Source organism: Diospyros lotus, chromosome 8, assembly GCF_014633365.1.
Source record: "Diospyros lotus cultivar Yz01 chromosome 8, ASM1463336v1, whole genome shotgun sequence".
NCBI lineage: Eukaryota > Viridiplantae > Streptophyta > Magnoliopsida > Ericales > Ebenaceae > Diospyros > Diospyros lotus.
In genome coordinates, this window is record NC_068345.1 from 13,328,972 (window position 1) to 13,401,060 (window position 72,089).

Sequence of the window (72,089 nt, forward strand, 5' to 3'; positions counted from 1 at the left end):
GACTCTCCTGGTGAGGCTGGTATGAACACTAGAACCTCGTCTTGCATAGAAGCAGTCTGACTGCGAGTACGGGGTCATCCACCTCTATTACTCATCTTTCTACATCACCACTTAGAGTTAGAATACTATTAATTGGGCCAACTTATCTAACTAACCGACACAAGTCCTAACTCTACCCAACATCCTATGTGTGTACGAGAGACTCCTCAAAACACTACTCTTATACCAATATTGTAACACCCCCTCTCCTAGAACTGCCCGAGAAGAGGTGTTACGGGGAAAATAAAATAAAATTGGCTAATAAACTAAAATCTGATACCATGACTGAACATCTCAATCAATTGGAATAAAAACTCTGAGTCAATATAGACTGAAAACCATAAACTCTGTCTAAGGGAAAATCCCTCAACTGAAATATAAAATAGATCTAAACTGCCAAAACACTACAAAACTCAACAGACTCCCAGACATCTTTTATCTTGAGTGGCTCCACGTAAACACACTATAACCACTACTGCTAGGCCCCATATCTGGTACTCTCCCGCTAGAACCTGGAAGGGTGAAGAGTACAAGGTAAGCTACAAAAGCTCAGCAAGTAATAAGCTGGAAAGAATACTGAAGCTGAATCAAAGAATATCGATACTGATAAATAACTCACTGAACTTGTACTGTATAATCACTGTCTGATTGCATTCATAAAAATGTAATGCACATAAACTGTAAACTAAATGCAGGTATGCAACTTTGGCTCATAGGCCCACATAATCTGATAAAACATACCTGACTGATCTGAAACCTGCATACATAAAAACTATAAGCACATACTGTGGACAAAGCCCCTAGCCCCCTGATTGCCACCAAGCGAGCAACTCATAAACTGAGCTAAAACTGAAACTGATGGGATCCCCACGGACAAGCCGCCTAGCGCGCATAATGCAATGCAATGCTCACATAAATGCTAGTACACAATATGTAGTGCTCCATATAAAGTCATGCTCAATGCTCATACCAAAATGTATGCACATAATCTCACAAAATAATGATGATCATGTTATAATAATACTGAACATGGTATGATCTTCATCTATATATTAGAATACAAAGATTCAATGAACTATGATTTAGGGTATGGGTATGATTAACTTGTCATGTTCTGGCTTATGAATTCAATGTTGGAAGGTATTGAATACATTAATTGAATTAAACTTGAATTAGGACTCACTGGAAGCTAAATTGGATTTCTGGAAAAGTCATCAGGATATCAGGAAGGATATCCGGATATGATGAAAGACATCCGAATTTGAAGAAGGCTCATCCGGATACACTGACATTCTAAGCAGAAGCTATTTGGATATACTGGGAAGTATTCAGATATGAATTAGGACATCCGGATATGATTCTGGACATCTGGATATGATTCTGGTCATCCGGATATCTCACTAATGCATTCGGATATAACTGGGGACTATTAGAATGAAAAATTGAACTTTTGAGGGAGGCATTCGGATATCAGGCAAGACAACCAGATATTATCTTGACCTTTCCGGATGTATAAACAAACCATTCGGATATCATACTCGAAGAACTTTAGATACATCCGGATACGATACAAGGTATCCGGAAATTAGAACTTAGAGTAATAGAACTTGCAATCCAAAATGGATAAGGATTAATGGAACTTGCAATCCAAAATGGATGAGGATTAATGGAACTTGCAATCCAAAATGGATGAGGATTAATCGAACTTGCAATCCAAAATGGATGAGGATTAATAGAACTTGCAATCCAAAATTGATGTGGATTAATGGAACTTGCAATCCAAAATAGATAAGGATTAATGGAACTTGCAATCCAAAATGGATGAGGATTAATGGAACTTGCAATCCAAAATGGATGAGGATTAATAGAACTTGCAAACCAAAATGGATAAGGATTAATAGAACTTGCTCATAACTTCACTGTTATACACATATATATATATACGTCTCTGCTTACTGATATAAATTTGAAAACTACAATGAAGAACTGGAATAATCTAAAATCAAAACTGATATGAACCTATAATGGAAGGGATTATAGGAAGAATACTTGCCTGATAGAACTCTTTGATCGAACCCTGGAGCGATCCTAAAGACTCTAGTAAGCCTCTGCTATCTCTTGGCCTTTCTGTTCTTCACGCGGCGTGAAGAAAAGCTAAGCTAATGGGATCTATATATAGACATAAAGTTCTAGATCTCTTTCCTTTTATAATTTGGAATCTCTCTCCCAATTGAACTTGGAGACTCTCAAAACCTTCTCCTATTGGGACTAGGAGACTCTTAATCCAAATCCATCTCATACATGGATTCTCATTCTTCTTTAAATACATAGTCCCACTTAATTAATAATAATACAAAAATTATTATTAAAACTCTCAAATAATAATAAAACTCCAAAATTACCTTCATGCCCTTGCATTTAATCCACAAAATAAATTCCATTTAAATGCTATTTAAATACTATTATCTCAATTAAAAATCACTAGTTTGCCACCTTGGCAAATTCTTTAACTTCAAAATTAAAAAGAAATAAATGCTATTCTTTTCCTTCAAAATCTCTAAATTGCCACATTAAATAATTAATTGGCAAAATCGCTTAATCAAATCATTCTTGAATAAATACTGGACCCTCTAATGGGTCGTTACAATGGAAGAACTCGTGCTCTTGCGGTGAGCCAAGAAGTGACTATGATGACCGCGGGAGTGATTGCAACACCCTTACATTGCTACCATAAGGGTGGATTTCATAATGGCATTATTACATTTGCATGCATGTACTCTCATTTTCTGAGTCACTCACTTAGATGTCATTATCTAACTTGGGTGTTTCATACCCCTGGGACATTCAACGTCCTAGGTATATTAGCATGCCAGGTACCCTGGAGACAAGTAGGAGAAAAGGCTACGAGGAGGCTAATATTTAGTTTAACCCCATGTTGTTCATGTGCTATAGATCTTATGTAACCTTTGGATTTATTTGAGTATTATGTCCTGCAGTGTATAAACAGGGGTTATATAAGGGTTGGTTTAACCTTTTATGCTGTTGAGGGTGTAAGTCGGGGTTACTATGTACTATGAACATGGTAAGAATTGTTTGTTGGATTCTGGAAGTTTTCAAATGGTGTTCTGTAAATAGCAGCTAGTATACTCAAAGTTGTAAGAAGTGCATGTGTGTGAGTGTCCTGCAATTGTACCTACAGTGATGTGTTGTCTTTTGGAGTATTGAAGGTCATGAGCATTTCTCATTCTTGAAAGGAACTATAGTGGAAACCCCATTTATTTAGCTTTGATTAAGCTTTCAGGTTCGATCCAACGCTTCCGTTGGTAAGGGTTTCCATAATGCCCACGGCGATGTTAGCTTATATTTTGCATCATTATGTATTTAAAAAAGTAGGGCGTTACACCAAATGAATATAAAACTAAAGTTTCATGAAAAATGTATAATAAGGAGAAAAAAATAATTTGATGAGAATGAAAATTAGATAAAAATATCGATTGAAAAATCTTTTAGAATTAATTATTTTACATATTTAGTTGATCATGCCATTTTCTCTTTTCAAAATAGGTTTGAAAAATTTAAAATATATGAAGATAATTTTGGTTTTCTTTATAATTTTGTTAAAATTGCTTGATAATGATAATTTCAAGAAAAATTGTTTAAATCTTGAAAACTTTCTAAAACATGACATGGTGTGTCAAGTCCCGCTTTTGGATATGCCCACTAGCATAGGAACATCCAAAGAAAGTCCTTCGAAATGGGATACAAAAACAAGCATAACAAGAACTTCATATAATACATGGGCTCACTTCTAATAGGAGTGATAACCATTTTTACATCATTTCTTAAGGCTTCAAAAGCCATACACTTCTCAAAATAAATAAAGGGCACCAATAACATACAAAAAGAAATAACCCTCAACACTGGCCCTCCATACAAATCCCAAAATCTTTAGGTTGGGGGAGATCTCTATACATATCTAAAATCAACTTTGAGCCCCACTAAACTCCCCTTTTGCTACAGATTTTCCCTTACCTAAAATGACAACAAGTAACGAGTGAGCCACAAGACTCAGTAAACATATAATAAGCAAGGAAAAATAAATAAATAAAGCCATACACTTCTCAAAATAAATAAAGGGCACCAACAACATACAAAAAGAAATAACCCTCAACACTGGCCTTCCACACAAATCCCAAAATCTTTAGGTCGGGGGAGATCTCTATACACGTCTAAAATCAACTTTAAGCCCCACTAAACTCCCATTTTGCTACAGATTTTCCCTTACCTAGAATGACAACAAGCAATGAGTGAGCCACAAGACTCAGCAAGCATATAATAAGCAAGGAAAAATAGTGAAGAGGTCGATATATGAAGACATGAATAATATAAGAGTTAAGGAAAGAACCACTACCCTCATATATAGAGACCATTAAAATCATGCCTTCTTCATTAAACCATGCTTTAATATATATATATGTATCATGTTGTCTTTCCTTACAACAAATCACATGTACACTTCACCATGGAAGATAACATTCACACACTTAGATCATAACACAATGCCCTTTTATCAACATAACTTATAGAACAAATATATATATATATATTACACATACAAAAATGCAGACACACCGCTGTTGCAGACGCACCGCCTTTGTGGAATATCCCCATTTCTTTCTTCTTTCTTTGTGGACACACCGCCCCTTTTTTAACATTTCTTTCTTTGCAGACTAACCGCCTTTTTTGTCATGGCATGCCTTGGGGATATCCACTTATTTTTTTTCCACGCAAAATAATAGATGCGTTAAGGCAATATTATATATATGTATGCATACATATTCAAGCTGTTAGGAACCGGCCAACCGTGTAGCTTCGATTCTGCCTTCTTTGATCCGTAGAGTTGTAAGCGCAAACTCATCCAAGTCGGTCCACACGATCGACCCTTTTCCACGACGCCTCGAGTAGTGCTAGCAAACCCTAGGCGCCTCCAATGAGAGATCCGAATTTTTTCCTTTTTTTTTCAACTTCATAAGTGGCATATTTATAGAGTTAAAAACCCTAGTTGTGCCTTGGAAATCCCCTAAACAATTCAGGTCCGACCCCAAAATCATATTGGGCCGAATCTCTCTTTTAAATTGTGGAACGGGCTCGATCTAAGTGTGTGACCCCTTAGGTCCACCATTGGGCTAGATGTAGGGCCAATTCTATTGGGCTATATGAAGGCCCAACTGAATAGGATAATTAAAGTTTTAAATTAAACTTGTGGGCTTCATAATTAACTCATCTCATGGGCTTCTTAATTAAACTCTTTAATTAATAGTTTTAGAATTAATCAAATTAATTCTAAAACCCTACATATCATGGTTAACGTCTAGCAACATGCCATGAATACCTAACCAACAATGGAAAAACACGGACCTTTTCAATTGCAATTACCGTACAGTAAAATCCTTTCATCAATCTATGTCCCGATTGAATTTAGGGTATGGTTTTATGACGAAACCCTAGTCATTCAATAACTATGTATCCATTCCAGATTTATGACTTGATAGGTGAAATCAAAACACCTTTTGATTTCCACCTCACCTTGGCCAAGGATTTCCTCAGTCATGAAATCATCGGAATACACAGGACATCTTCTCATCTTATTGATAAGTGATGAATTCTATTTCGACATCCACAAGCCTTCATATATGATAAGGTTACGCCCAGTGATAATTTGTTAATGACTCCATTAGAATCTAAAAAAGAACCAAAGCGTAACCAGTCAAATATAAGACTACCATGATGTCTCAAGTCTAAGGACCAATCTGCACTATTGAAACACAGAAATTCCAATTCGACAATAAACAATTACCATTAGGAATTCTGTAGCGGGTCAGTTCAGTGTACTTATTCTTATAATAAGCACTCACATATATGCACTAGTGTACACACACCAATGTCTATGAAACAGGACATTCTCCTAATTGAGCATGCATCATATATGCTAGTCTATCCGAGTTATTAGTGTCCAATCCTAATAACTCTATGACTTGGAACATTTAAGATCAAGGCTTATAAGGAATATGTTTCATGATCGTCATCTCTATGCACGACCATATTCCATGAGCCTATTTAATCTATGGACTTTGTCAAGAGTGGAAATAATAAAGTCAACCATCAATAACAAATAAAACATAATGCCTTACAATAATAATTAATTGAAGATAAAGAGTCACAATGGAAAAATATGATCAATTACATGTAAATATAATTGGCTTGTGGGGCATAACTCTAACACAAGCATCTTCACAACTTCACAATAACATGCCTACACTCACCCACTAGGATTCTAGGCCACTTCACATCATAATCATGCATATGACTTCATTCACATCCATCTATGGCTTATTCAGGAATTGAACATCCTATTATAATAACTGAGACATGTTGACAAGACACTAACAAGGTCAAATGTTATCCAATTTTTTCCCATAATATATCAAATCGAAGCTTATAAAATTAGGGTTATAATAAAAAAAAACGGATCTCGATTCGGACTTGTACATCAAAAGTTATAGCCAAAACAATGCAGCATGCGCAGTGTTGGGAGCTGCTAAGTCGACTTGAGGGGAATCTAAGTCAACTTAGGTCAAGTCAACTTGACTGAGAATAGGCAAAACGGGCATAAAAACTGGCCTTGGCTGAGTCGAATTAACCCACAACAAGTCGACTCAACACAACCCAAAATGCACGAAATGGACACAAATCACCCAAGATCACCCATGGCTAAACTCTTAACCCCCAAGTTGCCATTCCTTGAAGAAAATATGGGGAAAACAAGCCCCATAGAGACCCAAAACAAGGCTCCATGAAGCCATTTAAAGAGACCCACAAATTTTAGGAAAACATGAAGAATAACTCATCTAACTCAAGCTTTCAAAAACACCATTGAAGGTATGAGAAAAATGAACTTTGATTAAACATAAGAATATAACTTGCACTAAGAGATAAGAGAAATAAAGATGGATGCTTGCCTTTTTGATGAAAAAGCCAAAGAGAAGAAGAAGCAGTCCAAGAGCTCAAAATCTCCCCATTTTGAGAGCTTGAATATACCACAATTAATGGAAGAAGAAGAAGAAGATGAAGAAGAAGGAAACTGCTGAGATAGAGCAAGAATTGAAAAGGAAGAGAAGAGAAATGAGAGGTATGGGGGAGAATGGGCTGCATGTCCATTCTCCAACCATTCTCACCCTAATTTCCATCTTTGCCCCTCACATATAACACACACACCCAACATACTCATGCCCTTAATGGACTTTTGCTTTTATTTTCCTTTTATTTTCTCTTTTTTATATTCACTCTAATTTACAAGTTCCCATTTTACCCTTAACTTTTCCCACACCCCCGTAGCATATAAACCCTCTTTGGACATTTTGCATTTTCATTTCCTTTCCAATTTTCTTATCCATTCATTTTCCACAATATATATATATATATACACACATACATCTCATTAAATAAAACCCATATTTATACATGGCCCAAGCCCATTTAAAAGCCCAATTCATATTAAGCCTATGGAATTATTTTAAACCCACACTTTCATTGGCCTTTGAACACTTGGTCCAAGCCTACTTTATAACACATATACATTAATTTACTCACATGCAATGACCCTATATAAAATATTTTTGGCATTCATCAAATAGAGTTCGCATGTGCACACATTATATCGAAATATAATTAATATCTATGACCAACTCAACGGGTCATTACAGTTTCTCCCCCCCTCCCCCCCGATAAGAGAATTTGGTCTTCCAAATTTGGACCTAGTCATATACACTATTAGGAAAGAGATGCCTTATCTCAACTCAACTCCCGGGTAGCCTCGCCTGAAAAGGAATGCTGCCACCAAACCGATACATATGGAATCAATCAACTCCTCAACAAATCACACACTTCACCGTGAAAGATAACATTCACACACTTTGAAAAATTCCATTGTTGAATATATATAAACTTGCCGAGCCTTGTGGCTCACTTTGAAAAATGTGTTTTGATGAAATGCAAGAAATTATATGTCTTTGAGGATGATGTTGTCTAATGTAAAAGGCATGAATCCAATTGGTGTCTAGATGTTAGGTAGTGATTTTCTTTTGGCTCTCAGTTGTTCATACCTTCATATATTATTCTATTAATGCTTCCATTTGCTATACTTGTTGAGCCTTGTGGCTCACTTTATTTCTTTTGTCATTCCAGGAAAATAGAAAATATATATTTGGAGCGAGTTCTGGTTAAATGTGTACATAGATGTTCCGACCTCAAGATCCATGTGTGTAAATTTTGAGGGCATGACTAGAGTGTTTCATGTTGAATTTAAAGTCTTAGTGCCCTTTTTATTTTGAAAATATAAGGGTGGTAAACCCGAGATGAAAATGTAAAGAATGTATAATATTTATTATGGCTCCTATTGATAGTGAGGAAATATGGAAATGAAAAGAAATTTTTAGCAATTTTTTAGTGATTTTTGTATCTGTATCTATTTTGAATGGACCTTCTTTCGAACTTCCTATGCTAGTGAAAAAATTTGGGAACGGGCCTTGATATGGTGTCTGACATTGATGATTTAAATTTATTTTGGTATTAAAAGTTTTAAAAGAAATTATAATCATGGAAATAAAAATGTCACTCGTGATACTAAATTTTGTATAAAAAAAGATAAATTATTTTCCAAATACATTGATAGTTTATAAAATACTATTAACCACTCATTTTACTGTACGTAGTTTCAGTAAAAAGAAGTTTTTCAAAATTAAAATTAATAAAATCTTATTTACGTTCAACTAATCACAAGAAAAATTAAGTAATTTCACTATATTATCAATTGAAAAAGATTTTCTTTCTAAACTTAAATACAAAATTTTAATTAGTAATTTTGCATCTTTAAAAGTAAGAAAAATAAATTTTATAGTTTTTTTAATATTTATTTATTTATTAAAGGGTCATCAAAATAATTCTTAGATAGAGGCAAATATTCTTAAACCGATCTTGCCAATTTCTTAATAGATTTATTTTGGTACAAAAGCTACGTTAGAGCGGTTGATATGCTTTTTACAATATTACACAATTCTTTCACTCCTATAGAAAGGGTATGACTGTTATCCCATTCGTGGATATGGTCAACCATAATAGTGTAAGCTTACATGATTAACTATTTTAAAAAAATTTCAACAACACCTCCCCATGGTTCTCCAATTACACAATGTTATTTGAGAAATTCTCATACTCGGTTCAAGTTCTAACAATACTATCAAAAAAATAACAGTGATTGTTATTATTGTAAGGTATTCATGAAATTATTGAAGTTCCTTACACCATCCACAAATAACAATGCTCAAGAATTGTAATACCCGGTATTACATGATATTGAAAATAAATAATTTTGATTATTTTGGACAGGACCGCGGGTGGCCCGGGAAGCCCAAGAGTCGATTTCGAGTAATTAATTATTAAGGTTTGTCGAGTCTGTGGCAGGGAGTGCCTCGGGACTTGGATGTCCAGGGAAGAGGACGAGATTGATGAGCGTCTCAGGATGAAGATAATGGCGCTGAAAGTAGTCCGATCGGAAATAATTTTTGGAATAAATTCTGTATAAACCCGAGTGGGTGCCAATACCGAATAGTCAGAGAGAACCTCCTGGAAGCTGAGGGGACCCTAAGGGTGGTTCGTTTTTCTGAGTAAGGCAACCCTTAAGTATTTTCGGGTCGAATAAAGGTCCCGTGCAGGCACAGGGACGAGGTCGGTATTCCCGAGTAGCGGTCGGCTATTAATTTTTGATAAATCGAGATGTGGTGTGGCTCGATGATAATTTAATTAAGCCTTGGAGGGTCAAAGTGTTATTATTAAAAGTCTCAAGTGTAATTAAAATTCCTTAAGTGAGATTAATGTGATTAATGGGGTTAAATGTGTAATTTAATTCACATATATATATAGGCGCGTGGATTGGGCGGAAGTTTGCTGAGATTTTGAAATTTAAATTGCAATGGCCGAACAAAGAGTGGGAAACAGAGAGCTCGCTAGAGAGAAGGCCGAAGGCCGGCCTGAAACGATGGAGGTTGGCTGGCCAGCGGCAGCTGCTAAAGGCAGATTGGCCATGGCCGACGCGTGATGGAGGCAGCAGCAGCTGCGGTAGCTCATGACGAGGTGCTGCGAAGGAGGCCGATGGCTGCGATGGTGGCCAACGATGGGCTCGTTGTAGAAGGCTGAGGCAGCCAAGCAGCCAAGACCTTCGGTGGTTGGCAATGGCGAGCGCAAGGGTCGTGCGGGCTAGCAGCAGCTGGTTGCGGCAGCAAAGGAGAGTGGCCATGGCAGCAGCTTTGCTGTTGTTTCAGTTGCTGGTCAGCGACAGGGGACGCGCGCAGGAGGCTGGCAGCAGGCGTAGTGGCGTGAGGAAGTGTCGGAGAGGGCCGGGGGCATGGCCATAGCAGCTGTGAAGCTGCCATTGCAGCAGCCAAGCGCGGCCATGGCTACGCGCAGTGAGGCCAGCTGCAATGGTGGCTTGTGGTGAAGCCAACCTTGGAGGTAGTCGCCGGCTGGCGTTTGCATGATCGTGAAGGCAACGCTAGAAGGTGGCTCGTGGCCGTGCGCAGCAGCTGGAGCGAACCTGTTTGCACGCGAGGAAGAAGCAGCCGCGGGGAGGAGGAAGATGAACAGTGAAGAAGGCGTGGGAAGAAGAAATGAAGAAGAAGAAGAAAGAAAGAAAAGAAAAGAAAAATAAAATAAAAGAAATAATGGAAAATCTGAAAATTTGAGGAAAAATAGGAGAAAATTCTGAAAAATTCTAGAAAAAGTGGGGAAAGTTCTGGAAATTAAATTGGGGCTTGTGGAGCGTGTCGGAAGCTCGAAAATGAGATTTTGGGCACAAATGGCAGCTCGGGAGGCAATGCCAACGTGGATGATTAATCGATTTTCTCTTCCACATTAATTGAGGTGAGTTAATTAATTCTTTTCAAAATATTTCTTTTATGTGAAATATTAAATAGTGTAAGGTAGTTAATTGTTGGATTAAACCCTGGGTCGGGGTTGTTTGGAAATTATTAAACGGCTGATGTATGTCGTGGTTGGTTGTTTGGAGTTAGTGTTGATGGTGATTTTGCGATGTGTGGCGAAATTGAGGGCATTGGGTTAATGCCGAATTTTAATGAAGTTGGGTTTTGTGTGTTTGCCTCTAGGTTCGACCGAGAAGGCGGTGATCCTAGAAGAGCTCGGAGTTCGGGCTAGCGTTCTCGCCGAGGCAGGGATGAGGCTTCGAGCCAGGTAAGGGATGGCTCCATGTGGAGGTGGCCTTGCAAGTTAGTAAATATGTTTGATAATGTTTTTATGTTACATTGGCATGTAGTGGTTATATCTTGTGTGATGCAAGATTCTAGTGGACCTGCAGCCATATGGAGGACTAGTGTGGTGGGGGTTGATAGGTTGATACCTCAAACCTTAGTGGGTTGTGAGGATGAGTGCGCCTAACCTCATTTGCATGTATTTGTCATACATAAACATGATTATATTCATATTTACATGCATTGCACCCTTACTGAGTCTTCATGACTCATGAGGTTTTACCTCATGTGTAGATGATGCAAGTCCAGATGCAAGTAGGGAAGGCGCCAGGAGGCTGTTGTGGCAACTAGTCGTGTTGCCCGAGTTGTGTATTTTATTATCTCTTGTACGTAGCCATGTGGTGTCATGTATGTATACCATTGTGAGTAAATGTATGTGTTGTTGAGCGTTTAATGTATTTAAATGGTTGTAATCATCATAGTGTGATAGATGATTGTGAGATTGCTTGTTGTATGCGGCGTATTTGGTAAAACCAAGTTTCAGATCGAGTAAAGATCAGCGAGGTATGTTCTCATAAATCCCCAATACTCAGCGAAATGTTGTATGCTAGCTTTGTGCCTGGGTCACCTCTGGCTTGCTATGGGGCGAGTTGAAGAGAGGTCAAGCTCACTCGAGTTTCGGGTCTTGGTCCGCTGGATTTTTCTTGTTTGAGTTGGGACCGATTCCTGAGTGGAGCGAAGGGAAGGACGAAGCCTAGTTCCCACCTAGGGGGTTTCCTGTTGAAACATAGTCCAACCTTTCAGTTATGGTTTGTCAGGTGAGTAATCCGGTCGATCATTTATCAGTGGCGCCCGTAAGTGGGAGCGAGTCGTTACAAGAATCAAGATATTTCGATTTTTACATAAATCTAAATTCAAAATAACAATTATAATACATCCTCGTGGCATAAGAGTCCAGCTAACTCTAGCAAAACAATACTCAAACACCCCAGGATGCTTCTTATGTTGAGCTCTATACACTTCTATAAACATGAGATCAACCTCTACTAGACTCACCCTCAGCTCTATCTTTACCTTTACTTGGAATGGTGCAAGCAAAGGAATGAGCCACAAGGCTTAGCAAGTTTAACGACAAGTAATGAAGGCATGATCCAAGAACAAAGAAATATCACTAACTCATCATTAGTGGCCTAATTCAGAACAAGAGTATAAGCTAACAAATCATTCCAATGCCATACATACCAAACAACCCATGAGTTCGTATATAACATAAGCAGTACTATGACATCTTATCCTACACCCACAACCACCATTAATGCTTGGGGCTAGAAAGCTCACTCCTAGGGCCAGGCTTTCTCGCCACACAACCTTTGAGGACATCTAGCTCCTACCCAAGGTCATAACCACAACACAAACCACAAGGTCATTGGGGCCAAAAAGCTCACTCCTAGGGTAATACTCGTAAGTACATACACCCCTGAGGACATTCCACTCCCACCCAATGTCTTTATCCACCCTTATACCATGCATAAGGAAAAAGGAATGCCAATAAGCCCCCACACCATGCTCGTTAACTACATATGTATAAGTAAAACATACTCATGTAGTGTCTTTTAACTCCTTCCAAATGCACACAAATGGGTTCAATGCCATGTCAATTAATGCATAACCACTCAAAACATGCAAAGTTAAGCACAAACACGTACACCAACTACATCCTAATAAGGAACGCATCACTCCCAAAGGTTTATAGGGTGAAATGAACCCTATTTCGAAACTCAAATGAGACCAGCAAGACTAAACAAGAGGTTATGGAAATTTACAATCATTTTGACATAGGCATCAACCAAAGCCAAGCCTTTAGGAAATTTGATTTTTAGACTCACACTTCCAATACCTCCAGTCCAAATGTTTAAGGGAAGAAAAAGAGAAGAAGAACTTCTATGAAGGAAAGAACTTACAAATACGGTTATAGACTTACCTCCAAAATAAAGTAAGGAGGCAAGAGAACTTGTCTTTATGAAGAACAACCAAATGGAAGAGCTTGCCCAAATGCTAGAAAATCTACTCGAACTTGAAACTCCAATCCAAACAAAAGAAAAGAAGTTGAGGAGAATAGGGAAGGAGGAAGAATATATATACATATATATATATAGCCATGGACTTGAAATCCCATCCAAAACCAAATTGAAATGAGACTTGAAATCCAAAACTAAATTAGAATAAAATTTGAAATCCAAAACTATATTGAAGTGAGATTTGAAATCCATCCAAAACTAAATTGGAATGAAGGCTCACATCCACAACCTTTGAATCTCACATTTTCCCTTTACCTTCTCTCATTCCTAATACCCTCATTAACCCATTTTGGTCATTTAACCATTTCACTCTTATTTAATTTAAAAACACAAAATACTTACACACTTAACCACTCAGCTACCCTCCTTCCTTACTATAACTTAGCACTATATTTAACTTTATACTAAATAAATGCCATTTTCCAACTTACATTTAAACCCAATAAATTCCACCAACTCTTAATTATTCCTTTCATTCACAAAGATAATAATTTAACATTTTTCCACTAAATACTCAAGGCCACATATCACCTTAAATACATATATTATTTACTATATTATTTTCCAAAAAATCCACATCATTGTATGAACCCACCTAGATCAAGGTTCCCTAGATCTAGGACCCACATTTGGATCATAGATTTGGGTCTAGGTTCGTGAGTTCATAGCAAATCCAAAATTCCCTATTCGTAACATCGTAAACCCATATGGATTTGTGATGAATGGCTAGAGAAAAAAAAAAAAAGATAGAGTGGATAGGGGGAATTCTTATCAGTTGAGAGAAAGAGAGAATGACGGCCGACAAACAATACTTGTGGGAAGAAAGAACAAGAAGAAAGAAAGAAATGGAAGGAATTGAAAAGAGTAGGAAATCTAGAGTTGGGCTAGTCGAGACATAGTCCTGGTGGGTGGAAATTGTCGACAATGGGTCCTTTTCTCGGTTGTTCTATAAAATAGCCAAGAAAAGTTAAGAGCATTATCAATGGTTTAGAAACTATTAGCAACCCCCCCCCCCCCCCCCCCCTCTCCCTTCTTTTTTATAGTACTTATTGCTAGGAAAAATTAAAAAATTTAAAAAATTATCAAAAAACTCCAAAAAAAACCTATCTGAAAATAGTGGTGGTAATTTAACCTCCAATTAAAATAAAAGGTAGCTGACAAATTACTAGCAGTTAAGCAACCGCTAGTAAAATTATTTTTATTAATGGTTTTGTAAACTGCCATTAAAGGTTACTCCAATGATTAGAGAACCATCGCTAAAAGTTTCTTGAAGTAATAGATGGGTGGATCTATGAATAGTGAGTTGGGCTTAATTGGTGAGTAAATAAGAATTTAACTTGTGTTAGTTTAATTATATGTTATACAAACATATATATTAAAATAAAAATATTGTTTATAAATAATATATATGGGTCAAAACATTTCCCCACACCCACACAAAATTTTTAACTTTTTATTCATATTTATCATAGTTTAAATTCATACCTACTTTTAATATAAGGGAGTGTTTGGCTTACCGGTTCAACTGCTTATAAGCTATTAGTAAAGTTTAAACGTTGCATAACTTATTTAATTACATGTTTGTTAAAAATTAAAGAATTTAAATGCTGTTGTGGTTAAATACTATTTGATAGCATTTTAGAAAAGCCCCACAGCTTTTCTCAAAACATTGTACATGAAAAATAAAGTTGACCAAGTATTTTACAATTTTGCCCTCCATCCCTTTGCCTTTCTCTTTTTTGCTGCCTCCAACTCTATTTCCTTCGTCACTTTTGTAAGACCCGCATCTGAATATTCCCGTTTACTATAGGATATTCGAAAGAAGGTTGTTATAGAGATGATATAGAACAAAACTGAACTCAATTAACAACTCATTTCATTTCTAGCAGTGGAAATTAAATTAAGGTTCAATTACATTTTTAGAATCTCATAACCCTAGGATCGATGGCCATACAAAATAATAAGAGGCTCAAATGTCAATAAACATAATAGATTCTCATTACTATAAAACCTCACCAAATCACTAACTAGGATCTTTGAAGTTAGGACATGTCTCTGTACACCACTATCTCTGGACTGTAGTCCTACTGAACTCACCCCCAATAATAGTCTTTCCTTTACCTGGAATGGCAAAGAAGATCAAGTGAGCCACAAGGCTCAGCAAGTTCGAGAAACAATGGACAATATATAGGATCCAAGAACATGATAACACCAAGAAGAGTAATCAAGAACTTCACGATTATATACAAGATTCATAATTCATGAATTTATCAATTCAACTTAATATATCATGTTACCGTGTATCTGTAACACCCTCTCTCCCAGCTACCCTAATCCCCGGGCATCCTAGAAGAGAGAGCATTGTGTATCAAGAAAAGAACCGACAACCATCAATAAACAAAGAATATATCTACACATCATGTGTAAGCCACCGAACCCAAAATGCAAATGGAAAACTTTTAGGGGTTACAACCCAATTCTAAATTAGGTTACATGTTACAAGGTAAAACCTATACAATCTTTAACCACACACTTCCCCAAGACCTTTGATTTGAGAGCAGACTCGCGCACACATCTTACTACCCATCCATCCTGCTTGACCCCTCGCCAACTATTACATTACTTTACCTGGAATGGTGAAGAGTACAAGGTGAGCTACAAAGCTCAGCAAGTATAAGAAATAGGAAGGAAGAACATAGCAGATAGTAATACGATAGGGGTAAGGTGAGTGGTATCTAAAAAGCATCTAAATGTGAAGGATAGATTACAACACATGGACCACACACCCACCCATGATAATAATGTTATGCATAACACACAGAAAAGCCGATAAACACATAACTAGCCAACGGCCTCACATAACAATATAAAATGTATCAAAATACATACCGGCCTGTAACTGATACCTGCAACAAGAGAATCTGTGATAATCTGTGGACCATAGGTCCTATCTCATATACTCAGCTATAGCCATACATATATATAATCTCGCCTAGGGTCGTCACCTCTAGGTGTGCCCCTCAGTCGTCACCGCAGGAGCGTAACCCCAGTCAGGCTAGTACCTACTGGTTTTGGGGGATATATCTCGGTGGTACACAACCGCAGAGCGCATAACCATCTCTGATCTTGCCAATGCATATGCAACACGTAGGATGACCACATGCAAGTGCACATGAAACAATGGCAATATGTTATGCTCGTGTCCACTCATGTTACATGGTAATAATATTCACGCCAGTCCATGCCCATGATGCACAATTACCACGCTATCAAAACATGTCATGACAGGGAGTAACACTCTCAGATGCAATTACTCTAATCTCGTAATCATGGACATCACAATTATTGAATAGCACCAGAAGTACGAAAATTTCACACTAAACTCACAGAAACATGAATAGTAAGAGAAAATATTTTTAGGTGTGAGATGTAGTGACAAGGATCCAAATATACACGCCATGACTGTGAGTAATATTTGAATTTAAATATTATTCTCATTTCATTTCGTGACTATTATTGACAATAAGTCACTGAGAATATAGAAGGCTTCACTCTTAGGCTTCGAGGGTAGATCAGAGTAAATTGGTTAATATTTGAAACATTGGCAGGGCAAGGGAAAGGGACAATCTTCCCATGCAAAATCTTAACAAATTCACCATTACTTAAGAAAAGTGGGGAAGAACAAGCCCCACGTAGCTATCAAAACATTCCCCAAGTTGGAATCCATTAACAGACAAGAACCATCCGTATAAACTCACACCCCTGTTTATGTAGTAGCTTTTTGTTTATTTCCCCTGTATTCAATCTCAACAACACATTTAAGTTCCTGAACCACTCTCATAGTTCACCTCTCATCACCCCCAAGTGTATATATTAAAGTTCTATTCAAAGTTACTAGAAGCCATTACCATGTTTACAATGAGTTATATTTTAAAGAATAGAAAAGAAGAAAGGGAACTTGCCTTCTCAAGCTTCCTATGATGCTCGATGGCAGCTAGAAACTCTTTGGATAGTGATATTTGGCCTTGGGGTTGGAGAGAAGGAGGAGGGTTTGCAAAGAAGAAGAAACTTTTGAGAGAAATTTCGGGTTGCTGGTGTGAGATGTTGATATATTTTCCCAAAATTTTCCTATTTTATATTTTCTCCAAAAGTGATACTTATCCATCCGATTATTTTCATAATTTCTCTAAAATTTCTTTCTTATGTCATAATTCTAGAATTTTCTATGACTTTCTAGAGTTAACAATGACTCAGAATGTATATATATATATATATATGTATCGCTGAGAGGGATATCCGAATGTGTTATGAGGCATTTGAATGTCAAGGAGTTAAATTTCAAAAGTTGAGAGAGTCATTCGAATGTATCCTAGGCCATTCGGATGTCTTTCTTAAAGATATAAGGTCCCATGCAAAGATATTCGGATGATATGGTGTGTATTCGAATAATTTAAAGAAAGATTTCAAGTTATGAGAGTGGCATTCGAATGAGGCAGGGGGACATTCGAATGAATTTTAAATAGTAACTTGAATTACTGAAGGAATTGGAAGCTCATTCGAATGCAATAGTGTCCTCATTCAAATGAATTTTGCAATTTTCATTGGGCTCATTCGAATGGAAGGGTAGTCATTCGAATGTGAGGCTTTGATTTAACAAATCGGATTCTAGACAACTTCGACACCTGCTCGAACTTTGGCCATAACTCTCTCGTCCGAACTTAGATTAAGGTGATTCAAGATGATATGGAACGAAAAAAGAAATATCTACAACTTTCATGTTTTGAGCTTTGAGAGATTCAAACTGAAACAGGGTCGAAATCTGGTTGCAAAGAGAACACACACACAAAAATATAGGCCATTCGAATTGCTTGGCTCCTCATTCGAATGCTCCACTCCCCATTCGAATGGATCCCTATATCATTCGAATCTCTCCACTAAAACTCACAAAAATCATCTGAATGAAACCCAAGACTCATACATTCAAATGCCTAAGCTCTCATTCGAATATCCTAGCTTACATTTGGATATCTAAGCCACAATTTTCACATGCATTCAATTCCAACACAAAAAATCTAACTTAATCACTTAGCTTACACACTTCACCTTTATCCAACACTTAGAAAATTATCACCAAAACAACATATTAAGCATCAAGACTAATCAACTCAATCCTTCAAACACGACACAAGAATATCTAAATTCGGGTCGTTATAGTATCACTATGCAAATGTGCATAAAATTTCAATATCATTATCAATTCTCATAGGCTCGTAAGCCATCAATCAATACATGCAAGAGTGCATCATTTCATTATCAATATCAATTTTCCCGGCTCTCAAGTCGTAAATCGATGCATGCAAAAGTGCATAAGTTCCATAAAATCTCACAAATAAATATGGAGCCAACCTGCCGGGCTATGGCCACCTCGTCCCGCGCCAGGTGTTCTAGGGTACCCTTTCTCCCTTCGCGCAAAATAATAGGTGCGCAAAACATATATATGTGTAACATGTACATGTATGCATCATGTATGCATTTGACAACCATATGTATTTCAAGTTTTGTTTCTACGATATTCATACTTTCAACATCACTTACCCAGATCGGGCATTTTTCCATCATCAGATAAATTCAACATGTCTTACTTCATAACATTTTTCACGTTTAAGATGTAAATTATAACCTAGAAGTAATTTTGGGAGATGTTATTTAAGGTTAAAGCTTGATTCAACATTTGGGGAGTATTAGAGATTTAATATGTTATTTTTCCCTTCTTATAATTTCCTTGAATTCATTTAATTGGTTCCAGTATACAACTACTTGCATTTATGCTCATATCTCAATCATAATAAAGAATAGCAACCCAAAAAGATTTTCATCTCACAAGTTGTTGCCATACTTATATTTATTTTATGCTTGAAAGTAAAGCAAGATCGCTACGGAGCAAGCAGCGTAGTTCAAAAATTTTGAACCTTATCCCGATCCCGACGATTGGATCAACGTCGAAATCAAATCATTCACATACAAATAAATAAATCTAACCTTCAGATTATCGAGTCGTTCACGGATTCGAGCCGTCCAAGCGTCTGGCCTCTAACTCGGGATACGTGGCACGCGTCCGTTGGTAATGAGAGCAGAATAGGAGTGCTAGCTCCTTCTCATTTTCGCGGCTTGTGTATGGACGGAAAAGAACACCCACGTTTCCAATTGATACCAAAAGAAACGGGAAAGAGTGAATACAATACGTTTTCCAACACTTAAAAAATAACACTAAAACTCACTACACTTGTGGGCAACCTATAAAGGGATATTTATATAGAAATATCCTAGGGTTTCTAAAACCCTAATGGATTGGGCTACCCCATTAATTCTAATTTAATTAGAATCTTAAGTGGGTTTATTCTAGTCCAACTAAAAATATAATTAAATAGCCCAAATCCTTTTATAGGTTTAAATAAAATATTTTTCCCCAAATCTAATTCAAGCCCAAATATAATATTTAATATTTAACTCAAATCTAATTTGGTCCAAATATAATATTTAATATTTGGCCCAAATCCAATTTAGTCCAAATATAATATTTATTTTAATATTTGGCCCAAATCCAATTTAGTCCAAATATAATATTTAATTTAATATTTGGCCCAAATCTAATTTAGTCCAAATATTAACTTAAGCTCAAATATATTTTATTTCTTATTTGTCACTCCAACAAATAGAAAATTATTAAATTAGAAACTCCTTCCTAATTTAATCAATTGTCATTTTAGGAAACTCTTTCCATTATGACGACTCCTCGTTATATCGACGTCATTACGTCTATTTGTTCTTTTTCCTTGAGAACCTACGACGGCACAACCTCTTGTCGAAGTGCCCCACTTAACCATACGTCCACTCTCTTGGTTTAAGCTAGGGACCGTAACTATTGCGTATGACTCATTAGGCTTCCGAATATGTTGGCAATGTATCGGTACGAACACATAAGACAAGATTGGCATCTAGCAAGGCATCATTCCTCCCCAATTATTCAGAAGGATTCATAATCCGCAAATAACCTTTCACGAGCATAGTTACCGTGTAATATAATTCTCTCATCAATGTATCCTATGTGAGGTGTGAGACCCCCATTGCTATCACATAGCAAAAACATAGCACATACAAGTCTTATCGCAATTGTTAATGTCCATTCTTGACATTGCTACGACTGGGATGTTTAATGATGTCTAGAAACTGTGATACATCATCTCACATCTTTATAGATTAATCACAATATACATCATATGGACTTCTATCTAGTTTCATTCGATTATTACAACAAAAAACTAATAGAATGACTTCTTGTGAACAACTCCTTATTTAAATAATAAACATGATTACAATTGTCAGTGTACAACATTTCCAATCTGATTGGGTCTAGAGCACCTATACTAACAGACTATGGATTACGGATAGTCGATTATGGCTTATGGATAGTCAACTATGGCATTATGGATAGTTGACTATGGGCTTATGGATAGTCGACTATGGATTATGGATAGTCGACTATGGATTTCGGATAGTCGACTATGGGCTTATGGATAGTCGACTATGGATTATGGATAGTCGACTATGGATTTCGGATAGTCGACTATGGCTTATGGATAGCTGACTATGGCTTATGGATAGCTGACTATGGCTTATGGATAGTCGACTATGGGTTTATGGATAGTCGACTATGGGATTATGGATCGTCGACTATGGGCTATGCTTTGTCGATTATGCCTAAGCTTCTGTCGACTATGAATTTTCTCTGTCGACTATGTATGTGGGCTTTGAATATATATAAGTGAATGCAAAGAGGGGGTTTGCTTTGAGTAGAGCATCCAGTAGCTTGGGTGTGGGTAATTATATGTACATATATATATATATGTGCGTGTGTGCACGCTTCCAAATATGCATAGGGGTTGGGCATGCGAATTGGGTGTGTGCGTATATATATATATATATATATATAAATACATGAAAGTGAGTCGCTGGGCTGAAATAGGAGATCCAAAAGAAGCTGAAAGTGTATATATATATATATAAGTGTTACTTGGCTGGGACAGCGATAAAGCTGATCGCATGCATATATATACATATATATCTAGGTGGGTGGCTCGGCTGAAACAGGGGAGCCATTTCTGTTCGTATATATATATATATATATAGTTGGGTTTGCTTGGAATAGGGCCTCCATGGCCAAACGAATACAACTTAATGTTAGAACAGGTAGGTTCTATGGCACACACCAAGAGGGGGGGGGTGAATTGGTGATTTTAAAAACTTGATTTAAAACTTTGAAATCCTTTTGATGGAAAATTCGATGCAAGTGGGGATTATTGAATTGCTTGAAATAATAAATGAAATAAAACCACAAGCACAAGAGAAGAACACAAATGATTTATAGTGGTTCGGCTTAACCCAAGCCTAATCCACTACCTTAGCTCCTCACTAAGGATTTTTCAAACCATCCACTAAAACCCCCTACTTAAACCAAGTAGGTCCTCTAGTCCGAAACTAGGAATTACAACCTCCCACTCAAATGGGCCCTCTAGCTACACAAGCTAGGAAAATAACAACGATACAAATGAAAGAGAGAAGCTAAGAGTTAACACTCTTAGTCACAAGTTCTCTCACAATGAAAACTAGGCTTAAGAATAGATTTACAATGATAGAACGAAGCCTTGCATAGAAAAATATAAAATTGAAAGCACAGAGAACACTGTAAGCTCAAATAAAATGATTTCCAAATTCTAGATCATCTCGTTTCCGTCCATTAGCCTTCTCTTGATCATCTATGACATGTATATATAAGTGTCCCACGAAGTTGAAGAGAAATATAGCCGTTTGGAGCCGTTGGGATTTGAAAAAATAGCCGTTGGAACTTTCTGCAAAAAGAAATAGTCGACAGAAGAAATATATAGTTGACTATTTTTATAACTAAAGCAAGAAATAGTCGACAGACAAAACGAATAGTCGACTATTTTATAACACAAAATTTCAATAGTCGACAGACACATTCCAATAGTCGACAGATGCTGAGATATGAAGAAATTTTTGAAACTTATGAACAAAAATAGTCGACAGATCAAAAGGCATAGTCGACTATTTTTACTCGATAGTCGACAGATGCTAAAATAGTCGACAGATGCTTAAATAGTCGACAGAACATCAAAAATAGTCGACTATTTTGAAGCATAGACAACAGAATGAACCTGATAGTCGACTATTCTTTAGAAAAACTTGAATTTTCAATACATCCTTATTCGATTCTTTTAAAACCTCATTTTGATTATCTTGAAAGCAAGTTGAGATTATCAAAAGTATATTTTGAAACAAATCACTCTCAACAAGCAAGTTTTTCAAATCACTCTCAACCATACTCAATATTTCTTCTATAAGTTTTCATATCTTGCTTCAAAGCTTATATACTAAAAATTCATTTTCTCATTCATATAATCCACATAGTAGAAATTGATTTTCATATAAACATTTATCAAAAACCATTCATATAGACATTTATCAAAACCATTTCATTTCCAAGAGATATTAGATATCAAAATACCAAGAGATAGTTTTCTAAAATGAACACACTTTCAAAAACATGTTCTAGTTGGTCTTTTGCCTTAGAATTGTTTTGACCAACGATTTTAAGGAGATTCTTTTTAGATCTTAAAACTTGTTTATGCTAATCTCCAACTAATATAAAAGATCATAAATCTTTTTGGTTTTCATTTTAACAATGCACTTGAAATTTATTTTGTTGAAAACCACCACCTTGATTCATGACTTAGGGATTTAATAACATATGTTTTTCATCATCAAAACTAAGCACAAGGGTAGAACATCACTTAATATATATACAGGTGGGTTTGCTCTTTTGGCTGACGCATTCGCAGAGGTGGTGCGTATATAAACATATGTATACATATATCTATATAAGTTAGTTGCTACGGATACAATGAACGAAGGTTTGCATCCTTACCTACCAAGATTCCATTCACTGGAAAGAAATGGGGATGATTAAATCCCCTTTAGAGACATCAACTAGACCTATAACTCATCGAGAATCAAAGATCTAAGTGTATAAAATAATATAATAGTAAACAATGGTAGCAAACCAATATGTTTAATATACATATTTCTTCCACACAGAAACTCAACAGAAGACAAAGACGAGATAGATGAAGAGAAGAACTTGTATTGGAATAAAAATGGGTAAGAGAACTTGCCTGGTAGATGGAGAAGAGACAACACCAGTGCGAGGTTGCTTCTCCTGAACCTTGACTCACCTCAAGAAGAAGAACAGGGACAGGGTACACAACAGATGAAGGGAAGAGCAAACGAAGAAAAGAAAAAGGAAGAAGATGACAACGAAAGAGAGAGAGAGAGAGAGAGATCGCAATGGAACAGTGAAGGAGGGAAAAGAGAGGATATGCATTACCTGAAATAGGAGATGCGTTCTGGCCAAAATCAGAAAAAGAAGAAGTAGAAGGAACAGTGCAGGCTGCACTGCCCCCTCCCCCAAAAAGACTGATTTGCCCCTCCTTTATCTCATTACAGAAAATCTTTTTAGGCATTTTTGGTATTTGACACACATCTTTATTTTAATTTTTTTTCTTTTTCTTATTCACATGAAAATTTAAATTCCTTTACCATTGGGCCCAAACCCAACCCAACTATTACATAGCCCACCTGATAAACCCATGGACTCATTAACTAATTAATTTTGGCCCATTCATTTAAATTCATGATCTCATGCCCCGAAGAAAGTTTCATACTAATCCAACATTATTTTTATGCCATCAAAACAGATTATCATCAAGTATTAAAATACTTAGACCAACATTTAAAATGCCATTAAACCGACATTAAGTAATAAAACACTTAGACCCATTCATAATATAATTAAAATTCTAAACATATCTCAATGACCCAATTCATTTGGACTTTTCCCACATTTTGAATCTCATTTGGATGGGCTACCAAATTCTTATTTCCATTTACACTTTATTCCATAAATAAAAAATATATATATTTTAAATCCTCAATTAATTCAAGCAAAAATTTTTGAGCCCATAATAAAATACCCCAAAACGCCTAAACCCCCTAACGGGTCGTTACAACTTCCATTGTCACCTCTAGCCTTATCACCATCGCCATAGCTGCCTTTAGCTTCATCGTGACTGCCACCTCCATCTCCATCTCCTTCATCACCTCTATCACCACCTCCATCCCTATCGTCGCCTCATCGCATTTGTCGCCTCCATCTTGGTCATGGCTACCACTTCTATCCCTCTACCCTTCTTTCTTTTGCTGCCTTCATCTCCATCTTCTTCGTCACCTCCATTGTCGTCTTCAACCCCATGCGATCGTTGCCTCTATCTCTATCATAGTCATCACCTCTAGCTCCATCACGATCGTCGCCTCCATGTAATGACTCGGTATCGAGTCAAAGTTATTTTGTTTTTATTATTATTATGTGATATGTTTTGGCATTGCTTGAGCTATATGTTGGAAATATTTAATGTGTTGTTGAAAAACCTAAAATGAATGGAATTTATGTGTAGGAAATAGTCAAAGGGAAGTGATTTTATGTGATAGTTGGCAAGTCAAGGCAATGGAAATTTAAGTTGTTGAAAAGTCAATGAGAAAGGAAATAAGTTAAAAAGCTAATTGTTATGTAAGGAATTGTTAAAACAATATTAAAGTGAGGGTTCAAAAGTCAAATGAGTTAAGTGAGGAAAGTCTAATGAGTTGAATTGGATTGGTTAAAATGCAAAGACTAAGGAAAAGTCAAAGTCATTTAAAGTTGAAGAGTCCAAGTCAAATGAGATGTGTTGTGATATGGTTGAAAAATCAAGAGTGCATGATGGTTGAAAAGTCAAGGGGAATGGGTGTGAAAAAGTCAAAATGTGAGGGCATAATTGAGAGAAGTGGGTTGTCGGTGTGTGTGTGTATTTATTTGTATTTGTGGGCTAAATTTTAAAGGAAAATAAATGAATAGAAAGAGGGGGGCAAGTGGGCTTGGCGTGCAAGCCACTCCACCTCTCATGCTTCACTTTTTCTCCTTTCTTCTTCTCTTTCTTCTTGGCTCCCAATTTCTCTTCTTCTTCTTCTTCTTTTCCATTTCTTCCTCTTCCATTTCTTTCTTGTCTTGGAGCCTCAAATGATGGGATCCAGATTTTTCAGCAAGTTCTTTTTTGTTTCCATCAAGCAAGGCAACTTCCTATTTTCTTCTTTTATATAGCAAGATCTTCTTCTTCTTTAATTCTTGTGTAAGCTTTTATATTTCTCCTTTCCTCTACAATTGCATAACTTAATTCTTCTCTCGACACAGTATCATTTGATTGTCCATTTTTTGACTTTTCATCCATGAATTTCCTATCTCTTTGATAAAAAAGGTTTTAACTTGTTTGTTTGTATCTTATATAAATTTTCCTGAAATCTTGAAAAATCAATTTAAATAACCGAATGGAGTTTTGGTTCACTTCATTTTTTCTAAGGAATGATGAATTTGTTGTTAGAGTTAAGTTGTATGCAAGGGTTCTGGTTTTTTGCACACATTTTTGCTTCATTCTTGTCATTTTCGTTGCTATCTGTCGACTGATTTGGTTGCATCTGTTGATTGATTGCTAAAGTTGAATCTATCTATCGACATATTGCTTAATAAGTTTATGCCGATCGACAGATTTGAGTTCATCTATCAACCGATAGCCTATGTTAGATTCTAGCTGTCAACATATTCCTTTATTTTATCGACTGATTATTTCCTTTAGTTTTTTGTTTCTTCTTTTAATGCTTCCAATCCACCTCCAAATCACCATGTGAACTTTCAATAAGCTCCTTCACCAACATATGATCTTAATTGCTATTCTTGGAGGGTGGGGAACCTATTATGTGGGTATGTGTGCAAAATTGTGGGGTTTTATGTTATAATTGATTAATGAATATGGATGGTTATGTTGCCCATGGCAAAATGAGTAATTCCAAGCATGATAATGGGTGTTTATTTTGGTTATAATCAATCATTGTGGGTTGTGGTGCATGGCATATGCATAGCATTCTCATATATGAAAATGTAGTGCACTTATTATTTTGCGCGGTAACCACGACTACAAATGAGGGAAATGATATCCTAGCAAGACGACAGACACTTGCCTACTATGGGAGCTTCGACTCATAAAGCGCGCCTAGTGTTAAACTAGAGTGTGGGTGGACAATGGTCCATAATGCAATGGTATGATATTATTATTGTATTGGCACATGGTGTGGTTAATGGTAAGGCATGATGAAATGAAATGTAAGTGATGAGAATGTATAAATTGTTGTGAGAAAATTCTATCCCAATTTGTCATAATTATTCATGTCTCAATTCTTTACACTCATTGCTTGCTATATATTTATATATTTGTTGAGCCTTGCGGCTCACTATTGCTTCTTTTATCATTATTCTAGATAAAGGTAAGGCCAAAGAAAAGGCCGAATCGAGCAAGGCTTGAATATAGGCAGGTGTACAGGGTTCTCCCAACCAAAAGGTCTTGGGGGTGTTCTGAGGGCATAAATAGAATAAATTATGATGCATTTTTAAATTCTTACCCTTTTATTTTGTAATGTATGGGCATTTCAACCCTAAAGAGTTAGTTAAAAGAATGATGTATTTCTAAGAAATGTATATATACTTTTGTGATCATGTTATTTATGAAATTCAGGGTGGATGGTTTAAATTGAGTTTTCATCTGTATCTATATTTTTAATGACCTCATTTCGAACGTCATATGCTAGTGAGATCTTCGGGAACAAACCATTGCACTCCATCTCCATTGCGGTCATCGCCTCCATCCCTTTGCCCTTCCCTATTTATTTTTATGTTTTATATGTATTCATAAAATATAAAAATAAATAATTTTATATAATGTCTCAACATATATATTACATTTTAATAAATTAAACTTAAATTTAAACACAAAATATTGTATTAATATATTTTTTAATAATTTTATATAATTTATTAACATATAATGGTATATTTTTATTAATTGGATATCAATTTATAATTTATTCTTATAAAAAAATAATATTTTTATAAATTTTATTTATATTATTCAATAAGATATCCATTTTAATCTTTTTGTTAATTTTTTAAATAATTTTTTAAAATTAAACATATAATTATATAAATAACGATTTAAAATATATTTATATAAATATATTATTAATTTAAGCATTAAACAACTTTAAATCTTTATATAATTTTTAAGTAGAAAAACTGAAGCATCTTAGAAAACGATAAGCTAAGGATCCTGTAAATCGAATATGACACAAATTCCCAGCCGCAGGAAAAGCTGGCGAGCTGTGACCGGGAATTTGAAATGTGATGAAGGGCGGTGAGGTGAGCTGTGACCGCAGCAAATTTGACTAATCACTGCGTTGGATTGAAAAGATTAATTTGGCAGCTGAGTTCATTCAAAACCCGCAGCCGCAGTCACCCTATCAGTGGGGTCTTGCCCCTGCCGATCGGCTTCCCGTCATCGATGACGCAGCGTCAGCAGCTGCCACCGTGCCGGGCTGCGATGTTCTTCCTATCCGCCGTCCGGGTGGCAGTTGGAAGCTGGCTCTCCCCGCTCTCTATAAATACCCTGTCCAGCCTTTGGGCGTTTCATTCATTCGCCATTAACAAAGATCCAGAAGCAGTTTTCCATCTCCACTGTAAACTAACAAAATGATAGAAAAACAGGAGGAAGAAAAGCATGCTACGCCTCCAGTTCCCCTTCTCACCCCTTACAAGTTGGGAAACTTCCAACTTTCTCACAGGTACCTTTATATATTATATCACATATCATACAAATCCTCGTCTTTTCTTAATTTAAGCCCTAATTGATCTTGGAGTTTACACGCATTTCTTTAATTAAGTATATATTTTGTTACTTTGTTAGAGTTATATGAAAGATTTTCGAATAGATTATTCAGGCATAGACTTGGTTTTACTTTTTTTTTCCCTCATACGGCTGCATCATACACTCATTTGCACAGAAGTAAACCCATTAAAAATAGAAAATCCCTTGAGTGGTGGAATTCATTCATCTGCCATCTTCTTTGAGTTGAGTATTTAAATTTTATTACTTTGTTGGAGTTATTTGAAATGTTTTCTCAATAGAGTATTCAGGCATAGACTTGGTTTTTCTTTTGGTCTATTCTTATGTTCTATTTTTAACTGATTTACTTTTGTTTGACATGAATTTACCCTCAGCCTACGACTCTATGCTGCAAAATGGTAGTAGTACAAATATCTATCAACAAACAAAGAAATGGGGAAGCTTGCATCTTCCCTTTCTAGATTATCCCAAAATTTGTAGTACAATGTTTTTTCTTTTCCATTTTTACTTTCGAAGTTCTTGATAGTTGTGGCTTTGTTTTCATTTGGACAATGTGTTTTTTTCTTTTTCAAATTTCATATCCCTTTCCCATATAGACTTGATAAATCCTATCTTTGTATTTTATTACTGACATACCACACATTCAAATACAAGTAAAATTCATGAGTCGATCCTGGCTCGATAGATTTTCTAACTCTGGTTGACTTGTAATCAGGATTAAAGATTTTAAGGATTTTTTGAAGTTTATTAGTCATTCATTTTCCTGTTCTTTGTTGAATCCTTTTCTTTACCTTGTGTGTATGTGTGTTTCTCCAGAACCATGAATGACCTATTGTTATCTAATTATTAAAAGCTAATTGCCTAGAACAACAACAATAATCACAAGCTTTAATCCCACTAGATGGGTTTGTTTACATGAATTCTAAACTTCCAGTTGTCTTTATCCATGGCTATATTCTCTGTATGACCATTATATCCTATCTCATGTTTGAGGTTTCTGCCAAGTTTTGATCTTTCTCTCCCTCTTTGGCTACAAACTAACTTCATTTTATTCTTTCATCTCATAAGTGCATCTATTGGTCTTCTTTTCTCTTGTCCAGACCATTTTAATTGTGACTCCTTGCATCTTATATTCAGTAGGTGCCACCACGATCTTACTATGATGATCTTGTTTCTTATTTTGTCTTTTCTTGTATTTCTGCACATTCATGTAACATTTTTATCTCCGCTGTAATCATATTTTGCCCATGATGATGCTTTCCTGCCCTACATTTTCAACCATACAACAAAGATGGTGTAGTAGTCCACGCTGGTTCTTTGTTAGATTACATAGCTTTTTTTCACCAATCAACTCAATGTGTAATATAATCTTTTCTCTTGTCCTTTTCTTCTACTATTGTTTGGCCATTAAACTCAGTTCTTATTTTAGTTAACTTTTTTCTTGGTCCTCTTCTTTTGCTTCAGAATTGTCTTGGCACCAATGGGCAGGCAAAGATCTTACAACAATGTTCCTCAACCACATGCCATCTTATATTACTCACAGAGGACCACAAAAGGGGGTTTTCTCATTTCTGAAGCGACAGGAGTTTCAGATACTGCACAAGGGTTAGTTAAACAATTATATTTATGGGTTTTGCTGGTTCTATGTTATTGATAGTTGGAAGGATGATGTGCAGTTTTCATATTTAAATCTCTGTTTGAAAGCATGAGTACAGAAGTATCTTATCTGTTACTACTGCATTCTTTTTGAGTGAAGGCATCCAAATGGATCCGGTATATGGACAAAAGAACAAGTTGAAGCTTGGAAACCTATAGTAGATGCTGTTCATGCAAAAGGTGGAACCTTCTTTTGTCAAATTTGGCATGTGGGAAGAGTTACAAATACAGGTATATTGTTGACTTTTTGTCCCCTTTTATTCGTTCTATTCCATTGAGGATGACATTTCAAAGATAACAAAGAGAAATGATTTCAATCTAAATTTCTAGCCCTTTGCTTAGCTTGTTTATTGTGAAACATGAATTAAACTTGTTATGGATCACAAGTCTTTTCATTGCTAGTTTTCTGTTCAGATTCAATATGCTTGGACTATGTATATTTATTGGCTTATATGCTTGATGAACATGTGTACTTATTGAAATTTGGTCATTTAACCACCATGTACTAAATTAAAGTAAAAAAAAAAATGTGCCACTTGCCATTTTGGTGAGTAGCAGCGAGTGGCTGCCAGCTGCTTGCTGCACTAAAGGGGCAGGCCCCTTGCACCAAAGGGGCAGGCCCCTTGCACCAAAGGGGATTGCTCTAAGCCATCCCCCATTGATCCCCATTAACTCCTTTTTCCCCTTCTTTTTTTTTTTATTTTTTTTATTTTTTCCCTCTCTTCTCGTGTATATATGTATAATGTTACATAAAAAGTGGTGGCCTGGAACCCACCCCCTAAAAAATGACCTTTGACCTTTATTTTAAATGGTGAGAGATTTTTCACCAAATTGGAAAAGGGACTTTTGAAGAAATTTGAAACCTTACCTGAAGAGGGGAAGTGGTGCTCAAGTATGTTTGGTATAAATATGGGTCATGAGAGTGGTTTTCCAATCCTTGGAAGAAGAGAGATCCAAGTGTGAGAGAGGGGAGATGGAGAGGGAGAGAGCAGAGGAGGGAGAGAGAGAGCATAAGGAGGAAGAAGAAGCTTCCACCAAGGTCAGCAAGGAGAGGTTGGAAAGCTGGGAAGAGTAAGCAAGATCTTTATTAAAGAGGCCCCAAGGTGAGGTTCTCCCACCCACAAAACTCCTCCTTTGTGGCTTTTTGCGTGTTGTATGAAAAATCGATTTTAAAAAATGTAATTTGTTTGGCTTTTCATTTGCACCCATGATCATATATAGTCATGATACCTTGCTCTACGGTGCTTAGGCCTAAGGTAACGTGGTTGGAGACCTTCCAAGAGGCACTTAGGGTATCAGTTGAGAAAGTTCTCGGAAGCATGCCAACATTGTCACAATTGGCATTGTAGAGTAGGAACTTGCATTTTCTTTCATCCACACATTTTATATAAATGTTTTGTTTTTGGGGAGTTTTTCACTTAGAAGGTTCGTCTTCTAACTTAGGTTTATCCTTAGAGTATTCGAACGTTCCAAGTGAGGCATTGGTGCGAAGGTTGGAAGCTTCATTATTTATTTATTTACTTTTTTTTATGGCATGCCATGTTTTTGCATGTTATGTGTGTTTTTATGTGATGCACTTGAGGCATGTATAGTTTTATTTTGGTGACATCAAATGTATCAAGCTTGCCAAACCTGTTGTACGAACTAAGTTTTCATTTAAGGCACGTCATGTTATTTTGGTGGAAATGGACGACTTTTACATTCATATCTTGAGTTGTAGTGACTTAAATATTTATTCTAAATGTGTCTAAAGATTTCTAGTTGGGACACTTGAAAAGTCTTTTTTCTCTTTTAAATTTGGTATTTTGGAACGAATCGAAAATTTGGATTCTTTAATATTAGTTACGAATTAAATTAAGTTTGATCTGTGAAAATGAGTGCTCACACAGGACCCCGCCTTGAAAAGCTAAACCCAGTACAAGAATTCAGGTGAAAAGATGAGGCTATTAGAGTTAAACCTCCCTAAGCGTCACTTAGGGGAATAATCTCTAGTCAATTTAGGGAAATTAATAATGAAAATGGAAGGTCAAGCAAGTGAAGACTTTGAAAAAAAGATGAAATTCACAAGAGTTGGCAGAGGGCTTCTACAGGAAAAGTTTTCACAAAAAAGAAAAACAAGGGTTTTCAAGAAAAAAATTCTCAAATTGTGACGTGGAAACACACTTTAAAGAGAGCAGTGTTTCATAGAACACATGGTGGACTTCACATGTTTTCTTGTGGAATCTTGTAATGATCATAGTACTCCTTTTCTATAGTTTCAAAAAAATGAAGGTTTGTTCATGACATCTGCTTGTTGACCTTTTCTTTTTCCAAAGGTTTATTCATGGCGTCTCCTTGGTGACCGTTTCTTTTTCCTTCTTCCACTTCCCTTCATGTACTAAATTAACTGCTCATATGTTTGCTAATGTAGTTGATTAAAGTTTCATGTCTTTTGCTAACAATAGCAGTACATTATAGTTTTCTTAATCTATTAGTGAGGTGCCTTTCTCCTCCCCTCACCTCCTCCCATGCTCATCTCTTATTTTTCCTCTCTCATGCACTAATCTATGTTAATATATTTGCTTTCTTCTACTCCTCTCTTCATCCAGCCGCCCCAACAAATAATAATAATAATAATAATAATAATAATAATAATAATAATAATAAAATAAAAAACAAAGATATTTTATATTTTTCAATTTTTTGATTACCTATTCCCTTTCTCACTATTAGGGCATTATACAAGTTGGTTCTCTGTTAACTAATTAATGCAATTTGTACAGATTTTCAGCCAAACTCACAAGCTCCAATCTCTTCCACCGACGAGCCTATAACTCAACTTCAGTCTGATGGTACTGTTGTTGGGCACTTTTCTCCTCCACGACGGCTAAGAACTGATGAAATTCCTCAAATTGTCAATGATTTTAGACTTGCTGCAAAGAATGCAATTGAAGCTGGTAAGTTTGAGGGTATCTTCAAAATTGGCTAAATTAATTCTATACTTCTATTTAATATGAGTGAGTTTTAACTTGGTCCTTTTCTTTAAATTATGAATAGTTAGGCATTGACCTTTCCCATTTATGTCATATTGATCCATCTATCGCTCGTCATTAGCATTTTGATGAAACAAGGATGCATCAGTGACATGTCAATTGCAAGGAAGATGCACATAAGCTTATTTGCTCACAGAAATCCACATAAGTTGACATTAGTTTTTAGTCCAGATTCCCAGTTGAGTTTTTCCTTCATACCAATGTATTGTATCAGTCCAACCATAAAAGGAAATGAGAAAAGTTGGTCATTTAACATGATGCACTTCTTATTTGGGCTGATTTTAATGTTTAAGCTAAGAAAAAATAACTTGAACAAGGGATGGAGAAGGAAATCAACAACAGTTCTAGGTGCAGATGATCTGGAAATTTTCATTTGTTACACAGGGTCTTGTTTAGGATAGAAAAATTATCTTCACAAAAATATTTGTCTTTAAACATGCGGTTGGTCATGCTATATTTTATCAGCTATGAAATAGACTTCTCTGAAATTCTTACGTATAATACCCATGTTTTTCTCTAGTTGGATCATGTGTAGCAACATTTTATATGGGTAAGTGAAAACTGTATATACTTAAGAATATACTAATTTAAAACCTATACTCAAAGAAGCTTGCAAAATTTCATTCCTCCAGCGACCTACCATATTTGCTACCATACGAGTTCATCTATTGATATATTCTATGAATTTTTTTGCATACCAGACAGTGTTGGAATTACTAGTCTTTCCTTTCTCATGTACTGATCTTCACTGTCTGATATGCAGGTTTTGATGGAGTTGAGATCCATGGAGCTCATGGTTTCCTAATAGAGCAATTTCTAAAAGACCAAGTCAATGATCGAAATGATCAATATGGAGGATCTTTGGAGAACAGATGTCGATTTGCACTTGAAATTGTTGAAGCTGTTGCTAATGAGATAGGAGCAGATAAAGTTGGGATTAGGCTTTCTCCATTTGCAAACTACATGGAAGCAGCAGACTCAAATCCAAAGGCACTAGGTCTCTATATGGTTGAAGCCTTGAATAAATACGGTATTTTGTACTGCCACATGGTTGAGCCCAGAATGAAAACTGTTGGGGAAATAGCAGAATGCCAAGACAGTCTTCTGCCAATGAGGAAAGCTTTCAACGGCACTTTTATAGCAGCTGGGGGTTATCGCAGAGAAGACGGCAATGAAGCTGTGGCAAAGAACCATGCAGATCTTATTGCTTATGGACGTTTGTTCTTGGCTAATCCAGATCTGCCACAGAGGTTTGAGATCGATGCTCCTCTTAATAAGTATAACAGAGAAACATTCTACATTCCTGATCCTGTTATTGGCTACACGGATTATCCATTTCTCGAAATCGTTGCCTAAACATTTAGGAGCTGATAATTTGAAATTTAAATTATATTACCTTTTTTTCCCAGATCTTTGGAGTCTCAGCAAACTGCTTCAGCCAAATTGCTCCACTTTCTTCTATTCTGTCGTGTCAGTGTAATTGGACCACTCTGGACTGTTCATGTCTTTCACCAATGATAACATTACATTATGGTTTCTTAATAAAATCTATGTTAAAATATATAAATGAGTTGTTTTCTTCTCCCCTTGACCTATTTATTCCCTATATCACTGTTATGGCTTCATACAAGTTGCTTCTCTGATAACTAACTAGTGCAATTTGTACAGATTTTCAGCCAAATTCACAGGTTCCAATCTCCAAGCCTATATAACTCAATTTCAATCTAATGGTCTTGATGTTGCATACTTTTCACCTCCACGGTAGCTACGGACCAATGAAATTCCTCAAATTGTTAATTATTATAGACTTGTTGCAAGGAATGCAATTGAAGCTGGCAAGTCTCTGGCTAATTTTAAAATTGGCTAAGTTAGTTCTACACCTCTATTTGGAACGAGTTTCAACTTGGTTTCTTTTCTTTGAATTATGAACAATAAGGCATTGAACTTCGCCCTTTTGCCTCTATTCTATTCCATCTATCACATGCCATTACCGTTTTGACGAAATGAAGTACACCAGTGCCGTATCAATTCCATTGAAGACTCACCTAATCTTAATTCATCATAGAAAACCGCATACATTGATATTCATTTTTTAGTTCGAAATCCGTTGCAGTTTGCCTTTCCTCACCCAATCATGTTGTGTGTGATTGTTGGAAAGACAGCTCGTTCACAGTGGAAACATTTAAGGTCGCTCTCCAAGGGACAACTCTGGACATACACGGAGAGGAAGGATAGAAACGTAGCCATTGAAACTCAAAACGTCACTTTACTCTCATGAAATTATTTACAATACTGAGTATTTATAGACTCATATTACAGTTGAAACTGTATGATGAAGTCCAATCATGGAAGGAAATGAGAAAAACTGACCCATTTTAGTGATAGGAAAAATAACTTGAACGACAGAAGAAAAGGAAATCGATCAGAGTTTTAGGTGCACTTCACTTCTGCTGAAGCTGCAAGCTTATAAAAGATGGCAAACTGTTGGAATTTTAGAGACATTGGTAGTTATGAAGTTAACGAACAAAAGTTGAAAAAAAACATGAATGTGAAAGGCTGTAATCTCATTATTTTTATTCACATCATCATACCTTTAAATAGACAATACATGTCAATTGAATAACAAGAAAATAGGATTTACTGCTAGACTTAAATTTAAAAAATAACAAAATTATCTTAACCCACTAAATCAGTAAACAGAATTTTGACCCAATCAACCCACTAAATCAGCAACTTTGAATCAATATTCAACATTCCTCCTTGATTCAAAGTTTCAAAACTTCAATTTTTTATGGAGCACTTCGCTCCAAATTTCTTCCCAATTGCAAAGCACTTCTCTTCACTTCTTGATGCACTTCTCATCACAATCAATACTTCCTTCAAATGTTAAAGAAAAACTCAACTCAGTTTCATAGACCATTTAACTCAAAAAAATTCTTCTTGGTGCACTTCTCACCAATTAGAAGAGCGTTTCCTCTTTAATTGCCGTAGGATTGTTACCAAGCGGAGGTATCTCCCTTTCACTTTTGACCCACTGCCATAAACCGAGACCTCTCAAATGAGCTTTCATTTTGACAGCCCATATTTGATAATTTTCTTCATAAAAAACTGGTGGTGAAAGAGATGATGTCATGGTGGAAGCCATAGAAATAAAGAAGGCGTTGATGGGTTCTCTCTCACAGGCCCCTTAAGATCATTGAATGCTTTAATACCACTATTGAAATTTTAGAGACATTGGTAGCTATGAAGTCAACGAACAAAAGCTGAAAAAAATATAAATGTGAAATGCTTTAATCTCATTATTTTTATTCACATCATCATGCCTTTAAATAGGCAATACATGCCAACTGAATAACAAGAAAATAGGATTTACTGCTGGACTTAAATTTAAAAAATAACGAAATTATCTTAATCCACTAAATCAGTAAACAAAATTTTGACACAATCAATCCACTAAATTAGCAACTTTGAATCAATATTCAACACAAACAACCTGGTTAATTCATTTTCCTATCTCAAGTTTTAAAGCTTTGGCCTCACATTTATTAAATAATATATTGTTATTGCTGATGATCTGAACATTTTCATTTCTTAGGCGGGTTCTTATTTAGAATAGAAAATGAATAAATCTTAAGAAAGATATTTGTGTTAAACATAGTCCTGGTTATGCTACTATAGAATGAGAAGGAACAGATACAAAAAAGAAAATCTATTTCACTATAATTGGGAGACAATGATTCCTTTCTTCTTATAAAGGAAGGACATAACAAATTAGGAAATAATTTACATAATACACAAAATATTCCTACAGTAAAATCAATCAATTAAGGGATTAGGGGCATCAATCAAGAGATTGAAGTTGATTCCCATTAACTAAGGGAATTGGCTCATTTCCATTTCTACACTCCTCCTCAAGCTGACTTGAAGATATATTCCATGGCAAGTTTGGTCACTAGATTTTCTAATTGTTTCTTGTGTAATCCCTTGGTAAGAACATCAGCAACTTGATTAATTGTTGGAATATAAAGCATACAAATTACCCCATTGTCAAGTTTCTCCTTGATAAAATACTTGTCCATCTCTATATGCTTTGTTTTGTCATAGAGAGTTAGATTGTGGGTAATGGAAATCAAAGCTTTATTGTGACAGTAGATCTTTGCAAGTAAGAAAGTGGAAACCTTCAAGTCCTCTAGTAATATTTTTATCCATATAACCTCACAAATTCCATGGGCTACTGAATGGAATTTAGCTTTAGCACTAGTTCTTGCTACAACATTTTGTTTCTTGCTCCTCTAAGTGACAAGATTATCTCCCATGAAGATGTAGTAGCCTGACAAAGATCTTCTATCTATAATACTACATGTCCAATTTGCATTGGTATAGGCATCTATATGAAGGTGCCCTCGATTTTTGAAGAAAAAACCTTTTCTAGGTGTTCCCTTTAGGTACTTTAAGATTCTGTAGCCAACTTCAAAGTGCTCTAAGCCTAGCAAGTGCATAAATTGACTTACTATACTCACTACAAAACTATATCAGGTTTGGTGTGGGATAGATAGATGAGTCTATCCACAAGTCTTTGATATTTCTCCTTGTCTACCATATCTTTGGCTTTGGCAGGTTTAAGCTTCAAGTTGGGTTTTATGGGAGTTTCGGCTACCTTGCATTCAAGCATTTCTATTTCACTGAGTAAATTTAGTACATACTTATGTTAATTGATAAAGATTCCCTCGTTTGATCTTGTAAATTCCATCCTAAGGAAGTACTTTAAAGCTATCAAATCCTTAATCTCAAACTCATGTGCTAGCTTTCTCTTAAGTTCTCCAAGTTTTGCACTATCATCACTAGTCATTATTATATCATCCACTTATACAATCAAAATAGCCCTTTCATTGTCTCTAGAGTGCTTAAAGAACATTGTGTGGTCAGCTTGACTTTCAATATAACCATAACTTTTCATTGCCTAATGTAACCATAACTCTTCACTACTTTTCTAAACCTTTCAAACCATGCTTTTGGTTATTGTTTCAAACCATACAAGGATTTTTTGAATCTGCACACCTTGTTAGTACCAAGGTTCTTCTCAAATCCAAGTGGGAGGTCTAGGAACACTTCCTTTTCCAAATTGCCATTCAAAAAGACATTCTTTACATCAAGTTAGTGTAGAGGCCAATTGAAATTCACTACCAGAGAGAGGAGTACTCGAATATAGTTTATCTTTGCTATAGGAGGGAAGATCTCTTGATAGTCAATGCCATAAGTTTGGGTAAACCCTTTTATTATTATCAAACTACAACAATCAAAACTTGTAATGCGGGGACGTGGAGCTGTGATTATGATTTTTTCTTGCGGACGAGTTTGCAAATGCTTTGGGAGAAAAGTCACTTCGGAAGAAAGGTCGGCTCTTCAGTTCCACATTACAAGTTTAATTGTTGTAGCTTAGCAGCAACAATTTGGTGACGTTTGTGGGAACGTGACTAAAGCCAAATATGATGGTGAGAACAACTAGATTTACATGCATGGGCAATTCGGCCAACCATCCATGAAGAAATACTAAAACCAGAACTGCAGCCATTGGGAAGCATAGCTAAGTTAATCACCCAGAACCACATGTCTCAGAGGCCGATGTAAATGAAGAAATTCACTTTGGAAATGATCCTTTCACAGAAGAAAATCCAACTACTAGAATGGGAAGTTTTAGAATTAAGAGGCCATCGGAGTAAGGTAAAGTGCCTCAGGAGAAGACTAGTGACCCCATCATACAAGAAGTTGGGGCTGGTGAGGATCACTTGCAAAATCCCAAATACCCCCCAAGGGAGAGACGCTACACCACTGGAGGGGCTAGTGAGGATCACTTGCAAAATCCCAAATACCCCCCAAGGGGGAGACGCTACACCACTGGACCAACACCGATGATCCTTGCACTGCCATAAAGAAATTTGCTCGATCAATCTTTGATTCTTGGAGGAAAACCTATTGCTATAGTAGGCCACCCTAGGCCTTTTGGAAGTGCCCCACCTATTATTCTTGAAGGAAAACGCCAATTATTGGTGTATCAATGCAAGGGTTTAACTGGTTTTCAATTTCTTTTTTTGAAAATGAAAATCAAGCAGCTAAAATAAACGTCAAAATCACCTTACAAGACCCTTTTTCAATGTTCATATGCAATACAAGACTAAACTATTCCATAGGGGGTTTAGTATACATACCTCATAGCAATTAGAAGGCCGATGCAGAGGCTAGAATCCTCGTTGGGCAACAACACCTTACTCCTAAACAATTCCCAAATAGAAATTTGGTTAGACCAAATTGACCCCTGAAAGCACGGAAGGCCTAGTTAGTACATGCTCTAATGATTTGATGAATCCCTCAACTCAATCTATGTGCTAGCCAGAGAGAGTGAGGGAGATTGGGATGAAAAATGGGTTCAAAATGATGAAAAGTTCCAACCTAATAATAGTCTCATTGCTATGATGGAATTGCTACTATAGCGATATGAACAAAAGAGTAATGGAGGAAGGGGTAAGAAGATAGGGTTTCAGAACTCTCTTGAGGGAAAAGAACAACTTAGGTTGAGAGAGAATTGCACAAGCCAGACCTCTTCTCATTTTCCATTCTCATATATCATATATTTACATACCCAAAAAGGAAACCCTAGTCGTTTAGCATAAATAGACAAATCGGCCATAAGAGAGAGATAGGAGACTAAGGGGTTACAAGGACGCATACCATGGTCCTCTCATCCTCCTATCATCCTCTTGTGCCACATGCCCCTCTTTCCATTACAAATATGACAAATCGATCAATGATTCGCGACCTTATGTAATAGAAATTGTCAACAGTTCTAAAGGAACTCTTGACCATTTGGCTCAACTGGTTGACAGAATCGGTTGATAACCTTCAAGGGCTGTCAATCATTTTTTTTTTTTCCATTCGACTAAGTTTCCATAAATTGCATATAGGCTCGCCATTAACACTTAATGACCCTTTCACCATTCCATGATGAAACCGAGACCCTTGTTAACTTTTAACAACATGCCTAGCAACTCTTGACATTTGCTCCTTATTAATTTGATCATTGAACCCAATCTGTTAACTTTTAATGGTGACATTATTAACTTTTAATAAGGATTTCAGATTTGATCACTTAGTCAACCACACACCTAGATATGCGTGTGACCTTTTAGGTTCACTACTAAGTAGCAATCAATACATGTTAAACTCTTTGACGTCGACTAAATATTTTGGCTTACAACAAGTATCTCTCCATCTCCCTGATATACCCTGAAAGACCCTCAATGACAACTAGATTATGTCAGGGTGATCCTACCAGTAATGAAGTCTTACTTCATAATAGAACCTATTTGAGCTTTTGATTGTCGTATTCTATAATCCCTCCATCGGTTATCATCTCGATCGAGTGAGAGTCATTAGACTGATTAAATTCACTAACTCGATGACTATGCCAAAATCAGTTTGGTGAGATTGAGATGACACATCAAAACTCCTTTCGACATTGAACACTTTCAATCAAGTGTACTGTAATACCCCATTTCGGTATAATGTTGCCAGGCAATTTAGATGAATTTAAAATACCAAAAAATGGGTTGATAGTAAAATAAGTCATCGAAATCAATTGAAGGGAGTGCCTTAGAACTTAGATATCAAAGGAAAATGATATAGTATTAACTTGGGTCTCGAGACATGATTTTTAGCATCGAAAGAAATTAAATCAAAAATTGTTTCTGGTACAATTAAAAATACAGCTTCAATTCAGGTTGAAAAATCAAATCATCATAGGAGACTCCCGGGAAGTCAATGGAACCTTAAGGGGGCTCCAGTTTTTCGTAAGGATCAACCCTTGAATGATTTCAAAACAAAACAAAGGTCTGGTGAGGGTGCAGGGATGAAATTGTCCTTATTGATATGAATTATTAATTTTGGATTTCGTTATCGTAATGCAAATTAATTTGATGTTTGAGGATATAAATGCAATTAGAGAATTATCTAAGTGAAATAGAGATGAATCTTGGGATTTAAATGTGTAATTTTTCTATTATTATGGGGTAATATAAAGTGATATATATATATACATATATAGCTATGCGCGTGTGTGAGTGAGGCGGCAGAAAGTTGCAAAGTTGCTACTAGCTGGAAAACTAATTGCAGACAAAATTAGAGGAAAATCTAGAGTAGATAAGCTGAGAAATATTTTCTCTGAGATAAGATAGGATGTTAAGTGTATAATACATATATATATATACATATCCTTATTGTGAGTAGCAGAAAAATACTAGGAAAGAATGGCCAAATGATTTACAGAAAGCAAATGCGTGAGCAGAGAGAGAGGTGAGGACTTGGGAGAGAGCAAAGAGAGATCGAGAGAGAGTGAGAGAGAAATGAGGGATTGAGAGGGAGAGTTGCAGCGGCCATGGCTGCGAGCAACAAGTCGCAAATAGCGACTGGGCGGCGGTCGAGCATGCAGCGACGACCTAAGGTAGTGGTCTCGGGAGGAAGCAATGGCTGGAGGCGGCCGTTTGGCTGTCGGGGTTGGCAGCCGCTAGAGGGTAGCAACCATGGCCGCAAGCAGCGGCTATGGCCGCCCGGTTGGACGGTGAATCAGCGTTAGGTAGTAGCCGCGATGCTGCTGGAAAGGGTGGGACGGCTACCGGTGAGGTCGGGGAACGCCGGCGGTAGCCGGTGATGGAGGCAGGAGCCGGCAGATGGTGCACACAAGAGGCGGAAGCTGCTATGCATGCATGAAGTAGGGAAGGAGAAGAAGAAGGGAAGAAAAAAAAGAAAAAGAAGAAAAGAAAGAAAGAAAACAAAAAAAAAAAAAAAGAAGAAAAAGAAAGAAAAATTATGAAAAAAATAGAGAAAAATTTCAGAAAAATCCTAAAAAATTCTAGGAATTTATTTGGGGCTATAGGAGCATGTCAAGGCAATGAAATTATTCAAATGTGAGTTTCGAGGCTAGTACACGCATACTGAGGAAGTCGAGAGGCTAAGATGAGGTGAGTAAAATTTTCTAGAAAATGCTATAAATTCAAGAATGTATTTTATGAATAGTTATAGTATAATATTTGAGAAAATAATTGAGAAACGTTTAGTTTGGATTTATTGAGGAAAAATAGGAAGAAATAGAGAGAAAAATAAAGAAATTGCTAGAAATTATGAAAAAATAGGTTTTAATGCTTATTTAAATAAATATGATGATTAAGGTGTTTTGAGGCTTAAGTTGAAGTGACTTGTGCGAATTTTGAGGTTGACACGCAAAACGAGGTGATGCACGTATTTCGAGGTAAGACATGAATATCGAGGTAGCCTGATAAGCTTTAGAAGATAAGTGGTACTTCCCAACTAGATTTAGTTTTATGAAAATGCTTGGTTTGTAAGTTGTTCAACTCCAAAATCCAATTTTAAGTAAATGATTTTATCATGTTGTCATGCCTTGATGTGAGTATATCATGTAGATTGCATTTACATGTTTTGATGATGAAGTATGCATATAAGCATGATGAGATTCACGGTCATACGTTGCATGGGTTTGGGATTAGGTACTGGCTCCGTTACTTTACCAAGGGTGCACCCATACACCTCGGTCTGGCAGGGAGACTGTAAAAATGGCAAGTAATCTTAAGGTGCAGTCAACCCAACACATGAGAGTTATGATGTTATGTGCATTGCATACATACATGAGCATTAAATGTTTTGTTCCCTTACTTAGATGATTCATCATCTAACTTGGGCTTTGCCTCTACAATATTCAAACGTTTCAGATAAAGATTGTAGCAGAAACGAGATGAATGAGGTATGAAATGGCATTTTGCAAAGTGCATGATGAGTTGTATGATAAGTTGAATGTATGTTATGTAGCCCATGTATTTAAGTTTTGCTACTTTGAATTCTGAATGTTTTGAGGAATGATGATGTATAGACTCATTTATAGTTAATGATGATGTATAACCTTATTTATGGTTAGTGAGAATATAATAATTGATTTATGATTAATGTTAAGATATTAGGTTTGATTCTATCTTCCGCATTTAATATTTGTGTTGATTCTGTTTCAAGATAAATGTATGAAAATTTTGGGATGAATAAGACCAATGATATGGTTTAGTTTTAGTAGTATTGAAAAAAAAAATTATTATTCCAGAATTGTCATGAGTTTAACGCGCTCGAAAAACGGGGCGTTACATGTACCCTAGCTAGTGGATTCTTTAATCAAAACCACCAATAATTGCATAGGATGTTCATCTCAAGTCGGAGGTTGATAGATCCCATTAGCAATCACCTGCCTTCATATACCATTACACAGGGACCACACAGTGCATCTCTCACCCAGTAACTGGATGGTTCTTAGCAACGACAAATCCATGACACCAACATACAAGACAACTGTGTTGCCTCCGATCTAAGGACCAGTAACACAATCGAAGCCTGTGATAGATCATAGATCTTCTTAGCTATGTGATCTATCACATGTGTCACATTCAGTAGATGTCCCACTAGCATATGCTAACATGTATACTATATCCATCTCATGGATTATGCCATGCGACTTATTATCCTTTATCATTAGCATTTCATACTAATCAAAGGTAATGTCAATTGTGCTAATCCGTACTCGACTAATCATAGTCCCCTTTTGAGAAGTCTAAGGATTGGTAATTATCAATAAGATATCCTTAATACAAAGGTTCTTAGTCACATATTCTTAACACTTGAGAATAAGACCTTTAATAGGAAATCTAGGGACTCATTCATATATAATGATTGGAGATCTATGAATGAAGATATGACCTTAAAATATGAAAACACATTTTATTATATATGAAAGAATTTCATCATTAAACCCATTATTACAATTGCTAGGTGCCATTTAAATCTAGTATTAAGGGATTAACACTAACAATTCTACTGGCTGACTATGAGCAACTCCAATAGAGCTATTAAGACTTGAAAAGAGGTAATGATGAATTAAGAAGGTATAATGAGGAAAATGCTCGAGTAGTGCGTGGGCTAACTTTTCTACTACAAGAACTTATGCCTGATGTTGAGCTGCCTCACACTAAACCCCAGCCAACCAAAGGAAGAAGGTAGCCATCACACTATGTGTAACACCCCACTTTTCCAAGCGTGTTATAACTTAGGAAATTCCTGGCTAAACAATTCCAACATAAAAAAAAAACTCCAAAAATTTCCATCTACCATTCATTTGTCTCGAATGAGAATCATCAGAAACATCAAATGCGAAAGCTTAGAATCGAATCTTAATTTTAACATTAACCATAAATAAGGTTATACATCATCATCTTTCAAAAAGTTTAGAATTCAAGGTAGCAGAACTGTAAAAACATAGGTTGAATATACATATAGCCAATACATCATGCACTTTTACTAAGTGCCATCACATGTCTCTTTCATTCTCGTTTCTACTATAATCTTCATCTGGAACGTTTGAATATTCTAGGGGCATAGCCCAAGTTAGATGGTTAATCATCTAAGTGAGGTTTCATTTAATAAAATCTCATACGTGACTTGCAAGTGCAAAATGCATCATCCTTCCTTTCGTGCTAATTATCATTTTGCGACCCTACTTCCAAGGGTGGGATATGCTTACAACATCCATGATAGATTAGTGATATCATAATGTTAATTATCATTTATGCAACCCTACTTCCAAGGGCAGGATGTACTTACATCATCCATGATAGATTAGCGATATCATCATTCCACATGCGATACATGCCAAATAAATATTATGAATGTACATATGCATCACAACACATCATATGAATGCATTTCTAAATGTATTATGCATCTCAACACATGATAATATGAAAAATAATGCATTTTCGTATTATTTTGGAAAATAATCATTTAGGTAAGAACACTCACCTTGAACGTATTTAAGAATATATTGATTCTCGTGCTAGGCTTCTAATGTACTCAATTCAGAATTTCAGTGTACCCTGACCATCATATTTATTCAAGGATATCAATATTCTATTTTCCCTAATTTTCTCATAATTTTCCTCTATTTCTTCATATTTTTTTCTCAATAATTCCACACTAAATAATTCCTCAACATTTTCCTAATTTTCTTACTACCACAATTCGTAAAATCATTTCTGAGAAAAATCACTCATCTTGACTTAGCCTCTCAAGCTTTCTCGATATGCGTGCCTTAACCTCAGAACACGTGCCCGAACAACTTCTCGACTTCGAGCTTACTCCTCCAGCCTCAAATTAATTTTTAGAATTTTTTGAAATTTTTCAAAAAAATTTCTACATTTTTGTCCTTTTTTTCCTATTTTCTTTCTTTCTTTCTTTATTTTCCTTTTTCTTGTTCTCTTTTTCTTCTCTTCTCCTTCCTCATTCTTCTTCCTCCAGCGCATGACCACACCACGCACATAGCATTGTCGTCACCATGGCTAACTATCGACCCTTTTGCCCCCTTCACTCGTCTTCTACGCGGGCCACCGTGGCTCGACCGCCAGTCGTATAAGGCTGCCACCACGACCCCCTGTTCATTGTTTGTTGCCATAGTTGAATTTGGCCATTCCAGGCCAACTTTGACCGTGCCGCTGCGTCGCTGCTCCTCACGGCTGCTCCATGGTCACCATCGTTGGCCACCATCGCATCCATTGCAACTGGTCACCTTGGCTGCTATTCGCCCGACCACTCATCTTTTTCTCTCAGCTTTTTGCCTGCCTTTTTCAATTCCATGATGCGCCCCTTATAAACACACCTAATGCTTGGGCTCCAAGCTATATATATATAATTCTTCCTATGTGCTTTCATCTTTCACCTACAGACTTTGGCCACGACCACGAATATATTTAATTTGATATTATGTTATATAACATATTATGTAATATAATATCTTAGAAAATTATTTATTTAATTCTAAAGTGTCTTCATCATCTTGCTCGGGTATTTTTCTCTAATTATAATTACACTCTCAGACATTAAATTAATAATCATCGAGACTCTTAAAATCCAAGATTAAAAATTCCAAGTTACTCAATAAGCACGTTTTTGCCATGGTGTCCTCACTGGACTATCATTTCGTCCTAAAATCAATTCAGGGTTGATCCTTACAAAAAATCGGAGCCCCCTTAGGGTTCTGTTGTCTTTTCGAAAGTCCCTTACGATCATTCAATTTTTCAAGCTGTATTTTAGCTGTACCAAAAACTGTCCCCATTTTAATTTCTTTCAGCGTCATAAATCTCGTCTCGAGACACTGGTCAATATCATGTCCTTCTTCTAAGTTTCTAAGTTCTGGGGTACTTCTTTCCATGGATTCGATTTATTACACTGACTTATAGTTCTCTAAACTGCTTCATAGTCACTTGAAACATTCCTAAAAATTTCAAAAGTTATTTTATTTTATTTTGGGGTGTTACATTATGAAAGGATAAAGGGAAGCCATCAAGGAGCCCAGATAGAGGCGTCCCTACCCCATACTTAGACGTTAGCTTAGGGAGATTCACGAGTCAAGCTATTGTAACAAATAAGAAAAATAGTGATGAATGAAGAAACAATTGAGAGTACTCCATGTAAGGGAAATGAGTGGCTAAATCGGGCCCTTTTCTTATGCTCACTTGTCATGGAGACTACTGCTCAAGAACCACTTAAGGCCACCGATGTCAAGCGATTGATTGAGGAAGTTCTGGAATAGAAGAAAGTACTAACAACCCATCAAGAGGTGTCCACAAAAGGGTTACCACTTTCTGATGAATTCCTTAAGCAACCTGCACAACTTGGGTTTAAACTCCCACAATTTTCAGTATACTTTGGAAGGGAGGACCCAAAACAACATATGCAGCGATTTAAAGCCATTACCATGCTACATGGTTGGGACGAAGTGACCAGATGTTGGGCATTTCCCTTTTCCCTAGCAAACCAAGCACACTAGTGGTTCACTAAGCTATCAGCCATACACATTGGGTCTTTCAACCAAATGAAAAAGAATTTATAGAAGCATTTGTGGCACACATAGCCAAAAAGAAAGATTCAACCTACTTAATGATCACTTGGCAAAGGCCAAATGAATCTTTCAAGCATTACGTTTAGCGCTTTTAGAGTGCTACCTTGGAAGTCAAGGACCTGTTAACTAGCTTAGTAGTGGTCACTATACTATAGGGAATAACATTCTCTTCGCTAAGAGAATCCCTAGATTTGCTCAACCCTCCTTATTAGCGGACATGTTTTTTTGAGCGAACTAGTTTGTGGTACAGATGGAGATATTAAATACATATGAAACAAAGAAAAGGGATAGGAAAATAGATAAGGGGCCCAATAGAGCTAAAAAAATAATTCGCCAAGGAGAGGACTACCACAAGTAATAGTTCTGAAACTTCACACTCTCATTAAGTCAAGGGTTGCTATCTTCTCTCCATAGCTCACATAGGCTAATTAACTTCCCCTCACCAAAACCAACCACTGGGGGGAGGGGGACCTTAATGCCTTTTGTAAGTTTCATGAATGCCCCAGGAACTCTACTAAGCAATGTAGAGAGCTAAGTAAACCAAATTGAGTAGTTAACCCGTCAAGAGAAGTTATACCACTTCCTACTTGACAAACCAAGGCCACAGCTCGACAGAAGACGAGGACAAAGATAGATAAATAGGAGATGACTTCCCAGACCAAGGCTGGGCAATCAGAGAGGCCAAAATAATCAACATCCTAGGGGTAGAGAAGAAGAATGAGATCAGAGAAGGGATGAGACAACTATAGCCCTAAAAGGAAATGACAATGAGCCTACCATAGAACAAATTCACATGATCTCAAGGGTCGATAACATGGTTGGAGATTTATCAATATCTCAAAAAGCTTGTGCTTACCAGGCGTTGCATGTAGACTTGGTCACTCTGATAGAAGAAGATGAGGATCCCATTATATTCACCCCACACGATGAAGGAGAAGTGTTGATGCCCTATGATGACCCTCTGGTGATCTCGACAGTAATAGCCAAACACCCTATTGAATGAATCCTTGTGGACAGTGGAAGCTTAGTCAACCTCTTGTATTGGAATTGTTTTGAGTGAATGCACATTGCACATGACCAATTGAAGATTGTTTCATCCCCCTTATATAGTTTAACAAGAGAAGTCGTGTTGGTAGTCGAGTTCATTCAGTTGCCAATTACCTTGGGAGAGCACCCCTGGAGAGTTACCCGGTAGGTTAACTTAATGGTGGTCAGGACACACTCCCCTGCCTATAATGTGATCCTAGGTTGATCCCTTATAAACAACATGAGGATCGTCATATCACCTGGTTACTTATTAATGAAATTCTCCACGCCTTAGCGGGTCAGCCAAATCCGTGGAGATTAGAAAAAAGTGCAAGTGTGCTATGTCACTTCAACAAAAAGCACCAAGGGTAAGGAAAAGGTAGCCTCAAAGGAGACATTAATGATTAGTGGGTAAACCCTCAACAATCTAAAGCCTTAGCCTATTGAAACTCTCAAGGTAGTTTCCTTGGATGTCAATGACAAAGAAAGGCTAATATTGTCTAAGTGGGAAAAAGAGGAAATTGTCAAATGCTTACGATCTCATGCATACATATTTTCTTGGTTGCATGCTGACATGCTTGTGAAAGATCTAAAAATTATCTCTTAGCATTTGAATGTCCAAATAGATGCTAAGCTAGTGTAACCAAAAAAAAAAAAAAAATGACATATAGCCCCGTATCGACTTACATGTTTGGAAAAAAAAGGTTAACAAACTCCTAGAAGCGGGCTTCATCTGAGAAGTGCTTTACCCGGAGTGGTTGGCTAATGTGGTTATGGTCAAGAAACCCAATAGAAATTAGTGGGTATGTGTTGATTTAACTGACCTTAACAAGTCTTGTCCCAAGGACACCTACCATTTTGTAACACCCCGGTCCCATTCGCGGGTGTTACCGATGATAATCTCCTGGATTCCTCGCCCCAAAGCCCGAATTTGAAGGGTAGACTATGTTTCATGATGAAACGCCCTAGGTGGGAACTAGGCTTCGTCTGGCCCTTCGCTTACCCAGGATCCATAAACACCCTAGGACCTTGCGAGTTTCTTATGAACGAAGAAATAACCCGCTACACCGCCCAAGGGCTTCAAGAGCTAGACTAAGGGGAAACTCATACTCAAAAAATCCTCCAATTTTCCAACATTTCATCACACCTTCGGGGAATTTTATAGTTTTTTCTATAGCCCAAAATCTCCCAAAATTGGGCCCTATTATTCTCCCTTTTATTTCCCTAATTTTAGAATTTTTTCTCTTTTTTTTTTTCCGCATGGGCCCCACGGCCGATTGGGCCCTCCCTGGGCCCGATCGCGCGTTGCCTGGGGCGGCCGCAGCCCGCGGCCGCGCGGGCTGGCAGCGCACGCTGGCCGCGCGCACGCGCGCGCCCCTGCTGCTACCCCGGCTTGCCTACTCTAGAAAAGTCCAACAACCTCCCTTTTTGAATTTTCCAATTTTCCAACACCCAAAAATGCCCAAATTCTCCAGATTTTTCTTTCCATATATACACATCAAAATGTACCCCTTTGGGCTTAAAGAAACCCTTACACAAGGCATATACAAATTAGGCAAAAAATTACACCATTTGGAAAAATATACAAAATTCTTCATGCTCAAGCCTCTTTCTCTTGCCAAACCCTTCCATAGCATGCTTCAATACCTACAAGAGGTCAAAATAAACCTCATGAGCTCCAAGAGCTCAGTAAGGGTGCAATGACATAAAGTATGAAAATTAACAATATAGATGCCAATGCCATATGCAAGTGCCTAGGGTTCCAATACCTCAACCATTAAGGTTAAAGGCTTCAACATACCCACCCCAACACACAACTTCATGGCCATGAGTCTCATACACACAAGCATATGCAAAGCAAGCACAAAAATGTTAAAATGCATACGAGAGTCTTGCTAGCCACCATCCACTTGGGGCTTTCCCCTTACCTCAATACTCCATGGATCTTCAAGTTTCCAACAACTTCAAGCCTCCAAAATCACTTCCCTTAATTTTCTCAAACTCCTTCATGAAAAACAAGCCTAGGATCATCAAAGGATCCTTTAAAAATGAAGAATACAAGAAGATTTCATAACTTTTACCTCTAGGCTTCTTGGACTTCTTCTTCTTCTCCCTTTTCTTCTTCTTTCTCTCTTCTTCTTTCTTCCTTTCTTCATTCAAGTGAATGGGAGAAATCTCTCATCTCTTTCCTTTCTTATATATATATATGAATATATAATTCCATTACCTTTTTGAATTAAAAATAAACTTCCATTTTACTTGATCCATGGCTTGCCAAGTGTCATCACCACAATCAAGGCTTAATGGCCAAGTCTTCCCTCTTTCAAGAATACATCTAGGCCATTGGATCATGTCTTCCATCTCAAGACACAATTTTTCTTTTCCAATTAATTTACTTTTCTCTTCCAACATCATAAAGGCCTTCATTAATGGTGAGAGACATAAATATTTTCTTTTGGAATTAAAGAAACCCTAGAGCTTCTTATAAATATCCCTTTATGGTTGCCTAAAATATGTGAGAGTCATTATTTGGAATAGTTTTTCAAGAGTTGAAAAATAATTTCCGTTCACTCTTCTCCGCTTTTTTTGCATCAATTTGAAACATGAGCGTTCTTTTCCGTCCATACACAAGCCGCGAAAAGGAGAAGGAGCTAGCACTCCTATTCTGCCCTCCTTGCCAACGGATGAGTGCCGCATATCACGAGTTAAAGATCGGATGCTTGAAAGGTTCGAATCTGCGAACAACTCGAAAATCTAAAGGTTAGATTTATTTTATTTGTATGTGAATGATTTAATTTCGACGTTGATCCAATCGCGGGAATCGGGGTAAGGTTCAAAAATTTTGAACTACGCTACTTGCCCCGTAGGGATCTTGCTTTACTTTCAGTGGTATCAGAGCCATCGTCGAAATATTTCAATTCCTTACGTGTGGATTCGATTATGTTGTTATTTGTGAAATAATTAAATAATTCTTGTGTTTGTATTGTTTTGGATTGCAAAATGTTTTTAGTGAAAGGGCAAAAGATCATGTATGACACGAAAAAGAAAAAAAATGGGTTTGGGATGCATACAGATGCACCAGAGGGCCAAAAGGCGAGGCCACACATGGCTCACATGCGCAAGGCACGGCCAAGGGCAGTCTATTGCTTGCACAGGCATTGCCGCGAGTGCAAGCGCGCGTATGGCAAGGCTGGGCGCTGGTGCGAACCGCGACCCACGCTAGCCTGCGGCTGACCTGCACGCCCCAGCGGCCTGCACGTTGCCTTCTCGCCACCAGTAGCCCGCTCAGTCGTGGCCTGTCCGCGACCCACGCACACTAGGCGCTGCCCCAATGCGCCTGGCCCAGCCCAGGCTCTCCCCAAGCCCCTTGCTGCTGGCAGCCTGTGTGACAGGCGCGGCCAGCAGCTGGGTAGCGCCCCCACTACCTCGGGTTGCATCTTGACCCTTCCCCGGGGTGCACGATGAACACCCTGGCCGACCCTTCGGTGGCCCAGTGTGTTTCGTGCCCTCGGGTTGGGCCCGGCCAAAATGTTTGGCAATTTTTTATTGTTTTTATCCGATCCATGAGTGTATGAAACCTATGGGCCGTGATGAAAATAGGTCGAGGCTGTTAATTGGATTATTTATTAATTATTGGGTTGCTAGTGTATATTTGACATGCATTGGTTGATTTAAGGCCTGTTGAACCTTGTTAGTTAGACTAATGGATAGAGCCCAAGCCTAACACAATTAAAACATTTTTTTTCCCAAAATTATACAAATTTTCAATTTATTGAAATCTTTTCATTAAGATTGAAATAGATTTGACAATTAATTAACATAATTGTTAATGTATCAATTAGATTGATTTCACGGGTGTATGGTATGGATCGAGTTGACCACTTATTTTATGATGGGAATGAATGCTTGTAAATTTAGTTTTTGAAATAGGGCCTACGTGTCCTGCCTCTCTCTTATACTCTCATGTACATTCTCTCCTCATCTCACTCCCCTCGAATGTAACTCGGGATTTCTGATTCTATGTAATGTATGTAGAATAGAATATAGTAATAATAGTTATAGTTTGTATGAAGAGTAAGAGATGATAGAGCCAAATTGAAGTCAAGATTCAAAGAGCAATGAAGGCTTGAAGAATGTGCTTGAGAAGAAAGTTGTGATTCTTCACCTAGGTTTAACCAGCTAGCTTCCCTTCTATGGCTCGAGGGGGCTAACCGTAGTTATCCATACCATACATTGGTTTGAGTCATTTTTATACATTATTAATTTGATTAATTGCATGTGATGAGACCTAAATAAATAAATAATAAATCCCTCATTAATATTAAGCCAACTTGCCTTCCATCATTATGAAGCATTAGGTTTCTAGCTGGCACTTGATTTGTTGAGTCACTCAAGGTCATGTGTCACCTATGATTCTTATGTTTCATGGGACATGAGATGTCCCTGAATGATGGGTCTGACTTAACTAGAAAGATGGGGTTTGTTGAGTCACTTAAGGCCTCATCGAGTATAGAGGCAAAGATTGGGAGTCACATAAGATGTGCTGGACAAGGAGTTGTCAACCTGATGAATCTAAGAGTTGCATGGGGATGCAATTGGTAACAAGTACCTACCTAATCAATCCTAGCACAATTTGTTGAGTCACTCAAGGTTGTGCGAGGGGAGATGGGATCCTAGTCCATTAGGAAATCTTTCAATGGGATTTCCTGAGTTATGTCATGAGGGTGGCGAACTAGTAGAAAATAGTGGGACCAGTCATAAAATGTTACTTGCAATTTATGATTTCGTAATTAAATATGATTATAACATTTATCTCTATAATTCAGGTTGTTGATCCAGAATGTCTGGAAACGTGTCAATAAGATCAATACTAGATGGCAATAGTACCTTCAACGAGATAAATTTCCTCGATTGGGAGATGAATGTGAGAATAGTCCTCACTCATGAGAAGATCCTCTATATGATAGAAACACCTATTCCTCCTGAACCATCACTCGAGGATGCCGTAGCACATGAGGCCTGGAAGACACATAAGGGTGATATTATCACCGCTCAGTGTATCATCTTGGCAGCCATGACCCCGGAACATAGGCAACAACATAAGGGTTATACTGCCTATGAGATCATGGCTAGGCTCAAGGATCTCTATGAGGAGCGAACTAGGCATGAATGTTATGACATTACCAAAAAGCTTTTCAGGTGCCGTATGGTTGAGGGATCATCTATTGAAAAGCATGTCACTGAGATGATAAGCTATATTGACAGATTATCAGAGCTTAGTATGGGTATGGATGCAGAACTTACCCTTGATTCTGTGCTACAGTCCCTTCTTGATTGTTATGGATAGTTCATCGTGAATTTCAACATGATGAATATGGATAAAACTCTTGGAGAGTTACTGTCCATGTTGGGGGAGGCCGAGCCCAAGATAAACAAGAAGGCCAAGGGAAGTGTTCTCTTAGTTGGAGGTCCCAAGGGGTGCAAGGGCAAGCCTAAGAGTAAGAAAGCCAAACAGAAGAAGAGTTCTTCCACAGTGCCATCTAGAGAAGTCCAGAAGACCAAAGCCCGTAAGGGCAAGGAGGATGCGATCTATCTCCACTGTGATAAACTGATAAGTGTAGAATAAGAAGAGTTCTACTCAGGGCACTTCAGGTATTTATGTTATTGGAATTAATCTATCTACTTCTAATCAGTCCACATTGGTATTAGATACTAGATCTAGTGCTCATATTTACACTTTCATGTATGGGCTTAGGAGTGTAACGCCCCGCTCCCACTTACAGGTGTTACTCGTGAACAATTACTCAAATTGTCCACCTGCCTGGCCTTAGGTGAAGGGTGGACTATGTTTCAAGATGAAACGCCCTAGGTGGGAACTAGGCTCGTCCTTCCCTTCCCTCATTCCCAGGATTCACCAGCGAAAGTGGGCTTTAACCACACTGCATTGGCTAAAAAGAAAACTCATGAAAATGCCCAACCGCTGTTTCTTATTTATATTTAATTCTTTTCCCATCCAAGAATTTACCGAGCTCCATAAATCACCATTTAAAACTAATCCATTGATTGATTACCACTTTTGGAGGAAAAACTCAAATTTTTAATTTTCCAAAAATTTCGGCATTTTCTCTAAAAATGCCCGAAAATCCCTTTATTTTTGAAAACTCCTCCGGGGCCCAAATTCAATTTATAAATGGCCCAAAATCCCCAAAAATCTAATTTTTTTAAAAAAAATTGGTCGGCGGGGCCCGCGCGGGGCCTTGCTGGGCGCTGGCCGCGCATGCTGCACGCGGCCGCCCACGAGCGCGGCTGCGCGGCTGCCCGCGGGCACTCGCCCGCGCGTGCGTGCGGCTACGCGGCTGCCTGCGTGCGCCCTCCTGCAAGTGCGCAGCCGCCCATGCGGCCCCGCCCGCGCCCAGGCTGCTGCCTGCTTCAAATTTTTTTTTTTTTCTTTGAGCTTCCCAACTCCCAATTTTCCAGAAATTTCACACACCTCTAAATACATCAAATCCTCCACTTTTCTCATTGCAAGGCCTTATTTCTCAAACAAAACCCTTCTTAATCTTTATTTATTACAACATACCTTAACAATGAGACTTACATCACAACTTAGGCTTCAAATGCCATAAGCCAACATCTCATCTTAATATAAAATCAAATACTCTCAAGTTATGAAATACACACACATGATCTTAGGCTTTAACAAACCATTAATAATCAAGTTAATTTACATCTCATGACTCAAACACAATAACATAGGCTTCCATAAGCCATAACCTACACTTGAATCTTTTTTCCAAGCTTCCACATGCCATTCCACCATTTCTTTCACTTTACCATGCTTTCACAACCTACATGTGAGGGTGAAAACCTCATGAGCTATTAAGCTCAATAAGGGTGCATATGCAAAGTAAATACAAGCATAACAAGTCTATGTAATGCAAATGCATGCATGCATGGTTAGGTCATTCCATCCTCACAACCCAACATGGTTTGAGGCATTAACCTACCATTTCTTTCCCACCCCCATGGCCATAAGTCTCATGAACAAATAAAGCATGCAAAGAGATACATAAAGGTTTATGCAACCTACTTACAATGCAATGCAAGGCCACCTCCACATGGGGCCATCCCTTACCTCATTCTTCTCTTTGAATCTTCAAAAATCTCCTTGCTTCATTACCTTAAACCTTTGCTCTTTCTCAAGAACCTCTTCTTTTCTTTGAAGCTTCAAGAATCATTTAGCTTCAATTCCCATTCTTCTCCTTAAGAGCTCCTTAAAACAAAAATTTAAAGTAGCTAAGCTACCAAATAAAGAAGTGGAAGAAACTTAAACAAGCCTAAGGAAAATACTTACATTCTTCTTTTTCTTCTTCTCTCCATTTATTTCTTCCATGAGAGATTTCTTGCTATCTCTCTTCTTTCTTCCTTCAAGACACTTCAAATGGCAAAAATTTGAGACTAAAGCACTCTATTCCTTTTTATACTACTCTTGTCTTGAAATCTCACTTTCAAGACTTCATCTTAGCCCTTGATTCCCATTTGCTTTATGAGAGAAAATCCCAACCATCCATCTCTTTAGATTACATATCTCTATCTTGGAAGAAACACAATCCATGCGATTTCCTCCCTTTAAATCTCACCCATTGGATTACTTTTGCCTTTACAAGACTTCATCTCCACCATTAAAAGGAAGCACAATCCTTGTGCCCTTCAAAGAATTAATCTTAACCTTCCAAAATTAGTCTTTAAATTAAATCATTATTGTGTTGGCAATCCTTGCCAACTTTCAAGACTAAATGGTGGCCCTTAGATCATTTCCAATTCCAAGAATCAATCCCATCTTTCCAATTTTTCATTTCTTTCCCATTTAAATTAATGGGACTATTTTCACCCCATCACATTTGAGAGACATAAAACATTTATTTCCCATTTAATAAATCTCACAATTTTCCATCATTAATGGGAGACTAATTTCCCATTTTTCTTTGGATTTATTTAATTCTCCATATTTTCCAAGGCATTAATGGTGACCATTTTCCATTTTCTTTTGGATTTTCTTTAATCCATGTAATCATGCCTCTCATTAAATGCTTGAAAGACAATTTATCATTTCTTTTGTATTTAATTAAATCACCCCAATTATACTTGAACCACAAAATGCCAAGTGTCACAACAAGACACTAACCTTGGCTTCCAAGTTTAATCTCATCCCTCCATGTGGCATTACCACATTAATTCACCAACCTAGGGAAAATATAATTATTTTCTCCAATAATTTCATATTCTTCATTTTCCCCATTTTCCATAATTAATTTTCTCTATGGAATTAATTCCAAAATTCCCAAAATACACTTTGTGAATTTATTAATCCCATATATCTCCACATAAACACCAAATTGGGATTTTATTCACCTACTCACCTAATTCCACATAGGAATTATTTCCAATTTACCAAAATACTCTTTTATTGGATTTCACTATCCAAATTACCAAAATACCCCTCTCATAGGGCACCCTCAATCTCAAGGATCCAACACCTTCTCATGGGCATTTTTGGAATTTTCTCACTTTCTTTCTCATTCTTTTAACACTGGTAACACCGGGTGTTACAAGGAGTACGAGGAGATTAATAATAAGAGAAGTGTACCTACACGTGGGAAATGGATCAAAAGTTGTTCCATTAGTTGTAGGGACCTATTTATTGACATTGCCCATAAGGCTTGTATTGGAGTTACATATCTGTTACTACAATCCTAGTTTGAATACAAATATAATTTCTAATTCTTGTTTGACAATGATGGATATTCATTTTTATTTAAGAACAATAGTTGTTTGTTTTATAAAAAAGAATTGTTTTATGGTAAAGCAAAAGTACTTAACGGTTTGTATGTCCTTGATGTTGATCCTCCTATTAGTAACATAAATATTAAGCGACTTAAATTAGGTGATTTATATAGCACTTATTCATGGCATTATCGCATTGGCCATATAAATGAGACTCGCATATCCAACTTGTATAAAGATGGATATCTTAGCAATTTGATTATAAATCATATGGTGCATACGAATCGTGTTTGCTTAGCAAGATGATTAAATCTCCTTTTAAAGGAAAGGGAGAGAGGGCCACAAAATTGCTAGGGCTTGTGCACACTGATGTGTGTGGGCCCATGTCCACCCAAGCTCGAGATGGATTTGTCCACTTCATAACCTTTACTGATGATATATCACATTTTGGTTATGTGTATCTCATGAGACACAAATCTGAGGCTTTTGAAAAATTCAAAGAATTCAAATTTGAAGTAGAGAAACAAATTGGGAAAAGTATCAAAGTACTTTGATCAAATTGAGGTGGTGAATACTTGAATAGTGAGTTTCTAGATCATCTAAAGCAGAATGAGATTCTCTCACAATGGACTCCACTTGGAATACCAGAGATGAATGGTGTGTCTGAAATGAGAGATAAGACCTTGTTGGACATGGTCTGCTCCATAATGAGTCACACTTAACTCCTCACCGCGATCTTTATTTTGAACAGGGTTCCAAGTAAATTAGTTACTCAGACTCCATATGAGATATGGAAAGGAAAAAAGACAAGTTTGTCTTTCCTTAAGATTTGGGGTTGTAAAGCTTATGTCAAGTGTGTTGACAATAAAAAGCTAAAACCCAATTGACGAGATGTTTGTTTGTGGAATATCCAAAGGAAACAAATGGATATTACTTTTACCACCCATATGAACAAAAGGTGTTTTGTTGCCAAGTATGTGGTATTCCTTGAGAAGGAATTCTTAGATGCTGTGGCTAGTTGGAGGAATGTTAAGCTCAAAGAGATTCAAGATGGACCACAAACAAATACTCCCCTCCAGGAACCCGAGGAAGATCAGACACAAGATGTTGTGTCATTTCCCCAACCTTCTACACAAGAACCTCGTAGGTTGACGAGGGTTTATCACGAGCAAGAGAGATATGAATTTCTCATCTCAGCACATGGAGATGTGCTTCTAGCTAAGAACGATGAACCTACTACCTATGATGAGGCAATGTCTGACATTGACTCTGGGTTATGGCAGATGGATGACAAAACAACTTTCCTTAAAGGAAACCTGGTTGAGGATGTGTATATGATATAGTCTAACGGTTTTGTTACCCATGAACATGCAAATAAGATTTATAAGTTGCAAAGGTCCATTTATGGACTAAAGCAAGCATCCCAGAGTTAGAATCAATGTTTTGATGAAAGATCAAAAAAGTTTGATTTTTCATAAAAGGGAAATTGATCATTGTGTTTACAAGAAGGTTAGTGGGAGCGCGATTACCATTTTTAGTCCTATATGTGGATAATATATTGCTCATTAGGAATGTTGTTCCCATGTTGCAATTAGTTAAAAGATGGCTTTTAAAATATTTTCTCCATGAAGGATTTGGGAGAAGCAACCTATATTCTAGGGATAAGGATTTATAGAGATAAATCCAGAAGGTTGCTAGCACTCTCCCAAAGTGCGTACATTGACAAGGTGCTAAAGAAGTTTAGCATGGAAGATTCTAGGAGGGAAATCTTCCCATGTCACATGGAATACATCTCTCCAATACTATGTATCCAAAAGACACAAGATGAGAGAGATAAGATGAGTCGAGCACCATATGCCTTGGCTATTGGCTCCATCATGTATGCCATGTTATGTATGAGGCCTGATGTTACATATGCTCAAAGCATATGTAGTAGATATTAGGCTGATCCAGGCGAGAAACACTGGATTACAGTTAAGAACATCCTTAAGAACTTGAGAAGGATTAAAGAGATGTTCTTGGTATATGGAGAAGGAGAGCATACCGTGAAGGGGTTCACGGATGTCAGTTTTCAATTCGACAATGGTGATTTTAAATCACATACAATCAAGATTCATATTCTGCCTAAATGACGGGGTCATGACTTGGAAGAGTTCCAACAAGAAATAGTGGCAAATTCAACAACTGAAGCTTAATACATAGCAACCTTCGAAGCAACTTAGGAGGTTGTATGGATCCGTAAGTTCATTAATGAACTTAAAGTGGTGTCCAACATTGTTGATCCAATAACAGTTATTGGGACAACAATGGAGCCATCGCGTAAGCGAAGGAACCACGGTCTCATCAACGGACCAAATTTGTATTGTGGCATCACCATTTGATAATGGAGATTATCAGCTGAGGTGACATATATAGAGAAAGTGTCGATGGATAAAAACGTCGTAGATCCCTTGACTAAATCTCCGTCCCAGGAGAAACATGAAAGTCATGTTCGATCATTAGGTATAAGATACATGAGTGATTGGCTCTAGTGTAAGTGGGAGATTGTTAGTGTAGATGCTCTAGACCCAATCGGATTGGGCATATTATACACTGACAATTGCAATCATATTTATTATTGAATAAGGAGTTATTCAATCTCACAAAGAAGTCATTTTATTAGTGTCTTGTTATTATTGTAATGACCGGATGAAACTAGATATAAGTCGATATGATGTATATTGTGATTAATCTATAAAGATGTGAGATGATGCATCATAGTTTCTAGACATCATTAAACATCCCATATCGTAGCAATGTCAAGAATGGACATTAACAATTGTGGTAAGACTTATATGTTCTATGTTTTTCCTATGTGATAACAATGGGGGTCTCACACCCATAGGCATGGGGATACCTAGACAAGTACATAAGTGATCAATGTTGGAGAATGTGTCACTAGACATGACTCACCATGAGAATCCATTTTGGTTATATGTTGATGAAATTCTCATACGAGATGGGTGTAACTAATCCTTGGACCTGAGGTTGTCACGATCATCTCATAAGAAGACCTGTAACGACCCATTAGAGGGCCAAGTATTTATTCAAGAATTATTTAATTAATTTTTTAAGTATTTGATTAAGAGATTTTTCCAATTAATTATTTAATGTGGCAATCTAGAAATTTTTAATTGAGAGAATAGCATTTAAAGAGCATTTAATTCTAGTTATTTATTATGGAAATTAAATGCAAGGACATGAAGGTAATTTTTGAGTTTTATTATTATTTGAGAGTGTTAATAATAATTTTTGTATTATAATTAATTAAGTGAGATTATGTATTTAAAGGAGAATGAGAATCCATGTATGAGATGGATTTGGATTGAGAGTCTCCCAGTTAGATTTGGAGAAGGAATCCAAGTTGTAGAAGAAGTGTGATCTAGGGCTTTATGTCTATATATATAGCCCATTAGCTTAGCTTTTCTTTATGCCGTGTGAAGAACGAAGAGGCCGAGAGATAGTAGAGGCTTGCTAGAGTCTTCAGGATAGCTCCAGGGTTCGATCAGAGAGTTCTATCAGGCAAGTATTCTTCCTGTAATCCCTTCCATTACAAGTTCATATCAGTTTTGATTTCATATTATTCCAGTTCTTCATTGAGTTCTCAAATTTATATCAGTTGCAGTGCGTATATATATATATATATACGTAAACAGTGAATGCATAATCTAGATGTGCATGATTTTTACAACGATTCAATCCAATATTATCTTTGAATCATCCTTAAAGTTGTTTCATATCAGTTGGGATTCGTTTTGCCATGATTTCTTTCAAAATGGAATAGTTTCATTAAGATTTGCTCAAGTTTCAGTCTCTGTGTTTGTTCGTTTCTGGGTTTAAAAGTTGTAGACATTCGAATGAGTTCCTCCATATCCAGATGGATTTTTCAGAGCTTGTGAGTAGCATTCAGATGGAATAGAGTCTATCCAGATAAGTCAGAAAGTTTTATGTGGGTGACATTCGGATGGCCTATGTGCATATCTGGATGGCTTAATAGTTCTGTGAGTGACATCTGGATGGCCCTTGGGCATATCCGGATGGCCTTAGCAATATATCCAGATGGTTTGTATCACATTCAGATGAGTCCAGTGCCAATTGTGAATGGTATCCAGATAGATCTTGTTCATATCCTAATGTGTCCAACAATGATTGTAAATATTATCTGGATGCCTTGAGTCGTATCTAGAAGTGTCTAGTTGTTTGTGAGTGATATCCGGATACTTTGTGTTGTATTCGAATGAGTCTAAGGCTTTCTGTGAGTAATATCCGGATGTCTTGGTATGGATTCGGATGAGCCTATAGTTCATTCAGTATCCAGATGCCTCTCCCAAAAGTTGAATTTCATATTCGAATAGTCTCCAGTAGCATCCGAATGCCTCAGTAAGGTATCCGAATGTCCTAGTTCATATCCGAAGACATCCCAACATATTCGGATAGCTTTTCCTTTGAATGCCAATATATCCGGATGAGCCTTCTTAATATCCGGATGTCGTTCATCCTATCTAGATATCCTTCTTGATATCAGGATGACTTTTCCAGAAATCTAATTTAATTTCCAGTGATGTTTTAATTCGAGTTTTATTCAAATAAAAATATTCAATACCTCCAAATATTGAATTTATAGGCCAAAATATGACAAGTTAATCATGCCTATACCATAAATCATAATTCATAGAATCTTTGTATTCCAATATATAGATGAAGATCATATCATGTTCAGCATTATTTCATTATGACATGATGAACATTATTTTGTGAGATTATGTGTATACATTTTGGTATGAGCATTGAGCATGACTTTATATTGAGCACTACATATCGTGTGCCAGCATTTATGTGAGCATTGCATTGCATTATGCGTGCCAGGCGGCTTAGTCTGTGGGGATCCCATAGTATCAGTTTCAGCTCAATTATGAGTTGCTTGCCTAGTGACGACCAGGGGGCTAAGGGCTTTGCCCACAGTATGTGCTTACAGTTTTTATGTATGCAAGATTCAGATCAGTCAAGTATATGTTATCAGATTATGTGGGCCTATGAGCCAAAGTTACATACCTGTATTTAGTGTACAATTTATGTGCATTACATTTTTATGAATGCAAACAGACAGTGATTATACCTCTCAGGACAAGTTCAGTAAGCTATTTATCAGTATCGATGTTCTTCAATTCAACTTCAGTTATTCTTTCCAGCTTATTACTTACTGAGCTTTGTAGCTCACCTTATACTCTTCACCCCTCCAGGTGCTAGTGGGGGAGTACCAGACATAGGGCCTAGCAGCAGTGGTCTTTAGAGTATGTACGTGGAGTCGCTCAAGATAAAAGATGTCTAGCAGTCTGTTGAGTTTTATAGTGTTTTGTCAATTTAGATCTATTTTACATTTCAGTTGAGGGATTGTCTCTTAGTCAGAGTTTATGCTTTTTAGTTTGTATTGACTCAGAGTTCTTATATTAGTTGATGGAGATATTCATTTATGGTATTAGATTTCAATTTATCAGCTAGTTTTATTTTATTTTCCCCGTAGCACCTCTTCTCAGGCAATTCTAAGAGATGGGGTATTACAGTATTGGTATCAGAGCGGTTTTTTGAGGAGTCTCCCATACACACATAGGATGTTGGGTAGAGTTAGGACTTGTGTCCTTCAGTTAGACATATTGGCCCAATTAGCAGTATTCTAACCCTAAGTGGTGATGCAGAAAGATGAGTAATAGAGGTGGATGACCCGTACTCACAGTCAGGTTACTTCTATGCAAGACAAGGTTCTAGTGTCCACACCAGGAATGATGTGAATCAGGTTGCTAAAGCCTCACAAGATCTGTTGAGCATTCATGGAGGCCCAATTTGAGCATTAATGGAGGCCCAATATCTGTTGAGCATTTATGGAGGCCCAATAACAAGATATGGGGTTGATAGATTGGATTGATTGAGAAGATTTGCAAGGTTGCAAGATTTGGGGTTGATTGATTGATTAGTTGATTGATTGACAAGATTGCAAGATTTGGGATTGATTGATTGATTAGTTGATTGATTGACAAGATTTGCAAGATTTGGGGATGATTGATTGATAAGATCCAAACTTCCCTTATTTCCTCCTTTGTTTTAAATCTTTTCTATTTTAGATAATTCTTGTTTCTTTACTAGATTATGTTATTTCCTTCTTATAATCAATTCCTACTATACCTAGGATTTGGTTTATTCCCTTCTAATTTAGAATTTGAGTTCGACTATATAAGCCAATGTAACCCAAGAGGAATGTAGTTTTTGACAATATCATTAGTGAGAGTTTTCTCTTTGGTTCTTTAACAAACTACTTTTGAACTTATCAAGATTTCATCTTGTGGCGTTCATTCTTGACTTATCACTCACAACCCTTCTCATCTATCTTGAGTGTGGCGTCAACCCTACCTTCTTATACCTTTGGTTCGTATCTCTTTATAGATAACGGGTTAAGGTCCTTTATTTTCTTTATTACGAATCTGTTTTAGAACGATCCTTGGCAAAGGAACCACTATTGAGCGTTGGGTCTCACCTTCCTTCGTGGGGTTCACATCACCAGGCTCACCAAGAGAGTCTAGTCGCGATCTACGGCAGGGAATGGTCGAGATGCGAGGTATGTTAGTAGGATTGATGAGGGTGATAGATACCCTAATTACTAATCAGGTAAGGGAATCACAGGTTCCCCAAGAAGTAAGAGGTAGTAGAGATGATATGTCAGTCGCTCCAATAGCTCTAGTTGTGGAGGCAGATACAGGGAATTAGCTATTAAAGGATTTCATGGCCTTCCGACCATCAGCATTCCATGGAGGCACAGATGCAGCAGCAGTTGAGAATTGGATGCTATCGATTGTTCAAATGATCGCGGAGTGCGACTTAGCCCATTTTTATTCAAAGGTTAAGCTGAGAGATGGTGGGAGACTGTCCGCCAAAAGGTTGGTAATCGAGAACCCAAATGGGTTGAATTTCAGCAAGTATTCCATGACGCTTATTACCCATATGGGTCAAGTTCCAGTAAGTTTCAATGACACTTATTGCTCAGCATGGTTCAAGGACTAGAAATTTTTTGAGTTCGTTGAGTTGGTGTAAGGTACTAAGACAGTGGCCTAAGGTGAGGTAGAGTTTACAGCCTTGACTAGATAAGCCTCAGAGTTAGTCTCCACTAAAGCAAAGAAGGCTGTTAAAATTTCAGAGAGGATTGTGTGCTGATATTTGCCACGCTTTTGGAGGAGCTCAGAGTGTGGATTATGCCACGGTAGTTCAGTAAGCATATGCTATCAAGAGAAATGTTTGAGAATTACGAGATCGAGGTACATGATAAGAAGTTATTAGGAGACTTAGAAATTCTTGATGTTTGGGATTTTGATTTTATCCTTGGCATATATTGGTTGTCATGGCATTATGCAAAAGTTAACCATAGACGAAAGATTATTGAATTTGATCTACCCCGATAGCCGGTTCAGATATATAAAGGAGTCAAGCCTATAGCTACGATTCCTATGATCTTAGTGATGAAAGTAGAGAAGTTGAGGCGTGATGGATGTGAAGTTTACCTAGCTTTTGTTACCTCAGAAGAGGGAAGCAAGAGGAAGCTATTTGAGGTGCCAGTAGTACGAGATTTCTCATATGTTTCCCTGATGAATTACCAGGATTACCTCCCCAGAGAGGAGTAGAGTTTACTATTGAGTTATTGCCTGGTACACAGCCTATTTTCAAGGCTCCGTATTGAATGGCACCTAATGATCTAAAGGAGTTGAAAGCCCAATTAGAAGAATTAATAGAGAAGAAGAATTAATAGAGAATGGTTTCATCTGACCTAGCTCATCCCCGTGGGGCGCACCGGTATTGTTTATGAGGAAGAAATATGGATTTTTGAGACTATGTATTGACTATCGCCAATTGAACCAGGTGACAGTGAAGAATAAGTATCCCTTATCTCGAGTGGATGACTTGTTGGATCAGCTACGAGAAGCTAAGGTATTCTCGAAGATAGATTTGAGATCGAGATACCATCAGGTGTGAGTTAGAGATGATGATATTCAGAAGATTGATTTCAGGACTCACTAAGGACATTATGAGTTTGTGGTGATGCCATTTGGGTTAACGAATGCCCCAGTTGTTTTCATGGATTTGATGAATCGAGTTCTACGTGAGTACCTAGATCAATTTATTATTGTCTTCATCGATGATATTCTAGTCTACTCACGCAATGTAGAGGAGCATACAGAGCATCTTACTCTAGTATTGCAAAGGCTTAGAGAGAAGCAATTACATGTCAAGTTTAGTAAGTGTGAGTTCTGGTTCACTCAAATGGATTTCTAGGCCATGTGGTGTCTGGAGATGGCATTTCAGTAGATCTAGACAAGACTAAATGTAACGCCCCGCTCCCACTTACGGGTGCTACTCATGAACAATTACCCGAATTGTCCACCCTGCTCGGCCTTTGATGAAGGGCGGACCATGTTTCAAGAAGAAACGCCCTCGGTGGGAACTAGGCTCGTCCTTCCCTTCCCTTAAACCCCAGGATTTACTAGCAGAATTGGGCTTTAAACCACACCGCGTTTGGTTAAAAGAAACCTCGCGAAGACGCCCAATCATTATTTTCTCATTTGAATTTAATTCTTTCCGACTAAGAATTTTACCGGGCTCCAAAATCACCATTTAAACCAATCCATTCATGGATCACCAAATTTTTGGAGGAAAACTCATCATTTCAAATTTTTAAAATTTCGGTATTAATCTCCAAATGCCCGAAAAATCCCTTTATTTTGAAAATTCCTCCGGGACCCAAATTCAATTAATAAATGCCCCAATTTCTCCCAAAATTCCAATTTTTTAAAAAAATTTGGCCGGAGGGGCCCACTGGCCCGCGCGGGGCCCCGCGGTGCACCCGCAGCGCGGGCCGCGCGCCCGCACAGGGCCGCGTGCCCGCGCGGGCCTTGCGCCCGCACGCCGCGCACGCGGCCTCCCGTGCCCACCCGCCTGCGAGCGCGGCTACCCCGCGGCCAGCTGCTTGCTGGCAGCCCTCTGCTGCCCCCTTTTTTTTTTTTCACTTCTCTTCTTCTCCCCCCCTTTTTTTTTTCTTTCTTGGGGCCTCCTAACCCCAAATTTTCCAGAATTTAAAATGAACAAATAAACTTCATTTTCCCTTAATTTTTGCCTCTTTTCTCCAAAATTAAGGCTTAAAGTGATGCTCTTGATGTTTCCATAACATACATCAACCATCCATTTATTTGCAACCAAAGCTTACACAACCGTCTTGATGCTTAAATTCCCTTTTACAAAAATATAGTTTTACAATATGTTTGCTACATCAAACATCAAATAAAAAGATAATTTACAACATGCTTAGGCTTCCAAAACCCAAGCTAAATTACATGAATTCCTTAGGGTCTTCATTTCATCAAGCATGCTTAACCTTCCAAGATCCCTTCCTTCTTGCACATGAGATACCTACATGGTGAGGATAAAAACCTCATGAGCTATTAAGCTCAATAAGTGTGCAATTACAATAGTATGAACATGAAAATAAATGTGATGCCAATGCATGTATGCAACATGGTTAGGGCTTCCACATCCTCACAACCACCTTGGTTTGAGGCTTTAATCTACCCTACCCCACTCAACCTTATGGCCATAGGACCTAGCACAACAACATGCCAATGCACACATAGAATTCATGCATCATACTTACAACTTGCAAGCCACCATCCCATAGGGCTATCCCTTACCTTTTCCATTTCTTTTGAAGCTTTAAGAGTTTCCTAGCTTCTCTTCTAACTCTTCCCATTGAAAGAATCTAGCCATATAATGGATCACAAGTATTAATGAAATTTCGAGAAAGGAAATTTAGCCTTAAAATGGCCAAAACACATACTTTCTTACCTTTCTTTCTTCTCAATGGAAGACTTCTTCATTGCTTTCTTTCTTCTTTCTCTTCTTTCATTCTCTCCCTTTCTTCTTCTTGGAAGACAACTCTTCCTTCCTCTCATTTTCTTTCTCTCTTTGAAATGGAAAAACTTGAGACAAGGGCTTACTTTCCCTTTAAATACTACTCTTGTCTTGAAATCTCAATTTCAAGACTTGATCTTAGCCCTTGATTTCCATTTGCTTTTTTGAAGAAAATCCCAACCACACAAGAAAGCACAATCCATGTGCTTTGGTCTTGATTACTCTCATCCATTGGATTTTATTCACCTTTCAAGAGGAGATCTCAACCTTCAATTAAAAGCACAATCCAAGTGCATTTGAAAGATTTAATCTCAACCACTCATCTCTTAATATTTGGCAATCCATGTCATTTCTTCTCTTTGAATCCCCACCTTTGGATTCATTCTATCTCTCAAGAATGCATCTAAGCCCTTAGATCACTTGTATTTTTCATTTATTTCTCATTTACTTAAATGAGACTATTACATGCCATTTTCAAGACTTAATCCAAGCCATTGGATATATTTCACCATTTTCAAGACTTGATCCTAACCCTTGGATCACTTGGAGATTTCTATTTATTTCTCATTTAAATAAATTCTCCCATTTTCACTCATAAACGAGTGACTAATTTCCATTTTTTCCCATTTAAATTAATGGGACTAATTTCACATCCATCATACTTGAGAGACATAATTCCCTCATTTTTCATTTATATAAATCACCATATTTTCCAAGCATTAATGGGTGACCATTTTCCCATTTTCCCATTTTCCATTCCATTTATTTAATTTACCATAATTTCAAACATTAATGATGACTATTTTCCCATTTCATTTGGATTTTCTTTAATCCAACTCCATAATGTCTCTCATTAAATGCTTGAAAGACCAATTATCCTTTCTTTTTGCATTTAATTAAATCTCCCATTTATACTTGAACCACAAAATGCCAAGTGTCACAATAAGACACTAACCTTGGCTTCCAAGTTTAATCTCATCTATCCAAGTGGCATTACCACATTAATTCATAACTTAGGGAAAATATAATTATTCTCCTCAAATAATTTAATATCCACCATTTTCCCTATTTCCAAAATTAAATTTCCTTTATGGAATTAAATTCTAAATTCCCAAATACCCCTTGTGAATTTATTAATCCCATATATCTCCACATAAACACCAAATTGGGATTTTATTCACTTACATACCTAATTCCACATAGGAATTATTTCCAATTTACCAAAATACCCTTTATATTGGGTTTCACTATCCAATTTACCAAAATACCCCTCTCATAGGGCACCCTCAATCTCGGGGATCCAACACCTTCTCAAGGGAAATTTTGGAATTTTCTTACTTTCTTTCTCATTCTTTTAACACCTGTAACACCGGGTGTTACACTAAATCAATTATGGATTGGCCGAGACCAATGACAGTGATAGAGATACGTAGTTTTCTAGGTCTTACAGGTTATTATAGATGATTCATTGAGGGATTTGCTTGTTTATCTTCCCCTATGACTAAGCTAATAAGAAAAGAGAGAAGTTTGGATGGAATGACGCGTGTGAACGTGCTTTCCAGGAATTGAAGCAGAAGTTGACTACCGCACCAGTCTTAGCTATACCAAAAAGTGGAGAGAAATATTTCATTTACAGTAATGCTTCCCATTCAGGTTTGGGTTGCGTATTGATGAAATAAGGTTGAGTTAATGCTTATGCCTCAAGATAATTGAAGAAACACGAGGTGAACTACCCTACTCATGATTTGGAGTGGTAGTAGTAATGTTTGCATTGAAGATATGGCAACACTATTTATACAGTGAGAAAGTTGAAATTTATACAGATCATAAGAGCTTACATTATCTTTTGTCTCAAAAAAGAATTGAACATGAGGCAGAGACGTTGGGTCGAGTTATTTAAGGACTTCGACTATGAGATTCTATACCATCCAAGAAAGGCTAACGTAATAGCTGATGCTTTGAGTCGGCAAGGAGCTTCTATGGCTATGATGATGGTTCAATAATGGAGTTATTGGAGAAATTAAGTGCTTTATTTATTTCATCACTAGATGATAGATCAGTGATGAGTTACGTTTGTATGAGGGTGTAACCCGAATTATTTGATTTAATCAGGGACTAACAATCAAAAGATGGGAATGTGGCACAGATTTTAACAGATATCGAGAAGGTTTCTCCGTTTGGATATACTTTACAGAGTGATGGTATACTCTTGTTTTAGGGACGTATTTGTCTACCCGATGATGGGAATCTTAAGAAATAAATTTTGAATAAAGCACACAAGAGTCATTACACTATTCATCCAGGTGTTGCAAAGATGTACCACGACTTAAAGTGATAGTATTGGTGGAGTGGTATGAAGAAAGATGTATCAAATATGTTTGACAATGTTCAGTATGTCAGTAAGTTAAAGCAGAACATCAGAAAGTCGTAGGTTTATTAGTTCCATTACCTATTCTAGAGTGGAAATGGGATAATGTTGCTATGGATTTTTGTGATGGGTTTACCCAGAATGACTAGAGACTATGATGTTATATGGGTGATTGTTGATCGTTTGACTAAATTAACCTATTTTCTACCTATTAAGAAGACTTATCTTTTGGACAGATTTTCCAGAATTTATATTGAGGAGATCGTGAAATTACACGATGTTTCAGCCAGTATTGTATTTGATCGAGATCCTCGTTCCACTTCTCATTTTTGGGGAGCTTTGCATGATACATTTGGATCTTAGATGAAGTTTAGTACGGCATTTCATCCGCAGATAGATGGTCAATCAGAAAGGACTATTAGGACTCTCGAGGACATGTTGAGAGCTTGTGTTCTAGATTTCCAAGGTAGTTGGGATGAACATTTACCTTTGGTAGAATTTGCCTACAATAATAGTTTCCATTCAAGTATTGGAATATCACTGTATGAGGCTTTATATGGGTGACCGTGTCGATCGCCAATATGTTGGGAAGAGATTGGTGATAGGGCTTTATTAGGTCCTGAAATTGTTGAGCAGATGTTAGAAAAGATTCGAGTTATCAAAGCTATAATGAAAACAGCCCAAGACAGACAGAAGAGCTATACAGATAAGCGACGACGAGACCTCAAGTTTGAGGTAGGTGACCATGCTTGGTAGAGGGTCATGCCTATTAAAGGAGTTCATAGATTTGGCATAACAGGGAAGCTTAGTCCCCATTACATTGGTCCATTAGAGATTTTGAGACGGATAAGGACTTTGGCATATGAGTTAGCTTTGCCACCTCAGTTGTCCTATGTTCATAACGTGTTTCGTGTTTCGATGTTGAGGAAGTACGTGCCACGTCCTCAGCACATAATTGATTTCCAGACTCTTGAAGTTAGAGAAGATGTGTCTTATGAAGAGATACCTACCAGTATTCTAGAGTGAAAAGAAAAGATTTTGAGGAACCGATCAATTCCTCTCGTGAAAGTGCAATGGCAACGACACTCGTCAGAAGAGGCGACGTGAGAATTAGAAGAATAGATGAGGCATCTTTACCCCTCGTTGTTGAGTAACCAGATACGAATTTAGAGGACCAAATTCTGTTAAGGAGGGGAGAAATTGTAACGACCCATTAGAGGGCCGAGTATTTATTCAAGAATTATTTAATTAATTGTTTAAGTATTTGATTAAGAGATTTTGCCAATTAATTATTTAATGTGGCAAACTAGAAATTTTTAATTGAGAGAATAGCATTTAAAGAGTATTTAATTCTAGTTATTTATTGTGAAAATTAAATGCAAGGACATGAAGGTAATTTTGAATTTTTATTATTATTTGAGAGTGTTAATAATAATTTTTGTATTATAATTAATTAAGTGAGATTATGTATTTAAAGGAGAATGAGAATCCATATATGAGATGGATTTGGATTGAGAGTCTCCTAATTAGATTTAGAGAAGGAATCCAAGTTGTAGAAGAAGTGTGATCTAGGGCTTTATGTCTATATATATAGCCCATTAGCTTAGCTTTTCTTCACGCCGTGTGAAGAATGGAGAGGCCGAGAGATAACAGAGGCTTGCTAGAGTCTTCAGGATCGCTCTAGGGTTCGATCAGAGAGTTCTATCAAGTAAGTATTCTTCCTGTAATCCCTTCCATTACAGGTTCATATTAGTTTTGATTTCATATTATTCCAATTCTTCATTGAGTTCTTAGATTTATATCAGTTGCAGTGCGTATATATATATATATATACGTAAACAGTGAATCAGAAACACTCAGAATCCCTTATGACCCATTTCTTTGCCAAAATGAATCAGAACCAAAAACACTCAACACGTCTGACATCAAGCACCTCATAGAAGAGGTGCTAGAGCAGAAACAGGTAATGATGGTGCCAAAGGTAACTCCTCCGAAGGGATTTCCTCTATCTGAAGAACTCCAAAGGCAACCGATGTAACCAGGGTTTGAATTGCCGTAGCTTTCAGTATACTCTGGAAGAGAAGACCCCGAGAAGCACTTAAAACGTTTTGTCGCAGTGGCCATGTTACATGGGTGGAATGAGGTTACTAGGTGCAGGGTTTTCCCACTCTCCCTAGCAGGACAAGGTCAACAGTGATTCACTGAATTACCAGCAGGACATATACGATCATTTCAATAGTTGAAGAAAGAATTCCTAAATGCATTCTCCGTTTATCTCCCAAAGAAGAATAGTGCAATATATCTAATGAGCTTACAGCAGAAGCCGAATGAATCCCTAAAGCAATACATCGAGCGATTCAGGGCCATAACACAGGAAGTAAGGGATCTCCCAATCGGATTGGTAGCGTCAGCCTTGCTAAATAGAACTATCTACGCCCCGCTTAGAAGATCCTTAGCCTTCTCCGAGCCAAATTCTGTGACAGAGTTGTTCGATCGAGCAAAACAGTTTATCATCCAAATCAAAATTTTAAACGTAGGGGAAGGTAATAGAAGAGGAAGGGAAACCCAGCCCCAGGTACGAAGGACCTTACAAAATTTAGAAAATGTTAAGCCCCAACATGTGCACACTACGAATGCTATAAGGCGAGGCGATAGGAAAAGATGGGAACACCATGCGCCTCGAGAGATACTTCCCAGCTTTAACCCCAGGGAAGGGGACGAAGCGCGAGACAGAGAGTCGAGCTTATCACCAGCAGTGTTACTCGACCCGACTGGGGGCCGGGATTGTCTTTAATTTTCCATTATAATAAAATTCCCTAATAAATAAATGAATATACCCCATGTATTCTCGTGAAGTTGTCAAAACTATAAGCCAAACCACGTAAAATCTCCCTGGGCCCAAATTATTTGTATGTGT

The 72,089-nt window shown here is 37.2% G+C and overlaps 1 protein-coding gene and 1 long non-coding RNA gene across 2 annotated transcripts; one reads left to right on the forward strand and one right to left on the reverse strand.

The window, feature by feature from the left end:
• The first annotated feature begins 27,834 nt into the window (after nt 1-27,834).
• On the forward strand, nt 27,835-34,425 carry LOC127808946 (putative 12-oxophytodienoate reductase 11). The gene is made up of 5 exons (XM_052347691.1): nt 27,835-28,267; nt 29,794-29,934; nt 30,086-30,216; nt 32,748-32,921; nt 33,781-34,425. The coding sequence occupies exons 1-5, from the start codon at nt 28,176-28,178 to the stop codon at nt 34,371-34,373; spliced, it is 1,131 nt and encodes a 376-aa protein (XP_052203651.1). The 5' UTR covers nt 27,835-28,175; the 3' UTR covers nt 34,374-34,425.
• Nucleotides 34,426-49,615: 15,190 nt separating this feature from the next.
• On the reverse strand, nt 49,616-50,203 carry LOC127807333 (uncharacterized). Its single transcript, XR_008024636.1, has 3 exons — nt 50,121-50,203; nt 49,968-50,043; nt 49,616-49,686 (listed from the first exon to the last, which is right to left on the reverse strand). It is a non-coding gene; the product is annotated as an uncharacterized LOC127807333 (long non-coding RNA).
• Nucleotides 50,204-72,089: the final 21,886 nt, after the last annotated feature.

Excerpts from the sequence above, each read along its gene's own strand:
- LOC127808946 (XM_052347691.1), top strand. The coding sequence starts at position 28,176 with ATGATAGAAAAACAGGAGGAAGAAAAGCATGCTACGCCTCCAGTTCCC. Across the intron at positions 28,268-29,793 it reads AACTTCCAACTTTCTCACAG|AATTGTCTTGGCACCAATGG; the intron begins GTACCTTTATAT and ends CTTTTGCTTCAG. Across the intron at positions 32,922-33,780 it reads AAAGAATGCAATTGAAGCTG|GTTTTGATGGAGTTGAGATC; the intron begins GTAAGTTTGAGG and ends TCTGATATGCAG.